The following is a 72,089-nucleotide window of genomic DNA, read 5'->3' on the forward strand; positions in this document are numbered from 1 at the left end:
CACAGACGCAAAAATGGAAGAGTTGCATAATTTCTTTGATTGGCAGCATTAAATCACTATCACTCAACCAAAACTACTTCCTAGTAGGTTTGGAAACTATATCTGCTGTCCTGTGCAGAAAAAATGGATTAAAAAATAGTATAAAAATGAAGTCCTCCATTGATTCCAATTCTTCACCAGCTTCTAAACCAGAGCATATATGTGGCACTGCATGCAGCAATCAGCAACTGTAAATCCGTAACAAGACAATGAATTGTTGCAACTGCTGCAGCCAGCATGTTGCAGCTAATTTGCAACAGGTTACATGGCACTAGAGTGACTAAAGAAAAAGGCAGGACTGTTTTGGCATAGCATACAATGTGTTCATTCTTAACTACCATGTAATCTTCAGTAATCTTATTTGATAAAGCACAGAGAAACTGCCAAAAGTTCTATCACAATTGAACACATGCTGCAAAAGTCGAGGTACTTGGCTGGGGATAGCTTTTACAAGCATATTCCTGGTAGTTGGATATTCTGAATGCTGAATTTAAAACCATAAGCACACACAAATAAATATACCTGCAGAAGTTAACAGTAGCCCTTGGCTGCCACCTAAAGGTTTCGTGGGTCGCTATAAATTTTGCCTTTCAAGCATCTAAGCCAGTGTTTCTCAACCTTGGCAACCTGAAGATGGGTGGAGTTCACCTATCTTCAAGTTGCCAAGGTTGAGAAACACTGATCTAAGCACTTCTCACAAATGGGGGGGGGGGGGGGCAGGGAGAGAGGGACTTTGCTACTACAGTATACATATGCCAAGCCCTTTCATTTTCAAACCAGAAATGAAAGTGTAAAACATATTTTTCCTCCCTGCATGCAAGCTGTCTGGAATTACCAGTGGAACAGTTCTTTGGGGCAATTTCCCAACGAATTCTATCATACTTATGAGATATATACATCATGAGATATCTCAGAGTATATTTCTTGCATGTAATTGTGTCCTTGACCATTCAATGATCTTTCTGTATTCAAGTAATATCTGTGTAAGAAATTCATCACATCTATAGATTTATTATCATCATCATCTTAGTACTGAGAGATAGTACATTTCAAAGGCCTGTTGATTTAGGAGAATCTGCAAAAGATTCCTTATCTCTCTTCCACCAGAAAACAGAACAGTTTGTTCATTTTTACCAAGGAATAGTGGAAATGAATTAGCTTAGCCAGATGTCAGTTCCCAAAAGGATGAAGGACAGTCCACGTTTTCCACCCACATAAATACCACAGTCTTCCTGTTATCCCAGTTTGGGAAAATGTAATCTTTGTGTCAGGGAGGAAACTCCCTGTAGACATACTTGGAACAAACACTGCTTCTTCCACCGTAAAAAGGATGAATGATAGTAAGTCCCATATGAAACTCAACTATGTCCATAAGAATAGTTCAGGAGATAAACTTGAGTTTGATCCATATGTCAATGTGTATCTTTCTGGATTAATCTTCATGTTAATACTATATTGAAATCTATAAAGTTGTAAAGCATGGGACATTATATCAAGTGCCCCTGTCATATTACTCATGCAATATATACCTCAGTAGAGCCAACTGGAGATACCAATTGTGTATCTGATAATTGGAATAAAATTATTTACCTTTGCATAGTCAAAATAAGGATCTAGGTGATGCTACTTCTTTTATTTATATCACTCTTACTACCCCAAGCCTTTATCAAAATCCATATTTTCACAAAGTCTTTACTACAGTTTTCTAGTTTACTGGGTCTATAATTTAATCTATGTACATGAAACCAAAACTGCATATTCTTTCACCGGTTTACCCATCCTCCTTCTCCCTCCTTTGTTATTTCTCCTGTTTTGCATTCCTCAGACAGCAATAGATCCTATATTATGGATGGTGATGATCAACAGTAAGAGAATGCCATTCTCTGCTTTCATTCACTCTCATCAGTTTATTCTTAGCTCCACTGACCCTACATTTTCTATTGCTTTCTACTTCCAAGTCCTCCTTTTCTCCTTTCCACCCCATCTACATTTTAAAAGTTTGTTATCTCTTGTCTCATTCTGCTTTGTTTAGTTTTTTTCTGAGTGGCAATATAATGCTAATTTTAAACCGGTAGGATAAAGTAAATCCCTTTTTAGGTTGGATTGGGAGTTTATTTATGGAGGGCAGAACCAGAAACTGTTATATATGCCAGGTTCAGAATGATATTGTTAAAGCATCATTGCTCAGTGAATAATAACAGAAAAGGCAGATAGGAAAAGGGAACAGGACTATGGAGATGAAAAGCAAGTTTGAAAGAGACAGCAGAAAAGAGATCTGGATACAATTAAAATCATATATTAAACCTATACATATATTTTAGCATACATTAGTAAATTGAAAAAAAAATACACAACATGTCAGTTTAACCATGCGGCATGGTTACTTGATACAGCTATCAGATCTTATTGGTTAAGGTGGTTTACAACATGGAGTGGCCTGTTATTTGTCCTCCACACTATTCTGTAGCCAATCGTGCAGCAGGCGCCAACTTTGCATGCAAACTCTGAATATGTGATTTACAGACGCCTGTTGTTGACTTTCAACCAAGAAAGTGCTGAAACACTCAAAAATGAAAGTACAGTGCTTTTACTGTCCCAATAAGGATATCCTGTGTAGTTCAAAGATTTATTCACTGACATGACCCAATGATGTTAAACATGTGTGGGACGAATATTGTGCAATACATAATACTGAATTCTTTTTAGTGGAACAGTACTTTGGGTAGTAATATGATGCTAAATTTAGTATTATTTGAATTACTTTGCAACATCTAGATTCTTTCCTTACTCCGTTAAAATGTTCCTATTAATGTTGAAAAACATTGGAATCAGTAGACCTGGGGATAAGAGAAGTTGCATTTACTAAGCAATTGTTATGACTGGCTTCTGATTAAAGTGAATGAGTGGGTTAAAAAACCTGGAAGCTCTAGCTAAAAAATAATTCACTTTGAAGTATTTCTTAGGGGCTTTAATTTTACAGAGAGATGGGAAGGAAGCAAAGACATGTGAAGTCTGGAGCCAGCATTATTAGCCATTCCAAAAACTGTACTTCTATCATCTTTGCAGTCTCTTTAACAAAATGAAAAAGTATGTAACTTCATTAAAGCTCACACTGATTTTAGACAAGGTGAAGCAAAAATGGCTATCCTGAATCCTAAGACCACCAGGTTTTCCCCAGTGATTTTAAAGACAGCAAATTTTATGGTCTGATTCATTTGTTGCTATAGCACTGTAGGAACTGTTTTTGCATGCTCCATAGTATGCAGTTTTGATAATATTTAGGAGGAGGAGGAAGAACTGTGTATGAAATGCCTATTAAATGACCAGAGCAGTGAAGAGTCAGATGGCAAGTAGTGACCCCCTTGTTATGGCAATGACATACAAAGTGGGCCTAAGAGAAGAATATGTAGTTGTGAATAAACATTATCCCTGGATCATTTTACATATTACACAACATAGTAATAGGCTGCTTTCTGTCACTTCTTATAATCATGAAAAGGGCATTCTCTGGCCTGCTAAGCCACGTAAAGCTCATAGAAAATATTCGAAGTACAGGTAGTCCCCAGTTTAAGAACAAGTTCCATTCCCAAGGTCTGTCCTTAAGTCGAATTTGTATGTAAGCCAGAACAGTATTATTGTATAATACTGTATAAGTAGTATTGTGTAATGAATTCGAACCATTGTGTATTTAACTCAAATCATTGTATATTTAACTCAAATTTTGCTACAGTAGGCTCCATTCTTAATTATGGGTCATCTGTAACCTGGGCATTCTTAACTCAGGGACTACCTGTACCTGTTTTACTCACTGCAAAAGATGAAAAGTGGGATTGCATTCATGTACCTTCTGCTTTGAATTCAAATGCCTAATTTGTGCATTACACTTAGGGCAGATGACAAGCCACAATGATCTTTTGATTCTTGGTATGTTTTGGACTTCCTTATATTTTATTGTTCCCCTAACAGTCACCTATAGCTCAGTTCTAACTTCAGAATGGGTTAATACGTATTATAAACAGAATGCAACCTTATCCATAAGTGGAGATCTTGGACTCACAGGTGTGCTTGGAATCTCAGTTTAGAACAGGTAACAGCTATAACTCATTAATTTACCTCTCTGCCATTTTCTTTCACGTTCAGAAGAAGCTACTGTATTATACTTTCCAGCAGTATTGCACTACAAGTTCCATCATACCCTGAATATAAAGTATATGGGAACTGTAATTCAACACAACTGGAAAACTATATTAATAGTTTCAGATATGTGAATGAATATAATGTGCTTTTATCTTACACATGGTATTGTGTTATGATTTTTTTTTCTTTTGAAATACTTGAGCTGGATCTAGATCTAGTCATACTAAGATGTTCTGCTGATATAAATTTATCTGTGCTAAGTCTGACTATATCTGGATCAATTATCTTGATTCACTTTGAGTCCAGGTTAAAATTCAAAAAAGATATTTACTGGGTATTCTGTTCTATTTGTAAGAGTAAGAAAGCTTTTAAAATCAGTTAATCAAACATTTTAAAGTCAAGACCCATGCTGGCACCAGAGTGAACTACATAATCCAGATCACAATATACCAAAATCAGTGGGCAGATTATTTGTAACTTGCCAGAAAAACAAGTAACTCTCAGAATGTGTTTGTACAACACACCTATCTGTAGTTCACTTATCTGTGTAGTCAACTCATTTTGGGGGGGTTCATAGAATGCACAGAACCATACATGAACCATAAGGGATGGACATAGATTCAAACACGATTGGCTCATTTGTGATTAAAAGCCTCATGCAAACATAACATCAGTGATTCCCAATAAATATATATGCTGATAACAGTAATCTGTTACAGTCTATGATTAACTAAAATAAACAGAAATATAAACAAAAAATATTCATGTTCAGTCAATAACAGACAACACAAAATCCCACCACATTGTCCATCATTGTGCTGAAAGAATAATTGTGTACATGGAGTGGGGGTCTCTAGAAAAGTGGCAGCAAAAAAATAAATGGCCCACCATCTCTACTTCACCTTCCCCATACAGATCAACACATTCAGCCATGGGAATGTTGTGATATTCCCCTGCAGTAGAACTAAAAGTAAGGAACTGAACTAAAACAGAGGCTGCTCTACAATGTTTGTGTGATGTTAGGTACTGAGGAGTGGTTTCTCCAAATTCCCCAGGTGTGGAGTAACCAGAAACCAATGCCTATTTCCCACTCAGGATTGGAAATTAATTGAAGTTCATTTCCATTCCTCTAAGATGGCTGAAAACCATCATTTAAAGCCAGGGAAACAATAGGTACTAAGGAATAAATTAGCTTAAAAAGTGTGCAGGCCTCAGCTGAAGCCTTATTGGACCCCAAACACAGAGATTTCTATATACAACATGGAACAATGAAGATGGCTCTGACAAATTTGAATTGAATAACTTCCAGAGGACCACAGGTCTTGAATGAACAGACCTATATAAAATTATTTATTACCTTGGTTTCAAAGACCCAGAACCATAGGAATATAGATACAATCCTTAGCATGAAAGAAGCCAATGATAGCCAACATGGTACCTTTGGGTATATACAGGTAAGAATTTCATTAGGAAGGAGCACACAACATATTAAAACATGTTTTGCTTGCTTGTAATGTAGGAAATTAAATTAATTACAACTAGGGATGCTTGTAAATAAACTACAGTTAGCTGGATTTGAAGAATGAACTGTGAAGCATGATTTTAGCATATTCTTCAAATCCGGACAACTGTGGTTTATTTAGTAAATCATGGCTTAACATATTGCATCAGCATCACCATGCTATTTTGGTTATTTATATAGTTAACAATCATATGGAAGAAGAGAGTAGGTCCACTCCTGCTATTATCTGCCAGGGTATAGGGAGCATCTTTTTAAGGAACCTGAGAGAGACAGACATGCAATTCTTTGTGATGACTAAATCTGCAAGATCAGGACACTACAACATTGATCTGGGGAACTTATTTTATGAGAGTAATGCCTGTAAATCAAGAATAAAGCTAGAGTTCATGTGCCAGTTAATTCAGTCTTCTTTGTTGGTTTGTGATCAAAAATATGATATTCTAGTGCCATATTAATTCAGACAGTTGTGTACATGTTTTAAGAGAAAGGAATTCTTCACACTCAGTTTTCCTTAGGAGTAGTATGGAGATTGTGTACATTCTTCAGCCATAGAAATAAATAAAATAAAACTGATCAACTATGATATATGTCTGAAATTAAGACTACAGATTTCTTTTCAAATAAAGCTGCACCTCCAAACAACACATACTAGGCTATAAGCCCCACTGAAACACAATGAGATTTACTCCAAAAAGTAAATATACATCTCCACTGCTAGTGAACAATGGTAAAGTACACCTACCTACCTATTCAGGAGAGGTCATTTTAGTTTATGTGTATGTAGGGTAAAGGGAGATGCTCACAGAAAAGGCTCCATCTGAAGTGTGGTTCAGTTTTGAAGTGATCAAATGAAGTAATACCATAATTTCAAGAGTTATTTTTGTATTTTGGACTTTTCAACACACTCTTGCTTACTTCAAAAAAAAAGGGGGGGGATTACACTGACACAGATACAGTGAGAAGAACTTGTAGGGTGGGCACTTAAATTAACACTGTTTCCAAAAGGGTTTAAATTCAGAACATTTGTTGCATTATTTATAATGCAGTAATACAACAGATAACTGATATTCTGCAATGATCGAATGTAGATTTCAATTAAATTCAAAGGCTGGTAGAGCATATTTCTGTGTTTAGGATTGTAGCCTGGTTATTTCTTACTGGAATTAGTCAGATTCAAGTTAGTTACAAATAAAAACTCTCCCTGACATTTCAGTAAGATTCAAATATAGCTAAGTATATTTTTAAGGGAGGCCAGTTGGCAGTTATCCCATTTGAAATTAAAGAGATATTTTTGTATGTATGCACTCTATACATGTGCCAAGAAAGAACATTGTTTTCTCCTGAAATATACTGGGAGTTATGTATTGTTATTTTTTTGCCTTTCCAATACAGTAGGCTACCAGGCAGTTAACACTAAATATAGATTGTAATTAGTCATAGACAAAGCACTTGCTGCTAAAATAAACAATTGAAATGGTGTATACTCATTTTAGGAGAATATAACTTTGTTATACTGTAGGTATTGGATTTGTATTAGTTTCTGCTTCCTGTATAATTTATTAAACTGAAGCAGGAGAGGATGAATTATGAATCGAAGCTCTATTCACACAACATGGTAAGCCATGATGCTTAATTATGGTTTGCAATAATTAAGCCTCAAACCAAACCATATTTTGGCACAGCTTGTTGTATGAACCCATTTCAAGTATGTATAATTTAGATTACATGGATTGAATAGTATGTGTGACTAGACAGAAAATATTCCAAGAGCCCCAAAAAATTACCCTAGACCAAAATGTGATATAGTACAGTACATAAGCTAAGAGATCAATGGCCAATTCACAAGCTATAATTGGTTTTGTTTTTAGCTTAGCATTATATGTGAACCAGGCTATTATGGCCTATAGAATTAAGTAATCCAGATTTACAAAATCTGCCTTATTATTACATGTTATGTGAGCCCAGCCAGCATGTTATTGGAGTAAATACCTGGGGGGAAAAGGAGGGAGTTTCCTTGATTTGAAAGACGGTACTTTCCATTCATTCATCAGTTAAAAGAAACCTTTGTTCATTGCTGTTTGCTCATCAAGCATTGAGAAAATAGTAAACTTGTAGTGCAGAAAACCATTCAAGTTTTTTTCTTTATTTCTGTTCTTAATCCAAAATAGTCCATTAAAACTTACTGAAATATTTTTTTAAATGATATACAGGAGATGGGAGCAAAAGTATTATGAACAGAGTGATATGAATGAGGACATCCATAGATTATAATTGTTAAAAAGATTAGAATGAGGAAAGACAGAAAGGATTAAATTTATGACTCGCTCTTGAGTGGGAGAAAAATGCATGGCCCTTTATTTTCTGTAAAGCCTTGTTCTCTTCCTTCACTTTGGAAGTATCTAGCAATAGTGTCTATATAATCTATATCTCTTTGTGTATTTCTCTGAAATTATATGTAGGTTAAGTCTCCCAACATTTATGGAGTCTTTCAATCCACTCCAAGTTAATTGTTCTGTGGGCTTAATGCTACCACCAAGAAAACTTTGTATGAGCTCTCAATTGCAGCCCATGTGGAACAGAGTTAGTCCTACTTGGAATTATGGGAAGAACCATTATAGCTCAATGCTAAACCCATGTGGATAATCCCAGAGTTAAGCTGTATGCACTAATCAGCTAGATATAAGGGGCTGGGAGAAAATAACTACAATCAAAGTAAATAGTAATGGGCTAGACAAGCAATCTGACATCCTCTATAGTGGCTTCCTGATATAAATCAGGACCCACTAATTATGGGGTCTTAATAAACTGAATAACAGTACCAATTGTTTTCAGTATCCTGTTATATATTAAGCTGTATGGTATATTTGAATGGGATACAGTCTTGAAGGCAGTCCAGTATTATAAATCTTATTCAAGCAGAGATCACTAGATGATCTGGAGGAAGTTAATATAGCTGAGGCTTAATTTTGATCTAAATAAGTGGCAGACAATCTTTGGCTGGCTGAGGGTTTGCAACCAAATACTATTTGCCCCTGGAGGGATGAAGACTAAAGTAAGTGGGGCAAACCTTATGCGATGATGCATGCTGATGGAAAAGGATTTTTTGGATGCTTCTCCTCAAAGGATGGGTGGGGGGCAAGTTTCAGAGCATAAGCTTTAAAATCATTATTTTAAGGCTTACTGCGTGGTACAAAAAGGCACTGAATGTGTTTTGGTACACATGTGGGTGCGGAGTCCTTGGTGCTCTCTGAACTTGGTTGTTTGCTTACAGACACTTCATTACCAGACTAAGTAACATCATCAGTGCTGGTGAGTGTGGGGTTTGCTCCCTGTTTTTATACAATAGATTGCCCTGCCAGTGTTGGTGAGGGTATGGTTTTCTCCTTGGTAGTTCCTTGATTAGGGTATTGTTTTCTGCTTCACAATTTGTCTGGTGTTAATCCCTGCTTATCTGGATGTAGGCTGCTGGAGAGAATATGTTCCGGTCCTTTTGTTTCCTTCCTAGCTTTTTTATTCTCTCTTTTGAATGGTGTGTAAATGTGGTTTATCTCTACGTGTCTACTGATGGCATTTGTCCGAATGCCAAGCTTCCAGGAATTCCCAAGTCTTTTTGGATTTAGCTTGGCCTAGGATGCTCAGAGTTTCCCAGTCAAAACTATGGTTGAGTCTATCCATGTGTGGTGAGATTAAGTTTTCATCATGTCTTCTGACCACTAGTTGGTGTTCGTGGGTGTGGGTACCTAATTGGGTACCTACCCAAAATACATTCAGGGGCCATATGAAACCCTGACCTACTCCTGAGCTAGAATTATTAGGAATAAGTCAGTCACAGAACCGTAGTAGATACTGGAATGTAGATGTTCTGGAACAGCTGAAAGAAAATATTCTGGCTGGATGCACACATTGTACTAAGATTTAAATTGGTTTGTTTCATTTAACATAGTGTGAACCATGTCACTAGTTAATTACTTATAGCTTGATGTTATGCCTGAATCAGGCTACTGACTTACCAACAAACCACAGTTAAAACAAACTGGCTTAATATGATGTGGGAATCTAGGAATAAATTGGAGCTAGATTTAGTTATGCTTTTAAATCTGACTAACTTATACAGTGTAATTAATCCAAAATACACTGTGTTGAATCCAGACTAAGGTAAGTGGAAGTGAATCGCGCTATACTCAGTGGGAATTATTTCTCAGTGTTGTTTATAAATGCAGCAAAGCCAGATTTCTGACTGATGTAAGAATATACAGGCCTGCTTTACCCTAAGGCAACATGAAGCAATCACTTCAAATAAATTACTAACAGAGTGCAATTTTCATGCCTCCCACTCATACAATAATGGAGAATGGGTATCCTGCCATGTTGGCTCGCCTAGCACTGATTATATTTAATCAACCTTAACTCCAGAGATCAGAACTGAGAAGCAGAAGAAACAAACACAGCCCTTCCTACTCCACCTCCAGCTTCACAATCTCTGTCAAGGTTCTGCCTGGAATTACAAAATCAAGTAATAACGAGATGCTATTCAAACTCTACAGCCCTATTATGGGAGGCCTTTCCCTGTTAGGTTAAGCCCGGGCTCTTTTTCCTTGTGAACTAGTTGGAATCCCGGGTTTGGCCGCAGGGCTGTCCCGGGAAATCCACCCGAACAGGGACGAATTCAACAGGTGTGGTTTCATCCACACTGGTATAACTGGGCTTTCTGAATTTCTGCCTGCTGTTGCGTTACTATTCAGAATGCCCGGGGGAGTCGGGGGGAGTTCCTTCGTTCGAAAACTGAAACGCTTTCCTTTCATTCTCCTGGCGTGGTAAGTGACTCTCTCGGATGAAGTCAGCGCGCTGGACACAGGCGGCCTTGGGCTGCTTCCGACCTCGAAGAGCAGAGCGCGTGGGTTGATTGTCAAACGGCGACAGAGCGGAGGGGCGGAGAGAGCGGCTCGCGGCTTTGCAGCCCTGGAGGGAACAATAGAGGCAGGAGCGAGAGCCTGAGCGCCGCGACAAAACAAAGAGCGGGCTGGAGACGCGTCCACGCCCCGCTCTCCACCCACCCGTCTCCCCTCCCTCACGTCTCCAGTTTTGCTCTAACCTGCTGCGAGCGAAGGGAAGGGAAGGGAAGGGAAGAGACCGGCCCGGGCGGGGAGCCCCACCGGCACCAAGCGAGCTCTCCGATGCCCAAGCTCCCGCGCCATTCTGCAAAAGCTTCCCCAACCCGCCGGGGGTCAGAGACGAAAGCCCTTGGCGCAGATATGCTTTCGCTCCTCACCTTCCTTTCTTCTTTCTGATTCCTCTGCTACAAACTTGCTTTGGGTTGCCAGGGCACCGGGCTCCGGAGAACAGGCAGACAAAAGGCTTTGTGAACAGCTGCTCTACAGGCGGCGGCGGCGGCGGCGGCACTCAAGAAAGTTAAGCAGGGCGCCGAAGCGGATGGAGAGTTTCGCTGCAGAAGCAGGGCGCCGCTTCTGCCGCCCTGGCCCTGCGATTTCGCGCTCGGCCGAGGGATGGCCGTGCTGGCCCTAACATGCGGCCGCGCTGCCCCTCCGGCTCCGCTGCCTCCTACCTGCGTCTCGGTGGGGGTGGTAGCTCAGCGCCCTGCCGCCTCCGTCGTTGCCTCTCCAGGGTTGGTGACCCCGCGACGAGCTTCTGCGCCGAGACCATGTTCGACCTCCGAGGGCAGCAAAACTGCCGCCTGCTTTGCATTATGTGGATCCCACTCTTGGCTTTCATAACGGTCGGGCTCGTCTCCCTACACAGATGCCAACGACATCCCGGCCCGGTCCTGGGAGTGAGTCGTCTGCTCGCGGTGGTTGTGCCAGGCTCGGGCCAGCGCCGTAAGTTTGTTCTTCCCACCCGGAATCGCAACATGTTTCCTCCCCCGCTTCCCTCTCCTCTCCTCGGCCTGTCTGTCTCTCCACACACAATCCTGGAGATGCACCTGACTCGCTGCTTGCAGTTGCGTCGGTGTCAGCCCCGTTATAGCATAGTGGGACTTGGTCCAAGCACGCGTAAGATCGAGCTTTAGTTAAATTGTACTCGAGAATCCTTCTAATTTGGAGTTTGCTTAGAGTGCAGCTCTAATGTGAAGTTCCATTTATATGAATCGATATGAACGTGGTCTCTACTTCTGGTTGGGTTTAATATTATAAACAAGGCAGGAAGGACTGACCTAAAGTAAGACGAACTTAGAAGACACAGGGACTTCATACCCTTTGAGTACACCTCCCTGGAAAGTAATCCTGAAATGGTGTTGAGTGCTTTGAATATAGGATTCTAACAGCTCCTTATCCTGACTTTGGAGACATTGATAGTGATTTCAGATTTTTTGCCAGGTGGGTTGAATGGTTGAGGCACCCTTCAAGTGTATATAAATTCTGTCACCAGGATTTAAGAAGCAACCTTACCCAAGATCAGAAACATTGGTTCAGCTAGTTTGGTACTGAATGTTTGTGTGCTGATAGCAGCTTGGCAGAATTCAGAAGGCCATCTTTCTCAGTCCTGCTTGCAGATACAACAGCTGAACCTTGGACTTTTGGTGTGTAAAAGACACGATGTACTACTGAGCTTAACTGTTTGCAGTTCATGTTTTTCATATGCAGCTATCCCACTAGAGGAGCTAATTAGTGCTAAGATGCTGTTATCACTAATTACTTTTGTTCTAAAGGGTGTCTGTACTTACTTTGTATAATTTAATCGTCCTGCACTTCTTTGCATTCTCTTGCTATTCAGCTCCATTGTTTATAATATCTTTTCCCTCTGAATCCCTTGAATAGGTATCAGATTGCAGGAGATCTGTGGCAAGGCTTCCCGTGGTCCATGGGGCCCGGATCCTTGAGATAGTTGTATAAGAAAAATATGGTCTGTCCAAGTTCTGTGCTTTAAAAAGTATACCAGGTTGAGGAGTTCATGAAGAGTATATAGGTATTTGCATATTGCAGTGAGTGGAACTTAACAAATCAACTATAAACAGGACAGGAATGTTAGATTTTTCCAGATGCATCGGTTCATTGCTGAGCCAAAATCTGAGCAGTTGTTTCACTTTTTCCCCCATTCCATGAAATGGTAATGGAATTCTTTAGAAACAATTGAGACCGTTCAAGTGTCAGAAAATAACCTAAGTGGAGTCCCTGGAGTTCTCTGAGCTTGGTTCTTTTCTTCCAAATGTTTCATTACCTGGCTAGGTAACATCTTCAGTGCTAGATAACCTAACCTAAAATAACCTAAGTGGTATTTGTAACCAGATAACGTGGCCTAAGTAGAGAGAAGTTCTTTCATTTCCTTCTCATCCTTATAAAATTATTTCACTAGCCTCCAGTCATCACATAACACTAGATGTATTATGTGATGCTTCTCTTGTGGTGATCAGCACAAGGACACCTATACAACCAAGTTACATATGCAGTCTTTGCCTGCACTGTGATAATTCTAAATTCTTATCTAAAATATTGTAACTTATCTGTTGAGAGAATGTCTTGGACTGTTTGTGATCTTTGGAATAAGGGAACTATATTTAAGGTCTTACCCTGTTGTGAAATTACATGAGATTGTTTTAGGCTGATATGTTTCTTAATTACAGTTTGTATTCTGTGAACTGGCAGCTGCACTGGAAGGTTAAATGCCCCTCTTCAGGTAAAGAAATGTATGTTTAGATTTGGCAGGAGGACATTTACATGGAAGGAACTAAGAAGTTCCTGCATATCTAGAGCTGTCCAAGTAGATCTCTGAGTTGTTGGCCTATTTGCTGATTGCTTTGCTATGTAGTAAACCTTCTCTAACCTGATGTTCTCCAGATGTGTTGGGATTACCACTCAGAATTTCCAATCAGAAGTTAGAAGCCCAACACATCTGGGATGCTTAGATTGGGGAAGCTTGTTTTAGAATGTGACTGAACATGAGAAATGTACCTTAGCTTCTGGTTTGATCAGAAAGTAGCTGAAATCCAGAGATTAATTGGCATTCAGCTTAGTCTGATATTTGATTTATATACTATAATCTGAAATAAAGATTTTATTTCCCAAATAATTTACCTATGAAATAAGATTTCCTGGGAACATGATAATGGAGGCTGTTCCCCCCCCCCCCGCATCTAACCTTTTTTGGGGAGAAGAAGGGAATTTTCTTAAATGTAGGATCATCATCCTTTCTGGTAAATATGGTACATCACTGCCATGTCTAAGTGCCATGGAGAGTGTGACTTTAACCGTGACAGATATGAAGCAATCTAAGCATGGGACCTGGTACAAATTATAAGGTTATGACATGTGGATTCCAGATTAACTTTTTGATCACGTGGGCATATGTTCTTGAATGACAAAATTAATCATTTGCAAATTGAAAGTTATAGTTTTTATTATTGGGGTAATGAATATTATGTTCCATTACTTAATATTTGTTGGGGGGGGGTAAATGTTTTCCTTTGCATTCAGCTTATGCACCAAGTTTCAGCCTGGAGTCAATTAAAATGTTCATGCTGAAACAAGTATGTTGTTTCATATTTGACAAGTTAATAGCTCAGTTTGAACATAACAATAAACAATAGTTTATGGAAGAAGTTCCTGGCATCTATTCTGCCCCTCCCTTTTCTTCTTCCAGTGCAGCTATGGAGAGGAATGTGCCTAAACTATAAACTGTGATTTAGTTCATGGCTTGAGCTATCTTCAAAAACTAAAGTTAGCTTCTTTTTACTACTCCAAATTAAGACAAACTGCAATTTGGCCAGCTTCAGATATAATGTTTAACAGTGTTTAGTCAAACATGGAAGCGACATGGAACTCTTACTCCTGTTGTTATGCCACAGAAGAGGAATGTGAAAACCCAAGGTTCGCTGCTTTTTAAGCTATTATAATATCTAAGGTTTATTATTATGAGAGAACAAGGCTGTACAGAAACGTTTGCCCAAAATTGTTAACTGAAATTATTCTGTGTCCCCCTATTTTTATAAGATGTCTTGCTTTTTTAATTTAAATCAAATCCATTCCAAAGGAAATTTAAAATTAAACTGGTTTGTTTAGGCCATATTTAATTATAAAAACTAGATCTCATTTTGGTATCCTTATTTATCCATTCAAAAAGAATGGGAAACCGTTCTCAATGGTTAATTGGACATTTAATATCTACTTTCTTGTGAATGAGGAAGAAAGACAGAGGAGACTTTGTAAAAGCCTGCAGCATACACATATCCATAACAAGACACATCTTTTGTTGTGATGCTTAAATGCAGCTTTTGTAATAGAATACTACCATTTTAATGGTATGCCATCAATTTTAAATGAGTTGGAACCATATCTATATTTTCTAAGCCATAAAATTTTATTTTCATTTGTTAAACTTGAGGACTTCTACTATGGAAAAATTGTGAGAGTTAATAATAAATCATTATGTTTCCTCTATTTTGCATTTTTAATATATTCAAAATATAATTTGTATAGGATGTAGAGTCACTAGGGCATCCTGCAAACAGACAAGAGGTTTTGTCCACAGCATAGCACCTGGCTAGTATCTTTTTCTACTAAGTCCTTAACTACTCCAGGTATGAAGCTATTGTGCATTGCTATTGCTAGCACAGATTGGGTTGGTGTTATGCAAATATACTAGCAGTAGTGGACAGTCCACTTCTATCAAGATGCTGCATATATGGTACAGTGCATAAGTAAGTTTTACCATGTTGGCATCCTGAACTTACTATCATTGCTTCTATACAACAACTAAAGCCATTCTCAGACATGAGCGTGCATTTGTTTCTATAGAAAGCTTTGCCTCTCCGTCTTCCTCTTTGTAGCAGGTTGGGTGGGTGGGTAAATTCAGTTCTTCAGAAAGGCTAGTTCTGAATTGTCCCAATGTCTGTGAAAAGTTAGCAAATTTATGTTTATCATTTCAGCCAGTTCTTTTAGTTACTCTTGTCTACGTAAACAAAACAAAATGCTTAACTTATGAAAAGAAACACAACGTGAAAGTAGCATTCAAATCTGGCAATTTTTAGAAAAAAGCTTAGAATGCTGATAGCTAGAACAGCTTTACTGCCCAGTGACAAAGGATCTCTTGTTCTGTGACTTTTACCAAATGGTAATTGTAGCTTAGTTCAGCCAAATGAAACAAATATCTCGTGCTGGGATGAAAGCATAGGTGAATGTGCCAAAATCATTTTTCACAACAACGTGCCTTTATTTTTTTTCAATAATTTGAAGGTTATCAAATGAATGCATTTTAATAGCAAGAATGGAGATAATTACCTAATGTTAACTACATTAACCTGGAGCTTGGGAAGGGATTTATTTGATAGGGATAACAGTTCAAATCTTACTAAGTTCTTCCTAGAAATGCTTAATATAAGGCAAAACGTGTAAGCAAAAATTGCCCAGTTATAAGCGAAACAGGAGAATTTAGGAAATTCCAAGTGTACATAGATCACACATAAGAGCTAAAAAAACTGAAGGATGGGATGGTGGAAGGGAGGCAGTCTGAGGCAAAACTTGACTTGTAGGGGAACCATGTTCCATTTAGTCTGCCCACCTTTCCTCTCTGCTGTTATTCCCATTTGTTCCTTTAACTGGACTAGAAGAAAAAAATGAAAGAAAGGTTGCAAGAGTGAAAGCTTCCAAAAGGTTGCATACAAGGTAATAAGTAGTATATGTAGAAGGAAGTGTGACATGTAAGGTAATAGAGGATGCCTTGCATGTAAATCTATTTCCAGGGTTAGCTGCTGACGTAGGGGAGTTTATTGGCATTAAATCCAGGCTTTGGGAGAAAGACAGAACCTGGTTGTCTTCTATAGCCATTCTCAGAGTACCTTTTGAGTCTTTCCAAGGGCAGAGTGGGATCATATAGCATTTTCAGGATCTTCGAAAGATTTCAGCAAGTACTATGGATCTGCTTCAGTTGGGCTTCTTTTGTTTGGTGTGTATGTTTTTTAATGCATCCACACATTATGTAAGGCAAGTTTTGAGCCACCTGGAGAATTTTATGTGAAATGAGAAAAATCTAAAATGCTTTGAGGCTTTAATTTCTGAATAGAAATAAATTTGGCCACAAAGTGTGGGGAAAGGAAGAAGAAGGATTTCTGCTTAGGAAGAGTCAATGCCATCATGGCACATTTTTTATCTGGATTGTGTATAAAAATGTATATTAGGGTGTTAGCCCTATGAGGTAGTCCAGACAAGAAGCACAACCAGGAGTACTAGTTCTATCTTTATTGCAAGTTACATTAACAGAATATTGCAAGATTGAAAGTATTTCTCCCCTCCTTTCCTTTTACTCTCTGGAAAACTAGGGAGGGTCCCTTTGAAACATTTCCCATGCCATCCCCACTTCTGTGGGCTGAGACATCTTTTACATACCAGTTATTCCATCTGCAACTCTCCTTCCTGTCTCTCAAGGTCATTTCCACATACCATTACATAGGGGTAGCATGGCAAATGTTGAACCATTAGACATTATCAACAGATCAGTTATATTTGACTTCACACTCTTTGGTCATGCTTGGATATAATGTTAAGGCCCAGTTTAGTGGTCAGAGAATGAGTTATTTACCTATCCTCCCAGGATTTGTGGGAGAGAGAAATAAGAGGCTTTTGTTTCTTGTTTTCAGGTAACTGTAGTTTGTCTAAATTTGAACATTAAGACACAGTTCTGACGATGGTTTAAGCCAATGAGCAAGGACCATGAACCACATTTTTGAAGCTGGCTTATTCAGATATAAGGTTTAAATAATTTCAGCTCTGAAAAGAGTACTTCAGCTACTCAAGCTAAACTAATTTATCCTGTCTAAATCTAGGGACTCCTCTTCTTAATTTGTTTAGAAACTTGGTTAAGTAAATATAAACCAGAAGTGAATGTTCACACTTTGCACCATGGTAGCAGATTACAACACAGAGAGACACTTTTACCTCAAATACTTTTATCTTTAAAATAAACAGATCATGTTTACGTTACAGTCAAATCATTAGAGATAGATATGAGAATGGGATAATTTGGGCACACTCAGTAGACCTTTTCCTCAAACATATTGTGGAAGTCATAGGGTAGGGTTTGGAGGTCATTGCACATGTTTACTATGATATGAGGGCACCAGCAGTTAAATGGAATGTGGTTTCTTCCTAACTCTCAGCACCAGTTACAGATGTGCAAAAGGCTTTGCCAGTAAGTCCCTCAAAGGCATAGCCAACAAGGAAATCTTTGTTGTATTCCTGATGACTCTGAGGAGTATAATGCTGCCTATAGTAGTGTTAGATTTATGCTGGCCCTTTATATGCGGATATCATGTGATGTTGCAGTCAACAATTGATGAATTCAAGTGCATATTAGCTCAGTCTAATGCTGCTGAATAAGCAGGACTAGTATCAAAAAGCTTGGCAGCTGTTTTTTTCTTATAATCAGAAGAAAGGAAGTATTCCAGACCTGCTGTAAAACCCAAACTCCAAATTCATTGCTACTTTGTAAGTCCCTTTGAACTCATTATTGCCTCTCAGGCTCAACAGATTTTTCTATACCCTGATAAATCAGGACAGAAAAAAGAATGCTCAAGAGTTGCATTTACCTGCATGGCAACAGGTAAATGAATAGCTAAGTGTTAGATGAATGATTTCAGTTTGTAATTTCTTAAACTATTGTGTATTGCAAGAGAAAAATTAAGGTGCATGAGAAAGAATAAGCCTGAAGGAAAACAATATTGAATGAGCATTTTTCAAGTATGTTTCAAAGAAAATGAATAATTAATATTTTTATGCTTGAAAAGTATATATAAAATTCACTTTAATACTAGGAGTATTCTGAGGCAAAACTTGAATAACAACATTCATTCTGTCAGGAAGAAACATGAGATGTGCATTTTGGTGAAAGTAATAATCTTAGAATTATTTTTTGTTTGTGAAGCATATTCTGTTTTTTATGGGACACTAATTCCAAATACTGTATGTGCAGAAGATTGACAAGAATCATCTTTTGTTTGCAATATGCTTGAAATGAGAAAGTTGGCAGTAGTAAAATTAATATGAAAAGGTCTCTCCCTCATGTTTAGTCAATATAAGTTAACCATACGTATTAGCACAAATGAAAAGGTTTAAATATAATGTAGACTACACATTTTATGGTACTGAGAGAAAAAGCATTAAAGTTTATTTAAAAATAAATAACAAGCATTTTTTTTAGGAATTTCTTAGTCTGGCTTGGTAGACAAAACTATTTTTCTCTTTATGCCAAATTCAAGGAATTCTCCAGAATTCCAATTTTGCTGAGAAATGATTATTCTTATTGTTATAATTAACACATTGAAAATAAGTTGCAGACTGTCCAATACAGTTATTTTAGTATCATTAAGGCTTCCTGAGATAATAAGTAACCTGTAAGTTGTTGATATATGCAAACATTAATTCCAGAACTGTCTGCTTTTTAGACAGATCTAGCTCCTTGTTTCTCCACCTCTGCTCCTACTCTGGGGTTTGAGAATCAAATGTCTTACTGCTGATTGAACAACTATGTACTGGGCTTAGATGACTGGCTGATTTTAAGAGAGCTAATTATAATGTTGGGGTCCATGTAATAAATCCTCAGAGTAAAGAACTTGATTTGAGCATTTTGTGGCTTGCACAGTATGTGTGGCATAATCTAAATCAGGTCTACCATTGCATTTTGTCTTGTCTGAAGAATATCCTCCCTCCCACCACCAAAAAATATTCATTCTTGCAATACCTGGCCTATTAAGTCTTGTTTAGGGAACTGAAATGTAATTCTCCTAGAATGCATAATTTGATGTATGCATTGACATTGTAGAACCAACTATGCCTAAGGGTTTTATACATACATATGACTGCTCAATGTATTAGAGCCAAAGTGTGGCTTCTCTTGTTTTAAAATACCTATTGGCACATAGCTGTTATTTAACTAAAGCTAGTAGAAGCTTGTCTGTTGATTTTTTGGCAACATAGTTCTTCAGTTTTGTCTGGATTCTACTAGTAAAATGGTAAGAAAAGTCTATAGTGAGCCAAGTTGTAAAAATATTTCCAGCTTTATTATAAGGTTTAGAAAAGAAAGAAAAAACATATAATTTAGTTATGCCTTAATTCTAATTTTTTCGAAGTAGACTGGCAGATAAATCAAATATTTTATGAATGAATACATGTCTGTAAATGTTATTTCTGTAAGAAATTATTGGAACGTACTATTAACCAAACAGATTTTGAATCCTATTTTTAAAATTACGTAACCCGAACTCGTGTTTGTCTCCTTTTAACGCTTATTATTGCATGATCTGAAAACAAATATGGTTCATCAAGCCTTGTTACAGGCCCTCTCTCCTGCTGACTTTTGTGTGTGCAGTGGTTGCTCTATTGTTAGGCTCTGAGTTGTGGATAACAAAAATTAGTTGGACAAAAGCATATCCTTTGCTAGGTTCTTTCTACTGTCAAGACTTGCACAAATACAAAGAGGGCCAAAAAGTATACAACAGAGGGCAATAATACAAGTTTGGCACTGCCAATTCTGTGAGGTAGACCAGATCAAGAAACCAGTTAAGTTAGATGGACTGATTGAGAAGAATGCATCTTACCGGTATACTTTTCCCTGTAATATATCTCCAGACGATATACATTTCAGTGATACAGCTTTTGGTGAGCTGTATGAAGTCAGAGATACAGAGAAAGCTAGGTGATATATATATTTTTAATGACATGCTAGAAGTAAAACAGCACTTAAATTGAATAAGTAAATATTGTGTAACATGATTATCTTTCAAATACGAGTTCCAATAAACAGACTGAAATGAAGACTCAGCGAGATTTATACCATGAAAATTTGCTGTTCTTGTAGTTCATTTATCAGCATATGGCTCACATCCAGCTCTTTGCCATATGTTTTTAAGTATGCATTACCAAAATATATTCTGGAAGCATGTTCTGACTCTGGTTTGGCCTGCCTAGCTTTCAAAATTGTTTTTAATGTGCTGCTATTCACTTTTTAGTGAAAAGAGTCATTGACATTTTGGTTTATTCCTTTCATCTCATGTTGGCCCACACTGAAAAAAGAGGCCTATCATTTAATACCAAAATGTTACAATTTCTGTTGTAGGATTTGAAATAGATAAACCTTTTAATTTTCCTCTTCTATGGATATGGAGCAATATTTCATTGCTGCCACGCTGAAACTCTGCAAAGTGACTGGACACAAAACAGATTATATTTCAATGGCTCTCTTCCAGTATTCTCTGACAAAGGGTTGAAAATAGTTGATGGCATGCTGTCCCTTTGTACAGTGCAAACTTCTAGCAACGTATCAAGTATCTAAGGGATATGGTTTGGAAATAAATGGTAGCGGTCATGGTAACTTGGCCAAATTAGTGCAGCTTTTTAACCTGAGAGATAAATGCTCCGTTTATGACAAGCAATAACTAATAATAAAATCTAAGAAAAGTTTACAGCACTTGGTAGGAGGCAGGTGCAGCAGTAATGTTAACTAGGGCTACCAGTGGGATTTCTATGAAATATGTACCCCGTGCCTGCTTCAGCTTGCCAGTTCTATAGGCCTGTATGTTGACCTGCTGGGAAAAGCTATAACTGAAACAGAATTGCCATGAATGAACCAAGCAGGAACCAAGTTGGGTGTACCTACCGGCTGAATCAGAGTAGGTGACATATGGCATTCTAGCTGTTGATCAAAAATGCTCAGCATCCTTAGGAAGCATGAATGCTGGGAACTGTAATTCAATAGCTTCTCTACTGCTAAACATTGCTGATCCCTGGCTAGAGTATAAAGAAGCAAGCCCTATCTCTAAAAAACACAAAGATGTTACTATCCAGCCACCAGAATTGTTCTGATTTGTTTGTTTGCTTGCTTGCTTTTCAAAAAGAGATGGGGAAAATCTTACTCCAAATTTGAAGTTTCTAGGACCTTCTACGGAGTATTTATGAATGTCCCTCTTTGTATGCTATGATTGCATCACTTCCTATTTTGGTTTAGGATCAAAATGCTGATAATATTATATTCATGCTCTCCAGTAGAGCTGCCCTATTTCTAAAATAAAAGATGTCATTAGCATGAGGATTAGCATTTTACAAGCTATGCTTTGGTCCTCTGAACGTTTGCAATTGGTTTAACAGTCTATTTCTTATTATAGCAGACAACAGATGTGCTATTTCAAATGCAGCAACATGTACTGCCTGTCTTGCTGTGGGTCCAGAATGTGGATGGTGTGTTCAAGAGGTGAGCACTTTCTTTGTATTAGTCAGCTGATGTTTATTTGTTTACCTTCCTGTTCTCTACATATACAATAGGGCTATGCAGCATTTCAGTTTTGAAGGGGAAAGGTGCTTGGGAAACTTATGGGATTTCTCACGTAGGATCATTAGCAAAGCAGTTGTGTGTTTTCCTGAAATCGTGCAGGGACACAGCAATTTACTTTCTTAAATAGTTGAACCTAAAAAAATATGACAGAAGTATACCTATAAATAAAATTAGTTTTAATAACTTTAGGAAGCTAAGCGGGATTGGGTCTGGCTAGTATTTTGATGGGAGATCATTGGGGTAATAACAGGTATGAAGGCTAGACTGGGATATACAAAAAAAGAGATCCTGAGAAGCTATAGTGGCAAAATGATTCTATATTGTTGCTAAGAAAACTATATAGATGTGTTCATGACGTCATCAAGAATTGAGCTGAACAGGAAGGAGACTTTACTTATTTTAATACCTGTCGTGACATGGGGAAAAAAATCATCCCTTTTACTATCTCCTGCCATTCCTGAATATCCTCAAGTCATCCAACCACCCAGCTGACTGACTTACCTGTGTCCCAAGCTGGCTCTGGACCAGCTGTAGCTTCTAGGTGGTCTTCAAGGGCAGTACCATGTAGAATACCTTGATGATTGATAATGGTTATGTGCCATCAAGTCAGTGTCCAAGTGTGAAGTGACCAAAGAATGAGTGATTCAGTAGGGCTTTCTCATTCAGAAAAGACTACTAACTAGTACACAAGATGAAGTTGTATAAAACCCTTCTACCCATAGCTGCCACTTGTTCTTCAACTAGGAGATGTGAGTTCATGAGGAGCCCCAGATTATGAGCCAGTTCAACACAGGAATTACAAACCCTCCAGATGGAATATATCTGGCTTCAGATGGCTTCCAAAGCTATTCTATCTTGCTGGGATTGAGTTTAAGCCTGTTTCTCCCCATCCAGACTCTTAACCTCCTCTAGTCACTGGGACAAAACCCTAACCACAGTTTCTGATTGCCTCAGGCTTGAGTATCATCAACATATCATTGACCTCCCTCAGTGGTTTCATGTAGATGATAAATAAGAGGAACAAGCACTCCATGGAAGACCCTAAGGGTCATGCACTTCTCATTTCCATGACTGACTGGAACTACCCCATTAAGAAAGGGGACAACTACTGCAGAACAGTGCCCCTATTCCCAAATCTTGGAGAAGGTTCAAAAGATTTCCACAACTTATGATTTTGAAGGTTACTGAGACATCAAGTGAGTCTAGAGGGTTGCGCTCCCATTATCTTGGCCTTGCCACAAGTTGTCCCCAAGAGTTTTCACCAAGTTATTCCCAAGAGTTGCTACCAGTACTCAGTTCTGAAACTTGACTGAAAAGTATTCAAATAATCTATTTCCTCCAAGGCTCTCTGTAGCTGGAGTCCCAGCAACTACATAGTCTACTATTGTAACTAATGCTGGTTTCTTATAGCCTGAATATATGCTTAATTCCCATCAGCATCCAACCTGCTGCACTGTGCAACACTATCTCACCTGTCTTCAAAATAAGTGGTATTATAATTGGTTTGGTTATGTTGGCTTCATTGTTGGTTGGGATAATAATTTTTTGATTATGTGATACTACAGTATATTTTCTGGAAATGAAAGTTCCCCAACTTCTTACAATTTTGTTATTTATTTTGCCCTTTTTTTTTTTTTTTTTTTGGAAATAGGATTTCATGGCTGGAACAAAGCTGAAGGAACGATGTGACATAGTTTTACATTTAATCCAAAGAGGCTGCAGGCCAGATTTCATAGAAAGTCCCAAAGTTGATGTAACAATACCCAGTAATGAGGTTAATATTCAAGTGATACCAGGAGAAGCTTCAGTGCAGCTGCGTCCAGGTTTGGTTATCAGAAAGATTGTTTTAATATAAAAAGTGTATTGTGTTTGGCATAATTTAGGAGGCTGAGGAGAAAAGGCCTTGGATAAAAATTCTAAAATGCTTTTTCCACTGAGTCAAAAACAGATTCTGAAGATTCATCCAGTTCTGAGAAGAGAAATGAAAGGATTCTAACTTATTCAAAAAAACAACAACTGTATAATCTTTTGGATACACTAGTTAGTTCTATACTTGATCTAAAATTACTACATAACAATTGGCTGCAACAAGTTTTAATGTCCTTGGCATCTTCTTAAATAGCTAATGAGCCTGACTGTCGTTATTATCCATTGTCTTAATTTCCACTAAATGTTCATTGAAATTGGATAATTAGAACTGAATTGCTCTATATTTAGTTACTCCTTTCTTCGCCTAAATTCTGTAAATGACACTTTGTTTACATTGCCTATATTTCTTAGGTGAATTTTATTTTCTTAAATTGAAGATAGGAATATTCTTCCAGGTGTGAAACCTGACTCTATTATGCATCTTCCCTTCCCTTCCCTTCCCTTCCCTTCCCTTCCCTTCCCTTCCCTTCCCTTCCCTTCCCTTCCCTTCCCTTCCCTTCCCTTCCCACGCATGAAAGCCTGTGCACTTACGCAAACACACAGAGTGAAGATCTACCAGCAAGCATAATACTCTACTTCTGCTGCAGAATGCCTGCCAGTCATTCAGGACGGGCTGCAAGCTAGCCTTCATGTATTGCCAGGAGCAAAAAATTCCAGCTGCTCTGCAAACTTGGGAAACCAGTTTTTTTCCCTGTCTTTCATGCCTCCTAATGGGGTGGAACGTACATTCCAATGCATTTCTCCTATGCCTTCTTTTTTTTACTGAGGACGCTGACTGCTCACCGTGCTCCCACCTTCCAGCTTTTGTTTCACACTCACTTGATAGCAAACTCCAGAAAGGATCTGCATTTATAGTTGGTGGGGACAGAATGAAAGCTGAGCAGACTGAGTTTACAATGCATTGGGAGCGGCTGGCAAATTCAATAGCCAGGGCATGGTAAAGTTCTCTATCACATACACATATTTAGATATGATTTCAGCTTTTTAATAGATTCTCGTTTTCTCTTAAGCATCTAGGTTATTTATTCATGCCTTCTACAAGGCCAGTTGGTTTGATGTTCATTAGTTTGAGACCTGACTCTGAGTAATATCTGTACTGCATGTGAATTGGGAAGGATTGTCAGAAGAGGCAATCAGTGATGAGCCATTTGGATGAGGCAGGGGGTAGAAGAAAGTTGAATGAGAGTCCAAAAGGACCAGCCATTCAGGCTGCATGTTGCAGTGCATACACAGCTATTGATGCGCATGAGAATGTTTGAAACACAGCGAAGACAATATATTTTCAGAATTGGGCCCAGATTTGTTTTCTGTAAATATCATGTTGTCATTCATGTTAACAGTACGTAGGTATAAGCTCGTTCTACTGCAAAATGGGTGCCATGGTATGTTAATACAGACTAGAATAGAAGTCATTGTTTATTTAGAATGATCTTGTTCTGGACCCTTAGGAATTTAATTTGATTATTAAAATGAAAGAAAACAACTCCATTATGACAAACGATTTCAGTTTATGGGAGTTATCTAGAAGTTTGGGAACTCTGTGTGAACTTCATTTATATCTTCATAACAAGCAAGTCATTTGAAAGTTGTAAGCAGTGTAGGTTTTCTGGCTATTTCAGCTTATGTAGAATTGAGGCAAGTACAACTATCTTTTCTTGCAGTCATGGAGAGTGCATAGAGGAAACAAATGTAACCCAACTGACACTGTATAGATCACCTACCCAGTTGTGTTCCAGGTTCTTCTATTAATGGCTTTTTCTTCTAGAAGCCTCTATTTCATTTATAAAAACGTAAGGTTTACTTGAGCTTTAACATATTGAATTCTGATTTGTTGAGAAACCTAGCTCCAGCAAATCTAGCTGTATGAATCAGATACATAAAAAAGAAAAAAGCCTCTATTTCACACAAAGTCACACACAATGTCCTAGGGTAAACATCCAACAAGCTGGGCACATTCACCAGGGCATGGAAATTTTAAAGTGCAGCAATGTGGTCTTTATTTTTAACTAATTATAAACAAAATAGGCATGTGAAACTTCCACAGACTTATTACATCTATTTTGTTTGTTTGCTTGCTTTTTCTCAAACTAATTTTTGTCCCATTTTCTCTGGTGGTATCAGAACATTGCTGTCATAGCCTCATAGTCTTCAGAGTTTGAAAAAAGTGGTAATCAGCAAAAGTAGAGGTAGTCCTCATTTAATGTCCACTTGTTCAGCAACCGTTCAAAGTTATGACAGCACTGAACGAGGGGTACTTATTGGGTCCTTGTAGTTACAGCCATCACAGCATCCCCATGGTCACGTGATCATGATTCAGGCACTTGGTAACCGGCTCACAATTACAATGTTACAGCATCCCGCAGTCATGTAATCACCATTTGTGACCTTCACTGCCGGCTTCCAACAAGCAAAGTCAATGGGGAAGGAGGTTCCAAATGGTGATCCCGTGACCACAGGACTCTGCAACTGTGTGGGATTTGCCTAACAGTGGCAACTGGGACTGCCGGAACTGCTGTGGTAAGTTGGTGTGGTCACATGACATCACACCTTAACGACCATATTGCTTAGTGAGAGTTACCAGTCCAAATTACTGTCAGTAAGTGAGGACTACTTGATAACTATTCCTCACTGGGAAAATATTACTCACTTTTCTGGTATATAAAGGTGTCTGCAATAAAAGCCTAGGTAGCTTTATTGCCATTAAAGTGCTAGAGAGCTTTGCTGCTGGCCCCATCCATCACATTGTGTGGTTTTTCCACCCCGGAGAACCACACATGGAACATAAATATCTGCAAAGGGGAACCTAACCTGCATTACCTGTCATAGACTGGGAGAAACGCAGTTGTACAAGACTTCTGATCCATGCACACAGACCTTAATGTACATAAGTGCTCTAAGGCAGAAGTGTACCCTTGGTGATATAAAAGTGATCTGTTGATAATGGCAAAGCTCTAAAATCCACCTTTTGATGACTTATAAGGAGGCTTAAGTTGATTTTAGCCAATATGAATGATCTTGTAAGTTTAGATTCTTTCTCAGGGCAACCTGGCCAATCTGTTCATTCTCCTATTCTGTTCTTTCCCCTTATAACAGATATCTCTGTGCCTGGAAACAAAAGAGTGCAGTATTTTGAGCCACCTGACATTTCAGAAAAAATCTCCAGTCTGTTGAAAATCAGCTTATGAAAGATCTAACATATTTCACATTTTATCCTCTTTCAAGGAAATTGGCATAAATGAGTTTATCCCAATCTCCCTGGTCCTACAGCAACCCTGTTAGGGAGAGTAGGAGTTGCCTAAAGCCACATAATCTGCCTGTTTATATAACCCAACATAATTTTCTTATTATCATTAGCAAAGGAGACAGGAAATTACCATTGTGGTAGAAGTAGTGTTTCATTGAAGAAGTGTTACAAAGAGAGATCAGCATGAATTCTGCTAGAAGAAACGAGTTTGCATAAATTCAGAGTGGAAGTGCTGAGGGAAAAAAGGTCATTTTGAAATCTCATATGTTTTTTATTACTTCCTATCGAAGGAGCAAGAACAATAATAACCGACCATATATGTCTTACAGTTTTTTAATTACCATAGAAATAGAGCATTGCTTCCGACTATTCTGTTAGAGAACAGAATGTAATGTCAGGCATTGTTTGATATGGAATTATTACTGGAGAGTTTTTGTAAGTGGCTATTTTTGATTTGTGAAATCTTCCACTTCATTTTCTAAATAACTGCAGTTAAGTGTATAACCAAAACCTAAATCAGGGTTGGACGATTTGCAAGCCCCATGTGGCTTTCAGCCCCCCCCCCCGCTTTTTTTTGCAGCTCAAGAGCGCTCAAGATTGTGCCACCAAAATGAATCAGCAAACCATTGAATAAGGAATGCAGAAATTCATCCTTATTTCCAGCACAAAACTAAAGAAAAGGGAGTTACTAAAATGTAGTTATTTCCAGGGGGATTAACGAACCTATAATTGTTAAAGATCTCCTTCAAAAACAAACAAAAAAAGCAGAAAAATGAGCCAAAATTCAAGTGTGCTCTTTGCAGTTAAATAGAATTTTTCCCCCAGCTGCTGAAAAGAATGCCAGCCCTGCCCTAAATTGGGGTTCATCTTAATGATATTTTTTGGGGGGGAAATACCTAATTTTGTAAAAAAACATTTTGAACTGAATATAGTTTCGTCAAAGTCCAGATAACACAACTATCAGCAGATAGACAGACAGATGCAATATTTATTCCCACCTTATTTTTGGTCAACTCAAGATGACATACATACTTCATGCTGATAACCTAAGATAGTAATTACTTTTTCTGAACACCTGTGATCACAGTAAAGAAGGAGGGCATATAGGCATATACTAGGTCTCATTGAGAATTATCCTTACAATGCTAGACTGTAGCCTTTTCTTTGTGACCTATGCTGGGAAATTGTGTAAGAGGAACTTCTTAAGAACCACAGTTCTCCTTTCTGTTGTGGGCTGTCCAAGTGGACAACTGCTACTGAAATAATAATCTTTTTTTCAATAGTAAGAATGATGCATGCGATGAGCCAGACAGTTAAATAACAGTGAATTAAATTGGCATGGAACCCACAGCATTCTAGCGGGGGGGGGGACAAGTGGGTCACAGTAACAGCAGCAGCATCACAGTGTTGTGACACAAGGTCCACCCCTTTTTTAAGTACATGAATACGTTACATTCACGCCTAAAAGGGACAGAGCTTGCACCGTGATGCTGCTTTTCTTGTTTTGTGTACACCATTGGGTGGAACCTAAAATGGTAGTTCAGCTTCCTGATCAGGGCTATCCCACTTTTTTAAAAGAAACAGATTCATTCACAACCCGCCAGCCCTGAACTATTAGTTGTAATGTATATGCAAATCCTTCAAAATTTGAAACATCAATATTATTTCTTCGCATAATGCTAGATTAATTTATATACTCTAAAAATTGTGCACGTTTTAACCTAGAATTTGCTTCATCCTGTAAATGTCTTATTTTTAAATATGCAAGCTGAAATCTGTCATGAAATATCTAATGTCTTAGCATAACATTTTGAATCCAAATTTGTTTTTCTTTTATGCTTTGATTTCATTAGGAACTATTCTCTGTATATGTTTATGCATTTGTACTCTTTGTTTATTAGTATAAGTCAGTCTGTTTCTTTTTTCTTTTTCCTGCTTTATTTCTAGAAAAAAGGTATGCAAACATTTTTATTTGGATCATGGTCCTAATCAAATCCCAAGTTTTGTCTTTCTAAATGCAGTTTAATGTATGTCAGCTTAACCACTTGTGTTGGGAGAACTGAGCACTGAAGTAAATTATTTGGGGAGGGAGGGAGACCTTTCTCTTAGCATTTTAGAAGAATGATATCACTGGGATGATATTCCATTAGCAAATAATTGAATAAAGGCATTTGTTTTGGGGCATGTGTTCCATTTGGAGCTGTGGTGAAATCCTACCTTTTTTTCCCCCAAGTAATAAACAGAGGGTAGTAATTTCAGCTACACTGTGCTATTTACATCTGCGTGTACGGTTTACTTTCACTACCAGAAGGAGGAGCGATTGACTCCATTTTGTGAGGAAAAAAAAATCAGAAGCTAGCATGTAAGGGATCAGAATAATATTTTGCATTGCTGTCTGCTTTGCTTAGAACATCCGTGTTCGTGCATGTGAGAATTTTAATTCAGCAGAGTTCTTAGAATCATAGGGTTGGAAGGGGCCTTGGAAGTCTTCTAGTCCAACCCCCTGCCCAGTTGACCATGGGATGATGCCATCTTTGGGGGATCTACTGAGATTAATTACCTTGCTGCCCAAGCAAGAGGAAAAACAGGATACTGTCTTCTCCCTCTGCTCAGTGGAAAGTGTGGGACTTCTAGCTCTGTATTAATGTGCAGTTTATATTTGTACATAGCAATTTTTTGTTATTGTTTTATGCCTCATGGTTGCTTATTTATTTGCTTATTGATAGTCCAAAACCGAGTCACAAAATTTAAAATACAGCATACCATTAATACATACATATGTAACAATGCTTACATATATAAGAGGAAGAAACCTTATACAGTCCGCAATTCACTGAAGGCACCAAATGATTTCTATAAGCTAAGGCTATACATAAAATTTTTACTACTGCCTTCGAAACACCTGGGCATTGGTGGTTCAGTAAGAATACCTCAATCTCTTCATCATGAATGGAGTCTGTCAGACTCAAGACCTGGTGTATTAGCTCTGATCACCAATAAGAGTGTAGTGGGCACTTTAAAAGGATGTGTGAAACAGACTCAACTTCTGTGTTTGAGCAAATACATACTTGATCTTCATATGGAAGTTTGGTATATCGACCAGTTGTTACCCTAGTAGGGAGGGTATCTATATGGGCTAGGGGGAAAACCCTTCTGTGTGGGGCATACGGGATCTTATAGAAGTAATTGGGGAGTGTCCAAGGGGAGAGAGCAATTTGCCCGTAGGAGAGATGGGAAAGTTTGACTTGGTCTACCTGAATGTCTAAGTCCCATACCCTCTGCTTAAGTTCTACCAAGGTTTTTTCTAGATCTAAAGCAAGTAGGGCTGGTATTGACAGTCCACACTGTTTCAGATCTTGATCTGTTTCTTTTTCAGAGTAGATTGATGTACATCATATGGAATAAGATGTACAAATTAGGTTCCTTAAATGATCTGTTTTGCCCAGAACTTTAGCCAATGTAACATTGCCCGGGCCTCAAATGAGATGCAACCTAGCTCTAATCTGGTGATGGCATTAGAAGTTGAGTAAGGAATGTGTGCTATTGATTTTAAGAATTTTGTTTGTATTTGTTCAAGGATTGAGAAGTTTTTGTAAATATACATCTGAGATCCAAACTGTTGCTATACTTGATGATACATATAATTTTTCAGCTAAACTGTTTCTTGCCCCTAAGGATATTACAGATAATGGAAAAAGCATAGGAAATGGAATGGCTGGAGAAGGATTTTAGATACATACACACACACACACACACACACACACACACACACTTAATGCTTAATTACAGTTTTAAAAGCTAAACTAAATTAAGCTAGTTGTGGAAAAATATTCTGCACAGGATTTGGTTTTAAAATAATTTGAATTTTCAGAAGTATTGATTGCAGTTCTGCTTTTTGCATATTAGGATCTGAAGCAAGTTTTATGCTGAAAGTCCGCCCACTGGAAAAGTATCCTGTGGATCTCTATTATTTGGTTGATGTGTCTGCATCTATGCACAGGCATATAGAACGATTAAACTCTGTTGGATTTGAATTATCTCAAAAGATGGAAAATATTTCCATTGATTTACGACTTGGATTTGGATCCTATGTAGATAAAACAGTGTCCCCTTATATTAGTATTCACCCAAAAAGAATCCATAATCAGTGCAGGTGAGTAATGTTAAAAATAGATGCATATAACTCAAAGGAAAGAGTATGTGTGAACATTCATGGGCACAAATCTATGCATTCAATATCTAACTCTCTTTTGGAAGAGCAGAGTAACAGATGAGTGAACATGCATTTACATTAGCTTTATCTGCTACAAGACTTAGGTAAATATGTACTGTATTATCATAACTATAATATGAAGCCTTTAATAGCTGATTACTCTAGTACTATGGATAAGGCTGGGAATGTATTTTGTTAGAGCCCAAAATTGTGAGATTGAGATTTCCAGGTCTGTCTGTAGGGTATGGTCAAAATAGTCAAGATGGCAACTGCAATGGGGCAATCAAAGCTCTGCCTGCTGTTTATGTACATTGCTTGAATGATGTGCATAAAAGACCCAGACACTTTAATGGCAGCATTAACTGCCTTTATTCCATACTCTTTGGATGCGCCTGTTTCATACTACTAAAATTCTACAAGTTTAAAAAGTGCATTTAATTATAATTCTAATTTCTAATGTTTTTCCTCCTTTTCTATAACAAAATAAAACAATTGAAAACAAACTTAATGTGCCCCATAGTTCTAAAAGTATTTCAGATTTACTTTGATTTTTCAGATTTACTTTTATGTTTGGCAGTAGGCTACTGGCAGGAGAATGGAAATGACATTAATTATTACTTATGCTAGAGAGGGTGGCTGCATTTTTTTAAATTCTTTTTTTATTAATCATTTTTTAAGGAAAAAATATTTGCATTTTTTTCTGTATAGATAGCATCTTTCCCATTTATTTAAGTCACTTCTGAGGCAGAAAATTACAGGTGGATTTGAGAGGGCAGCTTCCTCCTGCATAAGAGTCACAATTTTCTGTGGTTTTCTGTGGCTATTATATTATACTTTCAATGAAAGTAAAAATAGAGATATTTTTTTAATTGTCTACTTCTTTGATATTTTTTAGAGACTGTGCCACCAAATATAATTAATCAGCACTTACAGTCTTACATATCCTTCGGAGTTACATATCCCAACAAAATAGTTAAAAGTTGATTTTTTTCTGAAATAGGTTGGTTTGTTCTGAAAACATTAACCAAAACATAATTAAAAATTTGAATTAATGGTAGACTTCTTAATTGCCAGCATGTATAAAGGGATTAATAATTAATTATTATTATTAATAATAATAAATAATAATAAGCCTATGAGAAGACAGAGATTCCTATCTCAGCTTCTTAAGCCTAGAAATTACCAATGTAAAGTTATAAATCTGTATTTGTTGTGCTACATTGCCAGATTCAACTGGTTTAAAAGTTCTGTGTGGGAGTTACAAGTTACTTCTCTTTGATTCCAAACAGTGATTATGAGCTAGATTGTATGCCACCTCATGGTTTTATTCATGTTTTATCACTGACTGACAAAATACCAGAATTCAGGAGTGTAATTAATAAGCAGAAAATCTCTGGAAATATTGATACACCCGAAGGAGGCTTTGATGCTATGCTTCAGGCAGTAGTGTGTCAGGTAAGCAATAACAGATAATTTGACTAAGCATTTACATTTTATTATTCTCTTTTTGGGATGATATAGTCTTGTAATACTGTAATGTTATATGCAAATGGTAGCTCTTTACGAAGCCAGGCTCTTTTTGTATTGCAGCTTTACATTGTTTAGTATATTCATAATCACTTTTTGCCTTCTGTACCCATCAAAATGCTTTTGTAGATATATTTACAGTAGGACTTCGGGTACAAAGAAGTTGTACTTTCAGATGAAGGGCTTGATACAACCAGTGGTGTTTCAGATGCTTGGCTTAAATCCTTTTCAGATAGAACTGGATCCTCACAGTGGTGCTTGTGGTCAACCATGTGACCTTCTCCCTTGGCACCTTCTAGGCTCCATGAGCCATGGCATTTTTGTTAAATGACTGGCCATGTCATTTTGTTAGCCATTTTATGAATTGGACATATTCCTTCTCTATGGCCATAGTGCCATCGTGAGCCCATCTTAATGGAACATAACGATGATATCTTAAAGCACTACAGTAGCTCTTAGTACTTATATTTTCCATGATATAGCTTTTGTTGTTGTTCAGTCGTTAAGTCGTGTCCGACTCTTTGTGACCCCATGAACCATATTGCGCCAGGCCTTCCTGTCCTTCACTGCCTCCCTGAGTTTGCTCAGTTTCATGCTCATTGCTTCAGTGATGCTATCTAACCATCTCATCCTCTGCCGTCCTCTTTTCCTTTTGCCTTCAATCTTTCCCAGCATCAGGGTCTTTTCCAAAGAGTCCTCTCTTCGCATTAGGTGACCAAAGTATCTGAGCTTGAGCTTCATTATCAATCCTTCCAATGAGCAATCAGGGTTGATTTCCTTTAAGATTGACTGGTTTGACCTCCTAGCAGTCCAGGGGACTCTTAAGAGTCTTCTCCAGCACCACAGTTCAAAGGCATCAATTCTTCGGTGCTCAGCCTTCTTTATGGTCCAGCTCTCACAGCCATACATTACTACCGGAAAAACCATAGCTTTGACTATGCAGATCTTTGTCGGCAAGGTGACATCTCTGCTTTTTAATATGCTATCTAGGTTTGCCATAACTTTCCTCCCAAGGAGCAAGCGTCTTTTAATTTCATGGCTGCAGTCTCCGTCTGCGGTGATCTTGGAGCCCAAATAAATGAAGTCTGTTACTGCTTCCATTTCTACCCCTTCTATTTGCCAGGAATTGATGGGTCCAGATGCCATGATCTTAGCTTTTTTAATGTTGAGTTTCAAGCCAGCTTTCGCACTCTCCTCTTTCACCCTCATCAAGAGGATCTTTAGTTCTTCTTCACTTTCTGCCATTAGGGTGGTATCGTCTGCATATCTGAGGTTATTGATGATTCCCCCTGCAATCTTAATTCCAGCTTGTGATTCTTCCAGCCTGGCATATAGGTTAAATAAGCAGGGTGACAATATACAGCCTTGTCGTACTCCTTTCCCTATTTTGAACCAATCGGTTGTTCCGTGACCGGTTCTAACTGTTGCTTCTTGGCCCGCATACAGATTTCTCAGGAGACAAGTAAGATGGTCTGGTACCCCCATCTCTTTAAGAATTTGCCACAGTTCGTTGTGATCCACACAATCAAAGGCTTTTGCATAGTCAATGAAGCAGAAGTAGATGTTTTTCTGGAATTCTCGTGCTTTCTCCATGATCCAGTGAATGTTGGCAATTTGATCTCTAGTTCCTCTGCCTCTTCGAAACCCAGCTTGTACATCCGGTAGTTCTCGGTTGACATACTGCTGAAGCCTAGCTTGTAGGATTTTGAGCATAACCTTGCTAGCATGTGAAATGAGTGCAATTGTGCGATAGTTTGAGCATTCTTTGTCATTGCCCTTCTTTGGAATTGGAACGTAAACTGACCTTTTCCAATCCCGTGGCCACTGTTGCGTTTTCCAAACTTGCTGGCATATTGAGTGCAGCAGTTTAATAGCATCATCTTTTAGTATTTTAAATAACTCAGCTGGAATACTGTCATCTCCACTAGCTTTGTTGTTAGCAATGCTTCCTAAGGCCCACTTGACTTCACTCTCTAGGATGTCTGGCTCAAGGTCAGTGACCACACCAGCGTGGACATCAGGGACATTAAGATCTTTCTTGTAGAGTTCTTCTGTGTATTCTTGCCACCTCTTCTTAATCTCTTCTGCTTCTGTTAGGTCCCTGCCTTTTTTGTCCTTTATCATGCCCATCTTTGCACTAAACATTCCTTTGATATCTCCAATTTTCTTGAAGAGATCTCTAGTCTTCCCCATTCTATTGTTTTCCTCAATCTCTTTGCATTGTTCATTTAAGAAGTCCTTCTTATCTCTCCTTGCTATTCTCTGGAAATCTGCATTCAGTTGCTTATATCTTTCCCTTTCACCCTTGCTTTTCACATTCCTTCTTTCCACAGCTATTTGTAAAGCCTCATCAGACAGCCATTTTGCTTTCTTGCATTTCTTTTTCTTTGGGATGGTTTTAGTTGCTGCCTCCTGTACAATGTTATGGACCTCCGTCCATAGTTCTTCAGGCACTCTGTCTACCAAATCTAATCCTCTAAATCTATTTATCACCTTCACTGTGTACTCACAAGGAATATGATCTAAGTCATACCTGAGTGGTCTAGTGGTTTTCCCTACATTCTTCAATTTAAGCCTAAATTTTGCAGTAAGAAACTCATGATCTGAGCCACAGTCAGCTCCTGGTCTTGTTTTTGCTGTCTGTATAGAGCTTCTCCATCTTTGGCTGCAATAATCAATCTGGTTTTGGTATTGACCATCTGGTGATGTCCATGTGTAGAGTCGTCTCTTGCGTTATTGGAAAAGAGTGTTTGCTATGACTAGCTTGTTCTCTTGACAGAACTCTATTAGCCTTTGCCCTGCTTCATTTTGTACTCCAAGGCCAAACTTGCCTGTTAATCCGGTTACTCTTTGACTTCCTACTTTAGCATTCCAATCCCCTATGATGAAAAGGATATCTTTTTTTGCTGCTAGTTCTAGAAGGTGTTGTAGGTCTTCATAGAACCGGTCAACTTCAGCTTCTTCAGCATCAGTGGTTGGGGCATAGACTTGGATTACTGTGATGTTGAATGGTTTGCCTTGGATACGCACTGAGATCATTCTGTCTTTTTAGAGGTTGTACCCCATTACTGCCTTTCCCACTCTCTTATTGACTATGAGTGGAACTCCATTTCTTCTAAGGGTTTCTTGGCCACAGTAGTAGATATAATGGTCACTGAATTAAATTCACCCATTCCCGTCCATTTCAATTCGCTGATTCCCAAGATGTCGACGTTCAATCTTGTCATCTCATGTTTGACCACATCCAGCTTGCCTTGGTTCATAGATCTTACATTCCAGGTACCTATACAATATTGTTCTTTACAGCATCGGACCTTCTTTTCGCTTCCAGATACATCCACAGCTGAACGTCCTTTCGGCTTTGGCCCAGCCACTTCACTCTTTCTGGAGCTACTTGGAATTGCCCTCCGCTCTTCCCCAGTAGCATATTGGACACCTTCCGACCTGAGGGGCTCATCTTCCGGCGTCATATCTTCTAGCCTTTTAACATTGTCCATGGGGTTTTCTTGGCAAGGATACTGGAGTGGGTTGCCATTTCCTTCTCCAGTGGACCACATTTTGTCAGAACTCTCTGTCATGACCTGTCCGTCTTGGGTGGCCCTGCACAGTATAGCTCATGGCTTCACTGAGGTACGCAAGCCCCTTCGCCACGACAAGGCAGTGATCCATGAAGGGGTATATAGCTTACATTCTTTTATTTATTGCAGAGCCGTATTGGTTGGCGCAAAGAAGCAAAGCGTCTACTTCTCATGATGACTGATCAAACTTCTCATTTGGCTCTTGACAGTAAATTAGCAGGGATAGTAATTCCAAATGATGGAAACTGCCATTTGAAAGAGAACGTGTACGTCAAAGCAACCAGTATGGTAAGGTATATGTCATAATGCAGTGTTACCTTTGGGCTGTGTTCCTAAAGCATTAAAAAGGTCTCTATGAGAATCATCTTCTGAGAGGTATGAACTTCTGCTCAAACCTTCTCATTCAAATTGTTTCAGGGCTTTGATTGATCAGAGAGGATATGCAGTACATTTGTTCTTGGTCAGAGTACCTTTATGTCTGTATAGATTTTGGATAATGTGGTGATTGATGGCTAATAGAAGGAATATTGGTAAAGCCATTAGCATGAATGTTCCTGCCAGTAGGAGTATGTGTGTTCAAATGCTAATTCATGTAAACATTAATGAAAAAGAATAAATGTTGCAGGAAAAATATAGAGCAGAGCTTTCTCTTAGGTACTAGGCCATTAAAAATTGAAAAACAGTTTTATGTAGCTGTTGAAATACGAGGAACTGAAAAAAACATTCTCTTTTTTTTTCAAATACATCCCTTTACCTTAAGAAGTGATGTGGTTATGCTTGAACGTATAGAATTTTTTCCATTCTATATGAAGTTGGAAAAAAAAGCTGATAGAAGGCAATGGCAAACTATTACTGTATTACTATCAAGTAAACGTAGGAGTCAAGACATCAAGCTCAACTTAAAAAAGACAGCCTTTTTCTCAGATTTCTGTGGATTTTGATAAGTACCTTCCAAAGAATGAACATGTGTGGTCATATGAAATTAAGGAGTCACTGACTCCTTAGGCTTAGAATTTGCCAGTTGAAGATAATTCCACAGGTGAACAGATATTCTGACTCTTCTAACCCTTCAGGTTTTGAGTGTTCCTCTCTCTACTTTTAACAACCATGGGTTTCTCTAAGGGACTATTAGCATTTGAGAATGAAGATAATTCACTGTCACAAAGAAAAAGTTTATGGAATGGCCTTTACAGTTCCCAGATCTGAATATTACTGAAAATTTGTAGGGAGATACGAAACATGCAGAGTCTGCAAGGGGACCTAAAATTATTTCTGAAACAAAAGAATTCTGCAAGGAATTGTGGTAAAAAAATCCAGAAGCAAGACTAGACAAACTCTTTGCTGGCTGCAGGGGACATTTGGAATCTGTTATTTGTGTCAAAGAACTGACTGAAAGGATGCTCAAAATGTTGCACTAATTACATTGACTGTTTCCTTATTTATAGAGAAAAAATCATGTTTAGACAGTTTGTGCTGTCTAAAGGAAGTGCCAGCATTTGTTCATATAGGGATTCATTGAAACATACAAATTGACCAGGGCTACCTTTTTTTTTTTTTTAATGCAACTATATGTTCACCAATGTTTGAATCACAAATAGCTTGGTGATAGGCTGCACGCTAGGGTTTGGCAGTAAATCTTGCCTCTCCGTGCACTTAATCTCCTACTTAGAATTTGGCTCACCCAGCAGAAGACTCTTACACATGACTGAGCTAAATTAGGCTCTTTATTGCAGAGAAGAACAAAGCCATGTATGCACAGCTGATTTGTCCACTACAGTGCAAAAAAGTCAAACATGTTATGTAGTCTGTCCCCCCAGAGTTTAAACACAAAGCTTTTTCCTCCTGCCTTTTCAAGTTAATAGCTGCTTAGCCAGACTCTTGATCAGTGTTTCTCAACCTTGGCAATTTTAAAATGTGTGGACTTCAATTCCCAGTATTCTCCTGGGCTGGCTGGAGAATTCTGGGAGTTGAAGTCCACACATCTTAAAGTTGCCAAGATTGAGAAACACTGCTCTTGACAGTCTTGGGAAGCAGCTGGTAAATGTTTGCCTAAAAGTTCTCTGGTTTCTGCCGTACAAGCTTCAGCCCTTTCATTTGGGGTGATAAATAACATTTTTGTAACTAAACTATGCTAATAAGCAGCAACAAAAGATTCCTTTGTGAGAGTTGCATTATGATCTAAGAATTTCAGTAAATGTTCATAGATGACCAGTAAATTGTATGAAGCACTGGCCCTGGATTTAAATTAAACTTGCATATGCAGCTTGTTATTTTTTAAAATGAATAAGATTTGTATTAAAGAATAAAAATATATATATTTATGTAAGTTTCTTTAAGTAAAATGTTAGGTTTGGCAATTATAATAATCTATAAAAGCCACATTGCATATCTTCTTTGTGATTTACAGGAGCACCCATCACTTGGCCAACTTTCTGAAAAGCTCATAGACAACAATATTAATGTAATATTTGCAGTCCGAGGAAGCCAATATCACTGGTATAAGGTATTTTTAAAGATAGAACTATGTTATTTGGAAACAAGAAATACAGTGGCATTATAATCATAACCTAATATTTTCACAGGAACTTTTGCCTCTGCTACCGGGAACTGTTGCAAAACAGATAGAATCAGAGGCAGCAAATCTTGGGGATTTGGTAATAGAAGCTTACAAGGTATGTGCCTGTGACACTAATGAATCATAATATGGTGATAGTATATTCTTTATTTTTCAAAATCTTTATTGAAGTGAATATTCTATGGATTCCATGTTCATCCATGATACAGGAAGATGTTCAGGGAGTACATGTATCTCTATAAAAGATAAAAACACAATTCCTTTATAAATGAATGTGGTTGCAGCTTTTGCTTTAACTGACTACTTTTCATGATAATAACTTGAACTGATATGTGTACAATAACTGAATAAAAGATATTGAGGGTTCTACTGTTTTCACATCAATGAGGATCTTTTTTATATTGTGAAACAGCCATTGGACTGTTTTCAGAAATAAACTAAAACTCTACAGATGTTTTGGAATTCGGCTCAACTCTCTGTAACCTTAGATATCTTGGCCTATGACAGGACTGTGGGAGTTACATTCCAAAATATCTGGAGGGCAGATTGCCTACCTCAACCCTGTTAAAAAGGCTGACACTTCCGTAGGATTCTTTTTACACACACACCTTTCTGTTTCCTCTTGATAATTTTCAGTTAGGTTGTGTTACATTGCTAGCAGTGTTTTTTTATTTATATGGCATTTTTATTATAGACAGTTCTTAGCATATCTGTGATTTTGCTGTGATTCGTATAATTCAGTATTTCGTTCTTCAGAGCTATCTAGCTATTGCGCAATAAATGTATTTGACCATGATAATTTTTATTATTATATAGTACCCAAATACATTTTGCTTATATTCTGCCATGAATTTCTGTTGTGAGAATCCCAGGTCTGTTTTTATTTCTTCTTCTCCTTCAAAGGAAAAAACTACTTAAATCCAAAATATATACACAGTATATATATGACATATGCAATTATAGCATTGTGAGCTAACTGAAAAATATATCATTAGGCTATCCTAATGTATTATTTTAGAAAAATTTAAGAGTATACTTCATGCTTTATGACCCAATCCAGCATATTTAGAATAATAATTTGTAACAACCAATGCTGTTTAAGATTGTATATTTTACTTAAATTTCCCATGGAGGGTGATCGGAAAAGAGGCGTCCTTAGAGGGTGATCAGAGAGGACTACCATGTGATCCATGCCCCACCCCTTTTTACATTGCAGCTGCCATCTTGTTTTTCAAGTGACACACACACACACCTGCAGCTGTATTGGGTGGTATTGGTGGAAAAGGTTGGAAGTCAGTGGAGTGAGAAACTCTAATAGTCTTAAAATAATAGACAGTTTAGATAAGTGGCTTTTTAGTTGCTAAGCATTTCTTTACACATAATGTCCAGTTAAGAAGGTAATGTGAGAAATTGCCCTGTGGCATCAGAATGAAAAGAAAGGTCATCCTAAGCATTGAATCACACAGATGTGAAAACCAATTTCTGTACAGAAAACAGTTTTCTCCTTTATTCCTAGACTGACAGGTTATTCCACTCTATTTGAATCCACCGAGTTGGGCTTGCTAATAGGTGGTATGTGTTGCTACACAAAGGGGTAGAATTCTTTTTATTTTGCTCTTGTTTTGTTTCAGAAGCTGCTCTCTGAAGTGAAAATTCAGGTGGATAACACCCTTGAAGATATACATGTCAAAGTTACTGCAATCTGTCCTGATGGAAGTAGAAAAATGGGTTCAGAGGGATGCAAGAATGTGAAATCCTCAACTGAAGTATGAGCATTCCTTTTTTTAACAAGGGAGATGAAATATTTTGTTCATGATATTATGATTACTTTTCAATAGAAGAAAGCTTTCTGTGGATTTAAAACTGTATTTCAAAGAATTGAAGTTCTCCATGTTTCTGCCATGGATTAATTTATTTGGAGCTTTATTTTAAATTAAATCAAATGATTTATTCTTAGGCTCTCCAATAAGCTGAAATCAAGTTAACGTTTGTTTTCTAGAATTCCTCTGTGCTCTTGTCAGGTTGTTGTAAATGCTCATATATTCTACCTAAAGTCTTACCGACTTGAAGTCATTTATTTATAAGTGGGAACTGCAAATACATCAAGCTAGCATTTCCCTTACAGAACACTGAAGCTTAGGAATCAGAACAGAGTTGAGTCAGCAGTCCCCCAGTAGAGAAATAGAAGTACAATATCATTCATCCAAAATGCTGGTTTCACAGCTCCATGATAGCTCAGCTGTCCAGTACAGAAATCCATGGCTGGTTCCTGACCAGCACAAAATCCTTGTGTGCATCTCCCCTAAATCTCTATTAAAACATTTTTCATTATGTAATCATTTTAATACTTTATATTTTTAATCACAGGTGTTCTTTAATATTTCTATTGCCATGAAAGAATGTGGTACAACTGACAGAAGAAACTATGTGATGCTAAAACCCCTTGGTTTCAATGAGTCCTCCAGAATTAACATCCACAAAAGATGTATGTGTCAGTGTCAGGACGATGCAAAACACAAAAAAATCTGCATCAATGAAACACCTCATGACATTGAAGTATCCACCTGCAAGGGGAGCATATGTGGTTCCAGTGAAAAATTATCTTTGGAACAGTGCAGGATGCAACAGGACCATCTTCTTTGCAGTGGCCAGGGAGAATGTGTACATGGGAAATGCATTTGCTATAAAAACAAATATGGCACAGTATATGGTAAATACTGTGAAAAAGATGACTTTTCCTGCCCATATTACTTTGGAAACCTATGTGCTGGTAAGGGTGGAATTTTGTTATGTTTTATTCATTCATATTTTAATCCTTCTAATACGATTTATAATCTGTCAATGTTGAGACCCAGGCTGAGAAACATATTCTATCTCTCCCTCTCTCTCACACACACACACATGTGCATGCTTGTATAATACAATTATAGCACTATTGAAATACAGAATTGTATAAGCAAAAATAGTTGTGGTGTGGTAACAGTGTTCTATTTTTTTTTTTCCTCCAAAACACCAATCCAGCCATTTCGGAATTGGTTTGCCATTTCTTGGAAATAATTCTCCCAGCTCTTCTGGATCACATCTAAAAAGGTTGGCAGGGTTTATGTGCAAGAAGAGAGAGGAACTATGCAAACATTTTAAAGGATGTACATTGCGGCAAAGAAGAAAAGATGGAGTCATTTAAAAGAGCTTGGAGATGTTTAATTGGCAAGCACTGATTAAGTTGAACAAGATTCAGAGTAGTGGCGCATAATGAACAATAAGGCCTGAGGTGACAGTTTTAAAAATAATAGTTATATCATTGTGCTGGAGAAAGAGATGGGAAGTCAACAAACGGATCTAAGAACTTGAAGTAACATTAAAGTGCTACTTAACAATTCACACTAGGTGCATGTCCCAAATATAAAACCTCAGCTGAATCAAAGGCATTTTTCATATCTTCTTGAAAATGCCCCTTATAGTTTCATAATGAAATAGGATAACATTTGTTTTCAAGATTCTGCCTAAAAGTACATTTTTTATCTGGAAGAACCTAATGGGACCTCTAGTAAATAATGCAGTCAAGCCTGTACCTTTTTTTTTCTTTTTTTTTTTTTGGCTCTGTACTTGTAGGCCATGGAGAATGTGAAGCTGGCAAATGCACCTGCTTTGCGGGCTGGGAAGGTGATCGCTGCCAGTGTTCCTTATCCTTGCGAAAACACTGCATGAACTCAAATGGCCAAATCTGCAGCGGAAGAGGAACTTGTGTATGCGGGAAATGCAAGTGTGCTGACCCCAGCAGTTTAGGTCGTTTGTGTGAATTCTGCCCTACCTGTAGAAAAGTTTGCAGTGACATGCGGTAGGTCTGTTGTGTTGGAAATACTTGTTAGGGTCTTTTTCATTGGAAATATTCTAAATCCATGTACGTAGAATACCCCATAAACTTCTTGCTTCACAAGGTAGTTTGATTCTGCTTTTTATTTTTTCCTGGTGTTTCAGGGAGAGAAAACATACCGAGAATTGTTCTGTGAAATAGTTTTTAGCTTTCAGGAGAGTGGATAAATTGAGATGGTGGGGGTGGGGGTGATGATAATGATGATGATGATGATGATGATTTGGCTTAAAGTGATTGCTAGAGAATTAGAATTGCCTATAATTTCTTGTTAATGAGTTGGCATTCCCACATGCATTTATTTATTTACTTACTTTAAAAACTTATACGGCTGCCTATCTCACATAGTGATCCTAGGCAGCTCACAACCACCAATAAAAACAAGAATAAAAGCAGAAGAATAAAATCCCTAACACTTCCCACACGGCACCAGACCAACCAAATTATTAACCTCCTGACTCAATCCCCATCCTAGCCCAGTGCTTGGGGGAAGAGCCAGGTCTTCATGGCCTTCTGAAAGGCTAAAAGGGTAAGGGTCCTTCAAATCTCAGGAGTGAGGCTATTCCAGAGGGCTGGGGCTGCTACAAAGAAGTTACAGCTGCAAGGTCCCACCAGATGACAACATTTAAGGGAAAGGACTTGGAGTGCGCCCACCCTATGTGACCTATTGGATGGGCAGATGCATACACACAGAAACAGACATACTTTATATCTCTCCCTTGATTTAAGATATTGTCATGTTTTAACTTCAGGTACCATTTTGTGTTCCCTATTCATAATTTGAGAATTCTGAAACTTCCTGGTTTGATGAAATTCTCCTTTTAAAATGTGGTAGGCCACAACTCCAAAGACATTGCAAGCTGATATCACATGCCATGAACCTCTAACTTTGTTGGGTTAATAGTGATTGGCAAAGAATACATCTACTGGCAGTTCAAGGCAGACATAAAAGATCAGTGGAATTAGTTTTTATTTTTCTTGAGAGTAAAACTTTGATGGGTTGGTCACTAAATTTTAATTTTCCAGTATAAGAGTTTCTGTTATAGTCTCTGTTTGATTTATGTTTCATAATGGTAGGAAACCTGTTGTCAGTTTTCAGCAATCATGCCACTGAAATTGGGCAGCAAATTAAAAAAAAAAAAGTTGTAACAAAACAATTATAATCTTAGATTAGAAGAATTCTAATTAGAAAGATTCTTGGAATGGCAAAATAGGCTTTAGAGGTCATTTTACACTTTATTTACATTTTTATTTATGTGTTATTAAAAATATCTCTATACTGCTTTTTATTAAAAAATCTCAGTGGTACTTACAGTAACCATAAACATATTCCAGAATAAAACAAAAACAAAATAAAAAAGTAATAAATAGATTTTTTTTTTAAAAAAAGAGGGTGGGTTAAATAAGTGTTTTCAGCTCACAACAAAACTGTCTCACTTGAAATGTTCTGTTGGAAAACTCAAATCATATTATCACAAAACTTTAAATAGTTCTTGAGTGGGTTTTTTTGATACCCTCAGAACAAAACTTTAGAAAATAAATATTTTGTTTTGCAGCCAGAACACTTTAAAAGGATCAATCTGAGGTCAGACCAACTTATTTCAATCTTGTTTTCAAAGACTTGGATGCTCAAAATTCTATCTGTAGGAAGTAGCCCAGAATCCTTATAGAATTGGGCAGCCTTATAAATGTAATAAAATCAGAAAACATTCTGATCTTGAAACAAAGCTCTTGAAATTCCTGTAGCAGCAATTTCAAGCTCAAAATATGTTGTATATCCCTTCAAACAGTCCATTTAAATGAAACAATTAGGTGTTGAGGGCAGAGATAAAAAGATGATTCTTTTAAAAAGTGATCTTTGAAATATATCAGCATTGTGGCCTGATCCTTCAGCATAGACTCCACCATTGAAAAGGCCCACCTGGGTGTCATTGCCAGTCAGGAAGCTGTGGCATGAAGAGTATCTTCCAAGAAATACAAGATAAATTATAGTATTTCTTGTGAAGCTGTTTTGTATTCATTGCTAGCTGAAATGATGATGATGCTTCAGCCTTTTACGGCACATTTGATACCCATCCATCTCCTTGATTAAACAACCTGGAACAAGGGAATATTGTATATTTCTTATTCTAATGAGAGCAAGAGCCAATATGCAGAACACACAAAGTCCATGGTTGGTTTTTTTTTTATTGCTGTGAAATCCAGAGAGAAAAATAAAATTAAAGACCCACTCTGTTTAATTTTGTCTTACAGCAATTGTGCACCCTGCCAATACTTCAACTCATCTCACAGTACACATGATCAGTGCAAAACCACTTGCACTTATAGAATGCATTATCTTGAAAGATCAGGTAGGTATAAAGATATCCATGTAATCATTTTTATATCAACCTTCTTCAACCTAATTATTAAATTATAGCTTTCATAGCCCTCACTCAGCATGGCCTTTAAGGAAGAGTTTTGTTTATGAAACATTTCTTCATCCCCAGATATGAATTTTGCCTGCTCTGTGATTCCTTTTAAAAGAACTCATAGTTGATATTAGATATTGTCTCATAGCTGGAGATTAATTGCCAAATGTAGATGAATTATATATTTTAGTGTAGCCTTTTTCTTCTTCTGCCTTTTCTTTCACCTGTATGTTGCTAAAATGCTTAGAATTGTCTTTCTCACATATGAATCACATTCAATTTTCAGCCTGATGATAAGAAAACTCAGAGGAATGCTCGCATATAATGCTTTAACAGTTCTTTGTTCTAACAACTCATTATTTCAATATTCATCCAGGAATTAAGATCAATATCTTTTTCCTGTGGAAGGCAAGTAACAGCAAATATAATATTGAGAAAACATTGATTATTAAGCATTCCTAGAACTTTGAGCATTATTTTTGCTACTGGCAGAATTGGCCAGAATAATTCAGGAAAAAATGGTTCTCTAAGCTTATCGATCTTCACTATATGTTGTCATTTCTGCAAATAAGGCTATCTTTATTCCACATCATGAGGTATGATCAATTGAAATGTGCAGCTTTTTTTTTATTTTGAGCAAAAACTCATCTTGCTCCTTCTAGGTATCTCCCCAATGTACAAGTACCACTGGAGAAGTCTATACTTCCTTAAGCAAAGTGGCTCTTGATGATAGCTTCAGCTCTGTTAGTCAATGTCTGAATATGGAGGGATTCACTTGGGACTCCTAGGCCTTTTTAGAATAATAATTAAGATTTTTACTACATTAAGCCTTGGTTTAACGTTGTTGCCTTTTGTGACTTTTCTTTTATATATATTAATCACCCAACTGGAAAACTAGCTTGGTGTAATGGTTAAGGCACCAGGCTAGAAATTGGGAGATGGTGAGTTGTAGTCCCACTTTGGACATGAGACCAGCTAGGTGATTTTGGGCCAGTCACTCTCTTTCAGTCCTAGGAAGAAGGCAATAGCAAACCACTTCCAAAAATCTTGCCAATAAAACTTCAGGTCTCAATCCAAGTGGTTGCCAGGAAGTACCACTGACTTGAAGACACAAATATAGTCATTGAATTGAAGGCACAAATGTAATCACAAATAATGCACTTAGCTGATCTTAGTTGATCTCAGAAAGATGAGCAGAATCAAATCTCAATAGTATGTAGATGGGAAACTTCCAGAAAATCCCAGCATTGAAGAAACATGTTGAAAGACACACTGGCAAACCTTATTATTGCCCAGAAATTTCCCTTGATGCCCATCAAGTCATTCAATCAAGCCTGACTTGAATAAAACTTTACCTTACATATCAAAAACAACTCATTTCCTTGCCACAGGAAAGTAACACAAGACTTGGGCAACCATCAAGGTTTGCCACACCACAAAACTCTTAGAAAATAATGCAGGGGGCGGGGGGAGAGTTAAATGGTTTAAACAGAAGATAGAGTGATTGAGGCTGGGCATAGAATAGAATGCAGCCCTCCAATAGAAGGCATAGTTGACTGATTGTTCCTGAAATGTTTCTTTATCTTAAGATCTACAGAAGGAGCTCTTCTGAATGTACTTCAACTTTTAGAGGCCAATCTTTTGGACATGTCCTTCTGTAAAGATCACAGGCTATGGCATGAACTTCTTCAGGACATGCATTAAGTACATGCTTTCTCATGTGCAAAATCTGTAAAAATGCCCTTCTTTGGCTAAATCAATGGTTTTGTTGTTTCTTTTTTAATTTTATATAATTTTTGTGCAATTTTAACTAGTAACTTGTTTTCAGTAGAAAGACAGCATATACTTCAAACAATAAATAGATCTTTATTGTCTAGTTTTGGTTTTTATCCTGAACAAACTTGTCAATGTAAAAATGGTTATTTAACATAGAAGGTATTTGTTTTGCAGTCTAGATATGTTGCCTAGGTTTTCTCACACTGTTTTAAATATGATGGATAGTATGAATGTATGTATGTGTGTATTTATTTATTTATTCTGTTTCATTGCAGAATGCCTCTCCGATGATTCAAGTTATTTCAGAATATTTTTCATTATTTTTATAATAACATTTTTGATTGGTTTGCTTAAAGTGTGCATAATCCGTCAGATAATTGTATATTGTAACCATAGTAGAATCAAGTCTTCAGCAGGTTATAGAGTGCCTGCAGCCAAAAAGGTAACTGATGAATGTTTTCTTGAACATAATTATAATGCTAGTTGTACAGGGCCTTCTGACCAGCTATATTTTCTCCTTCAAGGATAAGACATTCTTGCCTACTGTGTGTACAAAAACAGTAACTTACCGGCGTGACAAGCCTGAAGAAATAAACATTGGCAAGATGCAAGTAAATGAGACATTCAAATGCAGCTCCTGAGGACAACTTCTTTCTTCAGATCTTTTGTTTTCTCGGTTGAGAGTTGTTGCTGTTTTTTTAAAAATATATTGTCTAATGCTGTGGGTATTTACAATTTTGAACACTGTAATAAAAAAAAACTGACTCGGAGTCCTAGTTGCACACCATGCCTAGGTTTCAGAAAGAGCTGCTTGTTTAAAACAAAAACAAATGTGCATTAACTACTGTTTAATGTGATTAAATTACTGGTTGCAGCTAAGATGTATTTGGATTAGGAGCCAATTGAATCCCATTTGGTAGTGATAGGATAAAATTGGTTTAAATGGAAATGTTTTGGAATGGGTGGATTTTATATCGGTTTGCAAGGCCGTTCTGTGTTGTAGCACTTTAACATGATGTAACTTATTTAGTTGTGTCACAGAATGTTAATTGAAACTGGTATGGCAAAAATGCACTGTTCTCACTTTAGAGGTAGCTAACACAGATGGGGATTATAATCAGAAACTCTCAAATCTCATTTAGAAAACCGTAACCGACAGAAATCAAGAAATCAGCTACCCACACATATTCCTATTCTGAGCACTGGGGACAGAGGGGAAGCAAAAAATACAGGAGCTGATGGGCCTGTAGAGAGAAAACAAAAGGAATTTTAAAAACTCTGTTAGAAGGGTACGGTTACTCCTTACTTCCCCAACTTCAGCAGATCACAAACCCAGAATTTCTAATTGCACTAGTTTAGAAGAAAGTGGAGAAATGCACTTTCATCCAGCTTGCTCAAAATATATGGAGGCAACAGTCCCAGACATCTTTTATATGGTAGCAATGCCTGTAGAACATATTTCCATGGAAATATTGTCTGCAAATGTTCAGAAGCTGTTGGAGGAACCTATTCTTCCTGGCAGCTGAGTGTATCTTAGGAGGGAAAACCACTTCCCCAAGCAAGGGTGTCTACAGAGTGTGGTCAAAAAAGTCAAAATGGTGGCCTTAGTGGTGTGATAAAAGCTTTGCCTGGTTTTTATGTATATCAAGCACCCTTGCAGCTGCCATCTTTACCTTTCTGTCCATAGTCTGTGAATACCCTGTTTCTAAGTGAAGCGGCAACTTCTATGAGTCAGGAAACTGATCACTACATACTGTTCACTATTTACTTTGTTAAATATTTGCATCTAGTTTGCTACAAAGTCTTCCTAAAATTGGATAGATTTTTTTCTGTAAAGATATGAGTAAACATAATGGACCTTTTAAATTAAAGTGTTATAGTCAAATATAGGGAATTCTTCATTTGTTATACAAAAAATATGGTAAAGCATTCAGTTGGAGTAATTTTCTATTGTTCAGAAAAGTTCTGTTACTTCAGAAAAAAATTCTATTAGTTCAGAAAATATGAGGTGGCAAACTGGCCAGATCAGAATGATCTAGATCACCACTCTAATACTATGATCCAAATTAAAGTTACTTGACTAAATTAAGAATTAATATATTTAAACCCCAAATTTTATCTGAAAGCAAGTCCAACTGAATTCAGCAGGAGGACTTACTTTTTCGGGTAGGCATGTATAAGATAATATTTGAGACTTGGTCATACGTGAACTTCACACCCTAATACTATGTTGTTGGAATTTCTATGTGCAAGCCCTCATATATTGATACAAATTCCCAGGACAGTTTGAATGTCCGAAACTCTGCAAAGTGATCCCATGGATTTTTTACGTTTGATTTTTAACAGAACTAAGAATTTGGACATATGCTCTACTAAGGCTTAAACTGCACAACTGTAGCACAGTTTCTATTACTGGAAAAATATATATTTGTGCTTTTATTTGGATTGTCCTCATGCCCCAGTTTTGCACACTCATAAAAAGGTACTAAGTGTTAAAATATTTAAGTTGTATGCCAGTAGAACAGTATAATATCTAGAATTTCTGATCAGGCCTTTCTATTTTTTGCCATGTCAGGTTTGATTTCATATCCAGATATAGCTAAAATAGACCTAACAAAATGTATATTTTGTAGTGTTTCCTGATGCTTTTGTATAATGTGTACTGTTGTGTTTTCCTTTTTTTAACCAAAAAAGGATGGATCTGTCATGTTTTTGTGGATTTAGATTTTACCACGTAGATTCTTTCTAGGAAAGAAATATTCAGAGAATAATTATATCATGTTAATAATTTTTTAAAATTGAATTCCCTATTCTATGAAGTATTTTGTAGTGTACATGACTAACTCTTTTATTTCTGTTTATTTATTGATTTGTCACTTTAGCATATTGTGAGAAAGTCTATTTTTCTATGAGAGCTATAATAATTGACATTAAATTAATACTAAATTACCCAGTCTCAAACAAGTATTGTCTCTAATCCATGTTTGAAGTTTGTTATTTTTATTTAACAATAAACAATAAAAATTTAATTAAAGAAAATGTCAGCACCACTGTTTATAATCCTACATGTTCTAATTTCAGCCACAGTTTGGCAGAAACAAAATCTGCAACATTTTGATTGCTTTGGACAAAAACAGAATCCAGAAGGATCACCAAAAGTGGGCAAGACTGGGCCACTGCATCTCCCAGTCTTCCCAATAATGTCTCCTGCCAGTTGCCATCAGTGTTTTTATCCAGGACTTTTTCCTTTCTCCAAGCCACTCCTGCCCTAAATAACTGCATTTTGGTCCATATTCTGAACAAAACATCTCCCTTTTGTTCTCTGTATGGACCAAAACATGTGACGGCCTTAAACCTGCTTGATACATGGAAGAGTCATCCATTTCCTCTTGGATGCTCTGTAGCTGTCTTCCCACCACTGCCTCAAGCACATTCCGTAAAAGGAGAAGCTTGGAGACAGCATAATAGTTGTCTAACACAGCTGTATCAGAGGAAGGCTTTTGAAGAAATGAGTGCACTACAGCTTCTTTCAAGGCTTTAGGAAATGCCCCCTCCCACAATGACATGCTATCAGCCTTGTGAGGTAAACCAGACCGGAAACATAGCCAGATGAGCCAATTCTACTTCATTGTAAGGTTACATTAACAGAATCTCGCAAGGCTGAAAGTACGTTTTTTCCCCTTTACAGCCCACGAAACTAGGGAGGATCCCTTCTGAGGTGCTTGCCCCACCCACATTCCTGCTGCAGACTAAATTGCCTTTTATTGGATGGTTCCCTTGGCTGCGCCTCTGCCCTGTCTTCCAAGGTCATTCCCACGTCCTATTACAGGTGCGGATTATTTCCCTAATGCAGTTGACCACAGTTCCTCTTATTAGTTCACATTGATCTTTTAAATGGAATAGTTTGGGTCACTTATTTTGGTCACTTATTCATATTGGATGATGTATAGTATCCTCCTGCCATTTAATACTGGAACCTCATATGACATGGTTTGTTACCTCATTTAGCATAGCCGTATTAGAGCAGTAAAGTGCTATGTTGAACTTGCAGCACTTTTGAGAGGAAAATATCTGCTCCGATGCCACCGTTTTATATGGAGGTCTTTTTTCAAGGGTGGGGGGGGGCATTTAAGAGGTCTTAAAAGCAAGCAACGACTAAGAAGTACAACAAATCATATACCTATTTCTTCTTTTTTTCCAGGGTAATAACTGTTAGTAGACTCATGAAAAAAATGGCATTCTCAGATATTCAACAACATTACCCGCACTCTTTAGCTACTATGCTTGCTTGGAGCATGGGCCTTTGGTACACATCTGAACTTGGTTTTTGATAAATGTTCTGCCTTCAGGAACAATGGCTAATTGGAGAGTTCAGTATGAGGGGAAAGATGGCAAATTGGCAGTCCACAGGCCCTTTTTCTAGCATGTCGCTTCATTTTCAAAACAACAGTTTGGCTTTTAAAAAATGTCCACTTATGCCAAAAGAAGCATTGTTAAAGTCTCATTTCAATTTCAATATGGGGAAAGGGAATCTTACAGGAGAAGTAAAGATAACTTTCCTGTCAATCATTCCCCACATGGTAATTAAGAGGAAGCTATGGAGGTATGGAGTTTGGCGTAATGGTTAAGGCACTGGGCTACAAACCAGGAGACTCTGAGTTCTAGTCCTGCCTTGGGCACAAAGCCAGCTGGGTGACCTTGGGCCAGTCATGGTCTCTCAGCCCTAGGAAGGAGGCAGTGGCAAACCACTTCCGAAAAATTTTGCCAAGAAAACTGCAGGGACTTGTCCTTGCAGTCACCAGGAGTCAAAAACTGGAAGGCACAAGATGATGATGATGGTGATGATGATGATGGAAAAGGGCAAACAGGATAAGGGAAATGAATGGGCTGTGATGTAAGTAGAACTTTCTGTATGTAGGACACTCTTATGCTGGTAGAAAAGCATTTCTGATTTCCAGCCTCATCTACTTTTCTATTCCTAGACTGCTTTCACTCAAAAGATTCTGAAATACCCACAATGGAGGAATAGTTGGTGAAGATGATGGAAGCAGCAGAGATGACAAAATTAACTTGTTTGCTTGGAGAAAGATCAACTACTACAGTTATTAGTGATTGGAACCCCCTTGTGGACTTTTTGCTGAAAAAAGAAAAAAAAATCAACTGAAGATTTATGGATTTGATGATTAGAAAGGGTAGGTTATGGAAAGAAGGAAACTGATGTAACCTTAGGGAGAGAGGGTAAAATATGAATGTATTTATAATTGGTGTTAAGAAGATGGAAGCCCCTTCCTTCCTTCCTTCCTTCCTTCCTTCCTTCCTTCCTTCCTTCCTTCCTTCCTTCCTTCCTTCCTTCCTTCCTTCCTTCCTCTTTTCTATCTCTTTTCCCTTATATCTCTTTTCCTTTTCTGTTACTTTTCTCTATTTCTCTTATCTTTAACTTAAAATTTGTATTGTTTGCACTCTGTGGAAAAAACTTCCTTAATAAAAATTATACACACACACACACACACACACACACACACATACACTTCCATACATCCATACACACTTTATACTTAGGGTGTAGAACTATTCATCCACATAGTTTGCATTCTCTAAGTGAAAGCAGTCTATATACAGTATATATGTGTGTACATATGTAGTACACATACTGTATATATGGGCTGCTTTCACTCAGAGTATGAAAACTATGTGGATGAATAGTTCTACACCCTAAGTACAAAGTTCCTTCTTTCTGTAGCTTCTCTATTCCTACAAGAAGCCATACTACTCTCATCTGGTAGATTTGGCTATGGTAGCCAAATTAATAGTAGGTAGATTGCATAATAAAACTCCTTAGTGTAGATAGTAAACATGACCATAAAATCTCTGGAGAAGGACAGAGCCAAAAATTCAACCTTGTCCTTCACTTTTTTAAAGATGGTGTCACCATCAGTTCTTCTTCATTACATAGAGCCTAGAGTGCTGATATTCTGCAAGGATGAATTCTCTTATCAATACAATAGCATTCTTAAAAGGAATTGTGGGATATATTAACAGAATCTTGAAAGCTTATCCAAGTGTTTCTCTGGCCAATCTTAAAATCAAGGCATGGTTATTGTGAGTTTCTCTCTCATGCTTCCTTCAATCTCTGGACTGTGTAATATTCTTCAGGAGCTTTCTTAACAGTTTATTCCTTCTTTCCTCCTTCAATGGGTCTGTCATGCCTTTCTCAAGGTCAAATCTACATCCTTTATCCTTCTTCAGTAATTATGAATAATCTGCTGATTCCTCTGAGCCACCATCAGCAGCTGCTATGGATTCAGATTCAGGAAAAGCAAGCTTCTCTCCCTTCTGATGAAACACTTCAGCCATGGATTATTAAGGAAGATGATTCTGTTTAGTAACCCAGAGAAGGGAGAAACAGCAGAGTCAGTGCCACCATCTTCTTCCCTGTTGAGAGGAAAAAAGTCTCTTCCTCAATACAGTCTTTTATGCATTTTATCTATCACTGCTGTTCTAGGAAGAGCAGGCATATTAAAGAAATAAACCCCTGGGGAAGCAGTCAACCTGCCCTCCTGCCCCCTCCCCCCACCCGCTTGAATAGCAGACAGTACCCTAGCCTTTTCTCTGACTAGCTAGCCAGTTAGGGCTTTGGGAAATGGTGTTTTTATGGGAGACGAATAGGCTACTGATAGCTACCTAGTCCTAAGCTGGGGGAGAAGGGCTTCTAATGTCTTCTAGACCTACCTTTACCTAGTAGGCTATAATAGCATGAAGCTTATAACACCTGCTTTCCAAATAGAAGGCTGTTCATCTGAAACCTAGATAATTTTTTAAAATTACTATTTTTCTAAAAAACTATTATTCCAGACAATGAGGACTGATTCAAGATACATATAATTTATCAATTTCTGAAACGGCCATTTTTTCCACTAATCAAAAAATAAGGCAATATATTCTTTTTGACATAGATTCAAAAAGATTTTTTTTCAAAAATTAACTTAGTCTTCAGGTCAAAAAAAAATTCTATAAATCCAGGTAAAGATTTTTGATCCTCATTAGAAAGACTCAAAATATCTACATATAATAGCAACAGCACTTTCTATTCTACACACTTTCTAAATATGACAAATCATCAAAGATTCCAATGCTAAATTAAACATTGAGAAAATAATTAAAAAAAAGAATTTTAGGTATTTCCAATTAAGGTTTTTTACTGGGATTTTATGATACAATGAGACACAGCCATTTTCTACCTATTACCTCCCATGTTTTCCCATTGTAAATCCATTACAGGAGAAAGCATGAGAGATCTGCACAGTTCCTTTGGATTTTTAGTATTTTGAGCTTTTTGAAACCTGCCATTGTTAATAAATCTCATAGCTGATGAAGCATAAATACATTTAGTAAATTAGACTATGTTTTTTTAAAAAGTGAAAAACAAGAAAACAGTTGATTGCTACAACCTCACTTTCACGGCTTAATACTGTGGGAAATGTGACTTATTATAATGATGATTAAATATGGCCTTCAACTGAATTGAAGCTGTTAAACAATCTGTTTACATACATTTAACTGTATGTAAAATGTGTATGTATGGGTGACTGGGTGTATTTTACTGAACGTGTGAGTGTATTTGGCTACAGTTTTTGAAATGAACACCTTTTTTTTTAACTGCCATTCCTCTCTGAACTTTCCTCCTCCATTTTTTAACTAGTCAGTTCTTCCTTGAAGAGTTGTTTATTCTTCTGTACCTGGATTATGTCTCTTGAAAATCTGCTTTATTTCTGCAGTCCCCGAAATTAGGAACTTTTTTTCCCTTATGCAGTATCTTGGTCAGGAATATTCTGGATTTCCATAGTTGTTTTGTCCTTTTTAGTATTCCCTGGAAATATTTTTTCCAACCATTATATCTGAAGGCCAGATACATCCTGTGTATAGGATAACCACAAATCACAAATCAGAGTCCATACTGAATTTGCTTGAGGAAGAGGGGAACTGGTTTTGCTCTGTGTTGCTGAAATGTCAAGCTGTTTATCTGAGTTCTTTGTACAATAGCATAGACCTGAGGACCAAAAAGAAAAGAATATTGTAGACTAAACCTTCAGGCTATTAAAGATCCAGTTTTAAGTGTTTGGCCTTGCTACCAGCCATTAGCCGCAGATACTATCCCTTTCTGTTGAACGGCAGTGCTTCAGATCTGGGATTCCTACCCCAGTTTGGTTGATTTGGGGAATCTCACAGACAATGAGAATACTTAATTAGGACTAGCTCAAGTCTTCAGGAGGTGCAGTAATAAACATGAGGCTGTCTCAATGTGTCTGTTGTCTGAAACATCTGGCACATCAACTTTGGGACTAATTGTTATTTGTTAAACCTATTTCCCACCCTTGCTGTGGCAAGTCAAAGCAGTATACACAGTAATCTGTTGATCATTTTCATTCTTTAACTTCACAACTTTGTGAAGTAGATGGGGCTGATTGATAGTAACTCAGTGAGCAGGGGTATCCACAGGGTATGGTCAAAACAATCAGGATGGCAGTCATGATAATGTGATTGGAGCTCTGCCTGTTTTTTAATTTGTGTCCGACTTTTGCCAGTGAGTTGCCATAGTTAAGAATACACTTGATCTCCCTGGCCCCAGTCTACCCTTAACCACAACACCACGTTGGTTCCCTGATTTGATGTTTGTATTTTGCCAGGATGTTAGTGGCCTGGAGATGAGAAAGTTGTCAATATTAAGTATCAGTCCTACACTTAATAATAACTCTTTATTATTAAGCCAATAAACTAAATGAGAATCTCATCTTGGCAAGCAGGGATACTAATTTTCTAAGGCATTTTAGTAGATGTTGTTTCTATAGGAATTCATAAATTAATTTTTTTTACTTTCTTTTTATTCTATATCTTTACCGCTAAGCCTTGATTAATCTTATGGTAATGCTTAAGGAATTACTATGACGTTCAGACATTGCATAGCTGCGTCACTTTATTCTGAGAGTAAATTTTAAAGAGGAAACTATGAATGAAATCTGAATCCACTATTATCAGTGGATTTTGCCAAGTATTTTTGTGGCTAGGAAAACTATACACAGAACCACTGTCTTTTCACAGAGGCCTATTGTTAACAACACTCACCAAGTACCACTCCTTTTCCATTTTTACATACCTACAGTAACTGCGTGCATGCATTAACTTGGTTTTGATACTCTAGAAAGGGAAACAATACAATGAGCCTAAAATGCCATTACTCCTTTTTGAAGACCTCCAGCAGAAAATATCCTTCCTGGAGATGGTTTTGTAGACCATAATGGCAGAAGTGGATCTGTTTGTCTTGCTCTTGAGAGTTGATATTGTAAAAGTTTTCATGAAATATTCTACTTCTTTAAAGCCATTTGCCCATCCCTCTTGGTTCATAAAATGAAGTCTCTAAAAAAAAAATCTGGCATATCCTGAATTTTTTTTTCTTTCTTTTCAGATTAGTCCTTTCCCCTTTCTAGGTCCCCGGTCTTTCATTTCCCCTTCCCTTTTAACTTTTTTAATTATTATTATTATTGGAAGCTTGCCTACCTAATAATAGGCTTATTTTACTTCACTCTGTCTCAAGAACTAGATAACAACTTATCTACAGATATGAAGAACTCTGTTTCTGGCCAGTTTATTTACACTGTGAACAGAAAGAAGGAAAAAATCCCATAGCATCCATATCTAATATCTTCTAAAGAGATTGTTGGAGGAAACCATGTATCACAATATTGTCCTCTCATACACAGATGTTCTTGTGCACCCTCCACTTGGCTGCTTGATGCCTGAATCCCTCCCAACTGCCAGAACAACTCTGAATCTGGTTATATCTGTCTGAACATCTCCCTGGACTGGACAGCATCATTCCAGCTGACACAAAAAGATTCTGCAGTATGGCATGTATTCCTCTGGCCAGCCTTGGATATTGTCCATAGAACCTTAATAGCAAAATTTTGTTGAAATTATCTCTTGTTTATGTGTTAGACTTGAAACCAGAAAGAATTATGGATCTGAAATTTCTCTCAGGATTTGGATATAAAACCATAAGCATTTCAGATTGAAATCACATCTTGTTTATATGTCCATGTTTTCTAAATATGGTTAACAGTGAATGACATTTTCAATGAGACACTGAAGTAGTTTGGATTGTGACATTTGGCTTTCTCACATCTCAGTAATATTTACAGCCCAAAGTAACCTACCCACCACCCAGACACACAGATGTCCATGATAGCTCTCCTCTCAAGATGTCACCCTAAGGCATCACTCACCCACTGAGGCTCATGGATACTCAGGTCTTTACGTCTTGCACCCTGCCAGCCTGCAGGTAGCAACCCACCCCATCCATGTACTCACAAGGGAAGAACACCCAAGGTCTCCATTCATTGCATGATGCTACCATTATAATTTAAATAATCATTTAACAAGCATTATGGTGCTTTTTTTCATCATACATTTCTTATAATGTATTATACATTATAAGATCCAGCTTCTCTGATTATAGAATGCATGGTATGAAATTCTATAGTAAGGTATTTAAAAAGCATTATGGTTCTATTTTGTCATAGACTAGATGTCACCAGCAGTGAAAAGTGCACGTTGATTCCCAAATATTAAAGATTATAATTACAGGAGCAAAAACTAATACAAACTGAAAAAATAGAATAAAAAGGAAGAGAAGGTACAGAAAAAAAGGGGGAAAAAGGAAAAAGAGAAAGAAAAGAGAAAAAATAAGAATATAGTAAAGAATATAGTAAAGAAAAGAAAAGAAATATATAAAGAAATGACTTCCCACCTTCATCAAAACAAGTATAAACAATTTTAGTAACTTATCACCTTCTCTTAAAATAAAACAAATGATCTCTTCTTCCCATATCCCATCTCTTATCTATAAACAGATCATAAAGCATCATCATTTCAGTCCTGATGTTAGCAAAAATCCATTAAGGGTTACCAGAGATAACAAAATATCTATTTTAACCCTGATCAAATAAACCAATGTTATATTCTTTCCTTTTACTCCTAACAATCTTAATCTTTAGTCCCTTCAAATACTGTCATTGAATTTGATTTCTTTTCATTTTTTCTGTTGGTTCTCACAAAATTCTTCAAAATTTTAACTAGCCTCTTTTGTAAATCCAATATAGGAGAATTATCCAGGTCACTATCTTGGGTTGTTGTTTGTATATCCCTTTTAATTTTTAAAACATCAGCCAGTTTCTTTTGTATGACCAATGTAACATCTTTTTCCATGTCATTCTTGTAGAAATCCACTTTCAACTCAGTCTCACTCTTGACAGGTATAATTTGCTCCTCTTCCATAATATCTTTTAGATAAGTCTATCTGTGGAGGCAGACCTTTTTAAAATTAACTTTTGGGTCTATTGTTCAAAAATATCCTTCAATACGTCCAATGTTAAAATATTTTGGTTGTTTTTATAATTGTAAGTTGAGTTTGAGTGTTCTTCCCCTTTAATTGTAATTTTTAGTTTCTTCTAATTCCCTCTAGTACCGATTTTTAAAGTCTTATCTCATTATTTAAAAAAAATAAAATTAAAAAGCATTTTCCCACAGGAAGGATTCTTTATAATTAATTCCAAAATCTGATTTCAAATTTATCTGGAGCATTAGTCTATTTGTAACTTTCTAAAATCAAAGTTTTAATCACCTTTTTGTTGTTTATTCCCACCCCCCACCCCCCAAAATTAAGTTCTTAAACTTGTAGTAAAACTTCTTTGCTAAGGATTAAAGGAAACTCACCTGGTGCTGTAAAATTTGTTGATCCAAAGGTTCCTAATAGCTGAAAAGCAGTTAACAAGCAATTTCTGAAAGTGATTAGAAAAGGAAGTACACAAATTCAGTGTTCTTTCAAAGGTGATAACCACGGTTTGAGCAAGATGGCTATTCCCTTTTCTCCTAGAGCTCTAAACATGCTGGAGACCACTATCTTATGGTCTCCTCACAAGAAGCAGCTGTCTGGAGCACTTGTGGGTGATCTCAAGTCCTCTTCTTGGCCAGAGAGGAATTATTGAAGAGCCAGTCTACTCTTCAGCTCTTCATTCTGCCACTGTCTTCAGTCCGCTATTTCTTCCCCCTTATAACTGCTGTAGAGAAGATTGGACGATACTTCTTTGTATCTTTTTTCTTTCTTTTACTTAAGAAAATTATTCTTTTACTTTTTCTTTCTTTCTTGCACTTTTAGCTCTCCCCTTGATTTCTTTTTCTTTTTTCTTCTTTATATTAGTTTGTATTAGTTTTTACCTTTGTTTTTCAAACTATCTATCATTATCTTTCTTTCTCTTTCTATCTATCTATCTATCTATCTATCTATCTATCTATCTATCTGTTTTTCAACGGCTGAGAACTATCACATATTGTCAGTCTCATGAATGTATAACCCATTCAAGAAAATCACTCTCAAAATCATATGTGCATGTGAATCAGGGCCATAGTTACAAGAGTTCTTAAAAAGAGTCCTTTCTTGGATTTCAGTAGAGTTCTTTGCCTCATCATGTATAACTTCATTGGCTCCTATGTATTTAGTTACATCTAAAGATTGGCTGGGATTCTCAGAGTGGTGATTGCAACACATCTAGAGGGCACCAAGCTGAGCAACATGGCTCCAAAATATTAATATTACTTCTTACTTTTGCCGGTTTTCTTTACCACACACATTGCTAAATATTAAATCATAATTTTTCAGGCACCTTAGACATATAAGCCTTGAAATGGTGCCTGCATAACATTTGAAGGCTTGATCAAATGAGAAGTGTCCATGCTTAAACAGGACAGTCAGTATTCTTTTTCAATTACATTGGCTTAAAAAAGATTTTTTTAAGTTAAAACTTAATACTGAAATGATTTAGGATACACAGTACTCATTTGTAACAAGAGTAACAATGTCATGAGCCTAAGGCCAGAATATTTTTCTCCTCCTGATGGCATGTACTGTACCTTTGTGTAGGATTTTGCAAAGCTTATAGCATTACATTTGTTGGGTGAGTCAAAGCTATCGCTTAATCATTCTGACTTTTACTACTTGTGCCAGAAATGTTGATGCTGTCAGAGAAAATGTACAGATAAAGGTAGGAATGGGAGAATCAGCAAGTCATAGTAACAAGGGATGGCAAAATATGGACAGCTCTTCATGTACCTGCATCTCAGATAATTCTTGCTATCTTGATCATTCTGAAATAAGGACAATTGAGCAGAGGCATTCTTTTATTAATTTGTTTGTTAGGTTTATATCCCTCCCTTTTTATTTAGGAGCTCAAGGTGGCATATATAGCATTCTTCCCCCTGTCCCCATGAGATATCTTGAGCTGAAAGGGATAGTGACTGGCCCAAGCTCACTCTTAGCTGAGCTTCTGTGGTGAATGGTGGACTAGAACCTAAGTCTCCTGGTGTCAGTGCAACATCTTAACCACTATAGCATACCGGCTGTCTCTGGTTTTAAGATTGCAGGGCGATTATTCCTATGTATGTGGGTCTTGTAAATAGAAGTAAATGAAAAATAACTATTATAAAGAATTGTGTCTTGCTGCTATGGATGCTACAAGAGAGGGAAACACAGCCCCATTGTCCCAAAGGCAGGGATAATCTGATAATCTGTTCCTTGCAGTGACAAATTATGTTCACTCAAACAACATGGGTACAGGAACAGTATATGAGGGGAGGGTCTGAATGAATAATGTTTGATTGAATTATTTTCTTGCTTTAAGTGAACTGCTTGCACCTACTCTCTCCTATACTAATCTTGTTTTATGCTGAAGGGAAGTTCTCTTTTTACCTGTCTCTGAGCAGAGTCTCCTCTATGGAAGCTTAAGAGACTGGCCACAGTCTGCTCATGTGTATTGTTTGAGCCATCTTCTAGGATCAGCTACCCACGGATTAATTTATGAAGCACAGGAGATCCTTGCTCCTGACTGAAGAACGTTGACAGAACATACTTGTGACCAGAGATGGGTTTTTACTTCTTTAAGAGGCTCACAAAAATGTGTCTAGTAATAACCTTATTTTTGGGAACAACTCTTCTAAACTTCCTCTTTCTAGCAGGTGCTTAAAACTTTTAGGGATATTCCCCGTTTCAGTGCATGTACTTCATCTGGCGACTTCATCTGGTTTTGGGAGTTTCAGGAAAGAAAAACATCACAGCTAATTGAACGCTGTTTTAATGCTATTGTGAGTGCAATTTATTCAATACACCAATTAGCTAATAAGTGTAAGTGGTACAGAAGAATGAAGCAAAGCTCCTTCACAACAAAAACAGTATTGTTACCAAATTAATGTTGGTTTGCCTAGTTAGATGGTCAGACCAACTATGAAACATAATATTGCAGAACCAGATACACGCCGTGAGAATAACAAGACCCAGGTGAGCAATGGAGTTCTTCTGAAGGCTGGTGCCCTTAAATTGACATTTTTATACCTTCTTCTAGGTCATGATTGGTTTAGAACTCAGGTAAGCAGATCAAGATCTCTAGAGTACATTTTCATTATGCTGATGCTGGATGTTGGTTGGCTAGTATCACTCAAGTCATCCAAGACCAGGAGCTAGTCCATTCTCATAAATCTGTTAGGTCCCCCTTCTCCCTCTTGATCCTTGCTGAGGTTCCAGGATCTTATCCTGCCCTTATGGTGCATCCATCGCTTCAGACTCTTCTGCTGAGGTTCTGATAAGCAAATTATATCCTTTTGTTTCTTAAATTGGCATATTTATCAAGAGGTTCTTGCTCCCTTACTCATAAACAAGTTGTATAATGAAGGCCCATAAGCTTTTATGCATCTACTGAAGTCTGAACCAATGTTCAAGTTCCCCTTTTTATCCTATTCCTCTATCCCTAATATTACCTATGAAGCAATGCCAGGCAGTAATAAATAGCTCAATCAACAGCCTCTAAGCAGTGTGGTACAAATGGTTATTTACTTTGTGTATAACAGTCTATACTAACCTAAGCTTCTAAACTCCTTGGAACAGGAAGATAATGAAACACCTCTTTAGCAACTTTCCCTAATTAGGATACCCTCTTTGGAACATTCTGCCCCCGGAGGTGTGATTGGCCCCTTCACTCCTGGCCTTCCATAGGGCTTTGAAGACCTGGTTCTGCCACTTGGCCTAGGGTGGGGATGGAATACCTCAAGCATGGGGATGACTAGCCCCATAGAGGCCTTCTGTCTTCAGCCTCAGATTTTTTATTTTCTTGGACTCTCCTTCCCCTTTTTTAGAAATGCTTTTAACTGATGTTTTATGTATTTATATATATTTATGTTTTTAATGTTTGGTGTGAGTTGCCCAGAGTTCCCCCATTGGGGGGAGATGGGTGGGTGAGAAATTTAATAAACAAACAAACAAACAAACAAACACATACATACATACATACATACATACATACATATATACCCACTTCTCTGGTTACACCATTAAGAAACCAGTCTGATCAACTATGACTATCCCTGGGCAGTTTGTGCTGGAGGTGAAGAGTCCAAGAAAGAGGCAAGTATATTGTAACTTGGAATAACCATCTATGTGATACTTCTTGCCCAGGTCTTAGTGACCCCAAAGTTGGTGTGACTGTTGGAGAGACAGATCCTAATACAGACCAGAAGCTGGCCAGTTCCGCTCTAAATACATACAGGATCTCATATTTGTTTAAATTATGAATGGCATTGGGGATGTCATTATTGGAAAAATTAAATAAGAGCAATTAGAAGCCTTGGTCTCATTCATTCCCATGTAGCAAGCTCACCTCATACTGGTTTAAAAGAGTAACTGTGCCATCCAGTGGTGGTAGAGATTACTGCCTATAACTCAGTGCAGTAGAGATTATATGCAATTTGTGTTCATAACAGCCCACAGAGATGAGTTAGGTTAAATATGATTGCGTGGAATGTTTTGACAAGAACTTGCTTTCATGTTGGATATGTGTTGTAGGATGAGGAGACAAAGGAGGATAAAATTATATGTGACTAAAGACTTCTAAGTGTAATGTAATGCGCTCTGGGTTTGGCTAACATTCATCCTTCAGAATTTCCAATCAACTGGCTAGGAATTAGGTTGTAGTGAAACACACTGGGAGGGCACACCATTAGGAAAGGCTTATTTAGAATGAGTGTGTCACCTGAGGCATGCACTGTATTCTATCATCTAGAGAAGATTTGGTTCAGTGCAGCCACATGTGTTTAAGACGAGAGCCACACCAGTACCATTTTGCAGCTATTCCTGCCATTGATCCAAGACTACCATGTACTCACCTTAAAACTTTCCTGCTACCACACTAGCTCTCACTCTTCTAGACACGCGTAATCCTAACTTAGTAATTAGGAACCCAAGTGCATATGACAGTGTTTCTCAACCTTAGCAACTGTAAGCTGCATGGACTTCAACTCCCAGAATTCTGGAAGTCCATGCAGCTTACAGTTGCTGAGGTTGAGAAACACTGGCTTATGAGGTAGTTTTGAAAGCACCACTCATTAGATAAAATAATGAACAAAAACAATAAATAGTTTACAGGTACTTTTATTGGAATGAAGGCGAAGCAGACTGCTGCTTTTCCAGAAACTGGATGCAATCCTCAAACAAGCACACACACATACACATTTTCTTTTGTATTACAGAAAGTTTTATTGATTCTTGTTCCTTTGTTGCTCAGCAAAAAGCCCTCTTACAATTTCTGCCCTGCATTTTGGTGACCCAGGGTGCTTCCAGGCTAACAACTATAAACATCACAAGCAAATAAATTCCCTTCAAATGCAAACCGACCACCTTCTCAATCACTTTCCCTAAAAAGGGGAGATTGAAGACCAGATGAAAATTGCCAATACCATTGGATCCAGGGATGGTTTCTTGAGAGGGGGATAGACTACTGCCTCTTTAAGAGGCAAAAAAAACCACCCCTTCCCTCAAGAATGCATTCACCACTGCCTGGATCCAAGAACACATCAGCCAACCAGGAGGAAGATGGATCTAATACCCTGATGATTTCACTCACTGCCCACTTCCTTAGGGCCAACAGGTTCAAACTGTGTGTGTGTGTGTGTGTGTGTGTGTGTGCTTGTAATGGAGCTGAAGTAAGATGTGTACTGGGGACAAGACATAGGAGTTTTTTTTTAATAGTAATTTTATTAAAAATTACAATTAAAAAGATAAAAATACAAACTAAAAAGAGAATAAAAAGAAAAAATAGAAAGTGCAGAAAAAAGAAAAAATAGAAAAGAAAAATAGAAAAGAAAAAATAAGAATATGGTAGAGGAAAAAAAGTATATAAAGAAGTGACTTCCCCCTTCATCACAAGTATAAACAATTTTAGTAACTTATCAACTTCTCTAAAAATAAAACAAATGATCTCTTCTTCCCATATTCCATCTCTTATTTATAAACAAGTCCTTAAAGCCTCGTCAGCAAAAGTCCATTAAGTTATCAGAGATTACAACATATCTATTTTAACCTTGATCAAATAAACCAACTTTCTATTCCTTTTTTTTACTTTTAACAATCTTGATCTTAAGTCCCTTCAAATAATGTTGTTGTACTTGATTTCTTTTCATTTTTCCTTTATCCCTTCTCACAAAATTCTTCAAAGCTTTAACAAGTTTCTTTTGTAAATCCAATATAGGAAAGTTCTCCAGGTCACTTTTTTGGTTTGTTATTTGTATATCCCTTTTAATTATTAAGACATCAGTTGGTTTCATTGGTATGTCCAGTGTAGCCTCTTTTTCCATATCATTCTTGTAGCTTGTCATTTTTCAATCCATTTTCAGATCATTCACAGTCTTATCCTGTAAAATTTGTTCCTCTTCCACAGCACCTTTTAAACACAGTCTATCTATAGAAGCAGACACTCTTAAAATTAATTTCTGGATCCATTGTTCACAAATATCCTTCAATATGTCCAATGTTAAAGTATTTTGCTCCATTCTTTATTAGTAAGTCAAATGTAAGTGTTCTTCTCCTTTAATTGTAATCTTTAGTTCCTTCTAGATCCCTCTAGCATCTAATTTTTAAAGCCTTATCTTTTTTTTTTTAATCCAAAACAAAAACATTTTCCCATGGGAAAGATTCTTTATAATTAATTTGAAAACCTTATTTCAAATTTATCTGGACTCTTAGTTCATTTGTAACTTTCTAAAAGCAAAGTTTTAATCACCCTTTTGCTGTTTATGCCAGAAAAATTGTTCTTAAGTCCTTAAACTAGCATTTAAATCTTCTTTCGCTAAGGACTGAAGGAAACACACCCAGTGCTGTAAAACATGTCAATCCAAAGGTTCCTAATAGCTGAAAAACAGTTAACAAGCAATTTCCGAAAGTGATTAGGAAAGGAAGTATGCGAACTCAGTGTCCTTTCAAAGGTGCCAGCTGCAGTTTGAGCAAGATGGCTATTCCCTCATCTCCCAGAGCTCTAAACCTACTGGAGACTGCTGTCATGTGCTCTCCTCATGAGGAGCAATTGTATGGAGTGCTTGTGGGCAATCTCAAGTCCTCTCCTTGTCCAGAAAGGAATTACAAAGAGCCAGTCTACCTGCTGGTTCTTCATTCCCCGGGGTCATTGACTTCACTTTTAGTGGAGCCGTTTTCAGTTCGCCATTTCTTCCCCAGAAGTCCAAGACATAGGAGTTTTGTGAAAACAGTAAACTGAAAATAGTAAACAGTAAACTGAAAATGTTCTGTGAATGTGAGGAGGTCCTGATTGGGAAGCAGAGGGTCTTTGGACCCCTCTGGGCAATGAGTTGATGCAGCAAGGCTTTATGACAGCATCAGCAACAAAGCTTAGCAGCCACAGAGGTATTTCAGATGACCGGACAAGGAGGCCTGTTTGGCAGCCATCTTTGATCTTGATTGAAACTGAACTGTGCAGCTATCTGGATTTAGTAGCAAATGAGTGGTGGAGCTACAACAGCAAATGCACCGTTGCTCAGTTGTTTGATGATACAAAGTGTTGGGTTGTGGGAGCTGATGAAGATTCAGCAATTTTGTGCTGGTAGCAGCAATGGAGACAGCTTCATTTTAATTTTGGGTGGTGGCACATTCGGCTGGACTGACTTTCTCTCTCCATCTCAAGTGGCGGTGGTCACAGCGATCCAGGGATACTTGCCCTTAGTGTTCCAGAAACATGGTACTGAGTAACAGGGGAACAAGAGCTGGGGAGTGATGTGGTAGGGACCATCTTGTCACATACTGTACATGCTACAGTGGGACTAAGAGAGACTGGAGTATGCACCATTTGTTTCATCTTTTTATGACACCATAATTTGCCATCTAGTTACTCCAAATAATTGGTTGTAGTTATGTACAGGACTTGTGATCTGTAGTGAACACGGACTTTGATGGACTGTATTGAGTGTCTGGTGTTGGCTGGGATGTAAACGTATCACTTGCTTTCAGACATCCATGAGGTCTAGTCCCATCTTAGGCACAAAGCCAGCCGGGTGACCCTGGGCCAGTCACTCTCTCTCAGCCCGAGGAAGGAGGCAATGGCAAACCACTTCCAAAATCTTGCAAGAAAAGTGCAGGGACTAGTCCAGGCAGTTGCCAGAAGTCAAAAACTGACTCAAAGGCATACACACACACACATAATTAAGGACCAAACAATTTGCATTTGCAAAACATGGTTGTGGCCATAATTATATGTATGCATGAATACATGGATCTTTCACCCTTACATTTTGGAATGGGGTGAGGGTGGGGGGTTGGTTTTAAACTTGGCTGATTTCAAAAAAAGCTAATTAGGGACCTCATTACTATTCAGGTGGGAGAATATCAGTTTAGGCTAGACTAGGAAACAAAAAATACATCCCAGAAGAAGATACTACAAGAAGTATCTATGAGGTCACCATGAGTTGACTTTGATTCCAAAGAATCTTTACCTTATGAGCCTCTTTAAGCCCTTAAGCCCAGTACAGCTTTCATGTGTTGAAACTTGTCTTGCCTATTTCCAGTGACAGTGGTCAGAGAGAGCTTCATCGTCCACAAAAAGGTACCATGGGGCATTATCCATCATCTGGGACCCAAGCTACCCACCTCTACTATATCTTAACTTTTTGTTCATTCAAACTGGGAAATGTCAAATTATTTATCTTTGGCTGGATTATGCCTGACATGTTTTCAAGCCAGTCCCATTTTGTTCCAAGAAGATAATTTTACCTCTTTGCTGATATCTAAGATGTGAGAACATCATCACACATTAGGACTTTGATTGTAGATCAGGACAACTGATCCTTGCAAAAGATCCTCCTGATAAATTGAATGGGTCATTAATAGGAAGCTGTTGTATTGTTTAGTCACTGATGCTAAATACTGTTCACACTTGGGCTGGAGCCCTCATCTGGATTTCAGCACACAAAGCATTTTATAACCATGGTAGACATCTACTGTATATAAAATGTTTGTATTATCTGTTGATGTATATGCAAACTGTCAGGTTCAGTCCAAAGAACTCCAAGAGACAATGCAAATACAGTTCTGTTGCGTTATTAGCTACAACTCCCCAGACTGAACCCTAGTTCCCAAGCCAGCCAGTCACGACACCATGAATTCCTTAGGGAGGTGCCAGCCTCATCTTGAACTTCCCATGCTCCTTTTGGGGGCTAAGAACACACTTATCTCCCTGAGCGTGGCCTTCATAAGTCCATTCCATCACACAAACACAGATCAGGTCTACACTAGCTTCTTTGCTGTGTTCTTATACTTTCCCTTTTTATATTTTTTTTTCCATGATACATGTAACATGTGATCACTTAGAAATTTTGCACCTGTTCCCTGAAATTTGTATAAAAGCCTATTACACCCTGAAGAATCTTGAAAAAAATCAAGACTTAAAAGGAAGTATTACAAAAATCTGTACAGGTTATTTCACCTTCGTGACAGATAAAAGATAGAGAGAATTATGAAGGAAAGTGACACTGACCTTCCAATGAAGATATATGCGTTAAAGGTAAGTTACATCACTGGTATGGTTTACACTGAAAAACAAGTTAGTTCACTTTCTTAAACTGCAGACTGTAGATTTTCTGTAAATAATGTCCATATAAGTAAATGACCCTGAATTTATAACAGCCCACCTCCAAAAGGAAGATTAGATGGGGAAACCCACCCCACATCTGCCTCTGTTATCACATTCTCAGCAAGCCAACCATCCTATTTCAAAATTAAATTATTGAGATGAAATTTATTTTGCCTTTTTAGTAAATACAGTAATGTTGGTTAATTTCAGCTCCTGCTGATGAAGTGATTAATAGGTGTTGACTGACTATCAGTACCATTTGTAATCATTAACATTCTCAAAGATGAGAGTAGTTAGCCCTCTGTTCTGGGCAGAAACAAGAATGTGCTGCTTTATTAAAGATTTTTCTTTACCTATGAATTTAAAACACCACAATAAAAATGGAACTTTTGAAAATTAGAAAATAAAAGTAGTACCCAATACTATAATATTAGGTGTTCCTGCATAATTTTTCAGGCATTTTATTACAGTTTCCTTTTTTAAAATGGAGTAGGTGAGAGACCAAGAGCTTTGGTTGCTAAATGTTCTCACGCTAAGCTAAACTGTGATTTAACCACAGCTAATTGGCTTAAAAGCCAGTCAGAACAACTTACCTGCAGAACATGTAATATTAATAGCATTACTTAGCGTTATTGGCCAATTCCGGATTTTATCTCCTTTTTAATATACAGTACCTCTTGCTTTGCACCTCTGTGGATTGATTATAGGCTTAGGCATGGAACAAAAACAAATAATATACCAGGAAACCAAGCATAAATCATGATCCTCAATCACACATCAAGCTGAGCCAATGCTGCAGTCAGAACATACTGTCCTAAAATGTTTATACACTGACTCTGTTCACTGTAAATAAAAATAAATAAAATATCAGTTTAATGCGATAGACAAGCTTAATTCCACAATCTGTTTAGCTTTTCCTCTACTTAAATGTTCACAGTTTGGAATCCTTCATCCTGTACATTAACCTAGTTCTAGAGTCTAGTTAACTTATTATTGGAACAATGTTGTGACCCATTTAAAGTTATTTGGGGATGGCTTGCAGAGTAATTTGCACTGTCCAAGATCAGGAGCAATGAAAGAATGCTGTGTTTTCTTCCAATTATTTCCTATGTTCACGAGAGCTATTACACTGAATTGGTTGTAGTAAATAAACATGGGAAGAAGAACCATTTCGTGGTAGATGAGGATAACATACCTTGCAAATAAAATTGAAATAAATATCTGTGAGAAAATACATGCCTGCCAGTTCTGTGATTATGAATCGTTCTTTAAAAAAGAAGTGAGCCACAATAAGCCACAGGATCCTCCTATCTCTTGCTGTCTTAATCACCAGCTGTTACTTTATGTGGACAGTGACTTGAAATTTCTGGCACGATGGCCCTGATTTTGACCTAACTCTATGGGACCTTTAGCAATTCCTTTTCATCAGTTGTAAAGCTTGAACTTCCCCACAACCACATTCCTTAGCTGATTTCATTATCATGTTTTCAAAGATGATCATTCTTTATCTTTACATTCTTATACGCTACCAGTAACAGCAATTATATATGCTATTTAAATAAGAATTTGCTCATTTGTCTCTGACTCATTATAAACAGTTCTTTTGTACAATCTCCTAATTCTATTGCATTCTTTTCTTTAATATATTCTTCCTCTCTCTTGCCTTTTAAAAAGTTTCTTCTAAATAATTTTCTGAAAATTTCTGTATTATTCATGTATAATTTGTGGCTTTGGTATTACGATCGCCTTTATATGAAGTCTTCCTTGTATGCACAAGTCTGATTATTTCCTGCAATGAACTGCATTCCTTCAGAAATATTAGAAGTTCCTCCAAAACTAATGCAGAAATGAATTTTGGACATTCAGCACAAAGAAGTCTGTGTCAAATGAAATCCTATTTGAAGATACAAGAATGCACAAAAGACTTAAGGATCTTTGTAATATACTTGTATACACTAGATATACATACATACTGTACTATCATGTCTAGTTATGAAAACAAATATAGAAGCCACAGATATCATGAATTTAAAGAAATGAAAGAAGCTCCATAGTTTTTCAGCCTTGCACCCTTCAGCTGCGTGTCTCCTGTGTGTAAACTGGCTAGAAATTAAGCCACCTTATCAAATCCTTTTCTGGATTTCAACCCTGTCCTTTCCTTTGGCCAGGAAGTGCTCAATCTGAACTATATTTACCATGACCCCTGGTTGGTGAAGTTCCCTGCTTCTTTACCCTTCCTTGTCCCCTTGTTTTACCCTCTCCATAAAACAAAGCAAAACAACATTTGTAAAAACTTGTGAACATGTAAAAAAATAAATAAATAAAGACAGTGGAGGGCAGCAATCAATGACCAGAATGGGGTAGCATTTCCACCACAGGAAGAGTAGGAAATTAATTGGAGGGGAGGGATTTGATTGTAAGGAATGAAAGTGCAGCCCACAAACTGAATAGTACAGATTAAGCTGGTGCAAATGGAAAACACTATGTTTGTCATGGCGGCAGGAAACATAGAGGGTAGTTGCATTAACTGCTGGCTGGGGTTGGGTTGAGGACAGCATCGTCTGTCCTTGCCCTACAGAAATGGGGTAGCTCAACCTCATACCAAGGTAAGCTGGAAATGTGGATTTGCCATCAGTCAAGCTTTCATTTTTTAAAGAAACAAGCCCAAAGTCATGGTAAACTAAGAAAGATGGCCATTGTCAACCCCTTCACATCAGGGACCAAAGAAGGAAGCAAGAATTACACCAATAAGGATTTTTTTTTTTAATGCCATGGTTAGAAGTAAGGTCCAGAACCTTAGAAATTGTGATAGGATCTTCTAGCCTTCATTTATTAGTGAATTTGCTAAGCTTTAAGGCTTTGAATTTCTTCCTCCTGGATTTTTGGCAGCCTGGAGCAAGCTAATATTTATGAGGGAAGTTACTAACAAACTCCTTTCCTATCTTTTGGTTTGTCTCTTACATTCTTCCATTCAGGGCCAGCTTTGGACATTTTGGTGCCCTAGGCAAATTCATATTTCGGCACCCTTTATGATTTGGCTCATCTTCCAATTTTGTTAGGAATTTCAAAAAGACACCCTCTTTTTTCTTTTTCCTTGGGTTTTTGGGCTTTACACTTATGGTTTTCAGCCCTGGAGATATTTTTCCTTTCTCAGATATTTTCACCCTATTTACACAGTAAGTAATTGTAATTACATCAGCACCCATTACAATTCTGCAAAATTATATTTAACTCTTCAGCAGGCATGCTGGCTCACAGTGTGCACCATTACTGCTTTTCACTTTTTTATTGTGTTTTTTTGGACATCTTTTCCATTTTTGTGCCCCCTAAAATTTGTTGCCCCTATGCTGGTGTCTACTTAGCCTTAGCCTGGAGCTGGCCCTGTCTCCATTGCTGTTTCAGCTTTCCCATAATTTATCACAAGCACATTGCTAGTTTTTCTCTAGTGCAGAGCATTGAAACTTGGTCCAAATTTAAAATCTAAACAGGATTCTCTGTAGCTATTAGGTCCCACACAGAGAGCTTTGAATTATAACCTAAAAAATACATCTTTTTTTTAATGCCTTACCAGCCACGGATTATAGATCCACTGGAAAGATATTAGTGCAATATAACATTATATCCTATATCCCAATATAATGGATATTTGGAAAGTGTTTTTTTAATTGCTCATTGATGTCTTTACCCCTTAAGGTCCATCCTTTCTCAAATTCCCCTGGGTCAACAATGACAGTCAAAATGTCCCATTTTGATTTAATATTCATATTATTGTTATTATTAATATGATTTTGGAAAAGAAATAAGGTTTAGATATGTTAATGTGATACTGAATTATATACAGAGAATTCAGAATTTATCAATTTATTAAAAACTTTATGAAGAATTTACGAAAGATTTATAAAGCATGAAATGTAGTAAAAAAGATTATTCTGCTTTGATGGAATATTATGCCTAATCAGGAAGACTGTATGGCGGGAGGGTTTGATTTCCTTCCCA

General features: G+C 37.5%; 1 protein-coding gene across 2 annotated transcripts; it reads left to right on the plus strand.

Annotated features, from left to right (window-relative positions):
* Positions 1–11,110: 11,110 nt before the first annotated feature.
* On the plus strand, positions 11,111–50,099 carry ITGB8 (integrin subunit beta 8). Of its 2 annotated transcripts, none has more exons than XM_088150678.1 (14): positions 11,111–11,532; positions 21,801–21,886; positions 23,619–23,790; positions 31,047–31,293; positions 32,643–32,808; positions 36,588–36,746; positions 38,866–38,961; positions 39,041–39,130; positions 40,665–40,799; positions 41,401–41,803; positions 42,646–42,871; positions 45,158–45,255; positions 47,367–47,533; positions 47,616–50,099. In XM_088150678.1, the coding sequence occupies exons 1-14, from the start codon at positions 11,223–11,225 to the stop codon at positions 47,730–47,732; spliced, it is 2,472 nt and encodes an 823-aa protein (XP_088006804.1). In that variant the 5' UTR covers positions 11,111–11,222; the 3' UTR covers positions 47,733–50,099. The 2 variants fall into 2 exon arrangements, with proteins under 2 accessions (XP_088006804.1, XP_088006805.1); XM_088150679.1 differs by having other exon boundaries at positions 21,804–21,886.
* Positions 50,100–72,089: the final 21,990 nt, after the last annotated feature.

Source organism: Python bivittatus, unplaced genomic scaffold (genome assembly GCF_059951505.1).
Source record: "Python bivittatus isolate LINGU-HERP-01145 unplaced genomic scaffold, Pbiv_v1 ctg000610_np1212, whole genome shotgun sequence".
NCBI lineage: Eukaryota > Metazoa > Chordata > Lepidosauria > Squamata > Pythonidae > Python > Python bivittatus.

What these genes read in the sequence shown, in the direction of transcription:
- ITGB8 (XM_088150678.1), top strand. Translation starts at nt 11,223, where the DNA reads ATGCGGCCGCGCTGCCCCTCCGGCTCCGCTGCCTCCTACCTGCGTCTC. An exon ending in TGGTAATAGAAGCTTACAAG is followed by an intron (nt 39,131 to 40,664) that starts GTATGTGCCTGT and finishes GTTTTGTTTCAG; the next exon opens with AAGCTGCTCTCTGAAGTGAA. An exon ending in GCATTATCTTGAAAGATCAG is followed by an intron (nt 45,256 to 47,366) that starts GTAGGTATAAAG and finishes GTTTCATTGCAG; the next exon opens with AATGCCTCTCCGATGATTCA.